Source organism: Lutjanus erythropterus, chromosome 3, assembly GCF_056507025.1.
Source record: "Lutjanus erythropterus isolate fLutEry1 chromosome 3, fLutEry1.hap2, whole genome shotgun sequence".
NCBI classification, from domain to species: Eukaryota; Metazoa; Chordata; class Actinopteri; order Lutjaniformes; family Lutjanidae; genus Lutjanus; species Lutjanus erythropterus.
The window spans coordinates 42,839,172-42,898,401 of NC_139319.1; the positions used below are offsets into that span (position 1 = coordinate 42,839,172).

The 59,230-nt window shown below is 39.1% G+C and overlaps 3 protein-coding genes across 3 annotated transcripts; 1 reads left to right on the forward strand and 2 right to left on the reverse strand.

Moving 5' to 3' along the window:
* Positions 1-6,879: 6,879 nt before the first annotated feature.
* On the reverse strand, positions 6,880-19,462 carry LOC146330824 (CD209 antigen-like protein C). The gene is made up of 5 exons (XM_084747574.1): positions 19,255-19,462; positions 16,737-16,844; positions 14,384-14,544; positions 14,117-14,220; positions 6,880-11,079 (listed from the first exon to the last, which is right to left on the reverse strand). The coding sequence occupies exons 1-5, from the start codon at positions 19,397-19,399 to the stop codon at positions 10,926-10,928; spliced, it is 672 nt and encodes a 223-aa protein (XP_084603700.1). The 5' UTR covers positions 19,400-19,462; the 3' UTR covers positions 6,880-10,925.
* A 2,834-nt stretch (positions 19,463-22,296) lies between these two features.
* Positions 22,297-33,219, reverse strand: naf1 (nuclear assembly factor 1 homolog (S. cerevisiae)). The gene is made up of 9 exons (XM_084747586.1): positions 33,136-33,219; positions 30,548-30,810; positions 30,315-30,456; positions 28,725-28,818; positions 28,489-28,571; positions 28,196-28,356; positions 27,970-28,021; positions 24,063-24,150; positions 22,297-23,927 (listed from the first exon to the last, which is right to left on the reverse strand). Exons 2-9 carry the CDS (start codon positions 30,808-30,810, stop codon positions 23,554-23,556), a joined length of 1,257 nt encoding a protein of 418 aa, XP_084603712.1. The 5' UTR covers positions 33,136-33,219; the 3' UTR covers positions 22,297-23,553.
* Positions 33,220-35,246: 2,027 nt separating this feature from the next.
* Positions 35,247-47,091, forward strand: LOC146330826 (deoxycytidylate deaminase-like). The gene is made up of 6 exons (XM_084711729.1): positions 35,247-35,287; positions 36,083-36,182; positions 37,916-38,045; positions 38,865-38,981; positions 44,484-44,580; positions 47,025-47,091. Exons 1-6 carry the CDS (start codon positions 35,247-35,249, stop codon positions 47,089-47,091), a joined length of 552 nt encoding a protein of 183 aa, XP_084567855.1.
* The last annotated feature ends 12,139 nt before the right edge of the window (positions 47,092-59,230 follow it).

Genomic DNA, 59,230 nt, shown 5'->3' on the forward strand with positions numbered 1-59,230 from the left:
TGGTGGGAGAAGTGGTACTGACTACCTAGGGGCCCAACAGTGGCAGGGAACTTTAAAAACATGGAATTAAATTTTTGTTTCTTTTTTTTTTTAGTTATTTGTGTCATATTAAATTTGGCTGAATAAATCACTTGAGAAACTGAACTTTGTATCAAAGAAAAAAAGAGCACATGCTCTCTGAGGCCCCTGTCACCCCCACAGAAAAGGTGTAGAAAGGTTTAGTCCACCTCTGCACTGAGATTCATCTATGAACTCAGCTAATCAAGCTGAGTGACCGCTGATGTTGGAGCACCAATGTGCACCATGAGTCATGTCTTTGCCCACGAAAGGGAAATCCATAATCAAATTAAATTGAAGCCAATAATCCAAGACTCATCTGTATGTCATAAAACATTCTTTCAGAAGATGAGTGAGAGACATTACCTTGCGAGGCAGCTAGATTTACAAGATCATGTGAGAATCCCTATCGCCAGGCTTCAAGTTTGTGTCCGCACCAAAAGTGTTGCAGCCAGTCAGCATCCTAGGAGGGACTCCTGGCAGCTCCTGGTGTTGTTTTGGATGTGACGACAGCAAGAAGCGTCCATGAAAGTGACTTGTCTTAAACAAACAATGGCAGCTCCTGAAGAGGTTAGTGTAGAAACTGTGACAGCATCAGTTATATCAGAACTGGAGAGTATTTCTTTGGTGTAAGAAGAGCCAAGAATGTCACTGAAGGCTTGTCTCCACGGAAAAGATGTTTTAGCTCTTCTCCCGACCAGCTTCAGCAAGAGTTTGATCTGACTGGTTGAAGTCAGCCTGTGTTAGACGTAATAGACAAATGGTTCATCTATTCACCTGTGTTTTTGAAAGTGCCTGCCCTTTTCCAAGCAGTTTCCAGAGGATGACCTCTCAGATGGTTCTGTGTAACAAACTATCTAACGTGTCAGGCTGTGAGAGACATGGGGGCCCACATAGATATGTATGCAGGGCTAAACAAGACTGGAGTAGCTTTAAGGCTTTTTGGAAAATTAAAATCATAATAATATTAATATGAAGGACATGCTGATCTGGGCAGCCATCATGCAAACACATGCACTGGTGTACAGGGCGACAGGTAGGGTGTGGCTACACTGGTGTGTTGTAACTAATTTATTTTGACATGGCAGGTTTATACAGTACCTTTCACCTCCACTGGAAAGACATACATCACCCAACAGGTATGTGATAATGAACCATGTATGAAAAACTATTCCTCATTACTTCTGCATTGCTACTCATCAGCCTTAGATCATTAGTTAGAGGTGTGTAGGTGGTTATAGTTATATGGTAAATGAATTATGTGCTCACGGCACCTCAGGTATTACAACCGGTTATAATAAATATAAGATGTGAGACACTGTACTGCCATAATGGCTTTGTGATGTAAATTTGGAAAACATGTTCATGCATGGGATAAGATCTGTGGATCTTATTTCTAACAATGGACCGAGCAGTTAAACACACCTATTTAAACATAGATTTATTATCTTTATTATAAAAAATTAACATCAACTTCAACAGGTTTCTTAGAACCTTTGCCTTTGTTAAATGTCTCTTTCCTATTGTAACATTTCTGTCTTTTAACAGCTCAACAGAGTCGGTTTATACACATAATAATGATTCATTATGACAGAGCTGAGAAGTCACAGAAAAATATTTTTAAATAGTTTTGTAAACACTTCAGTTAACATGCAATACTAATTTGACTGGCTATGATTTTAGCCAGCTCTGTTAGGGGGACCCAGACCCAGATCCCAGATTGGGCACCAGTTTTTAAAACAGGAGGGGGAATAGCCAATGTGGCTATTTACACATGGGTGTATATAGCCCAGAGACAAGCACCTGTCTGTAGCCATTAATGCTATCTGCACCAGAGGTGTAAATAGTGAATGAGTATGGCTATTTACACTTGCATGGCAGAGAAAACCATGATCTTTTCCTAAACCTAATCAAGTAGTTTTATTGTCTAAATCTGACTAAACTACAACTGAGTCCAGAGGGAACCCTAACCTCAGTTTGGGAACTAATGTCATAACAGATAACATGCACTGTAGCTTGATCCATCATAAAGGATCAAAATATAACAGAAGTATAAAAGGATAATCAATAACTTAGATGCTATATCTCATTTTTGAAGATCAATTCTGGTTTCAGTAGGGTGGACACAAAAGAAGAGATCAGCTTCAGTTACTTTCCTTTGCATTTTAGTGTTAATTTAATCAAAGAGCAGAATTGCCTGTGTGATCCACATACAGTTGTGTAGTGCATGTGCTCTTTGCTTCTCTGCTGTCTGTGTCAACAACAACAACACATGCATGATGCCTTTGCAGTACGCTGCGGTGCGCACCCTGACCAGTTTAATCTGGCTCATAGCAATAAGTGAACAAAAGAGGAATAATGAGGAATATCCAGGTATATAGTGCTTCATATGTTTATGCTGTGGAATGATAAACATACACGCTCACTGGCTGCAGCAGTACACAGCAGCGCATCCAGCTTGCTCTGTCAGCTCAGCACCACAAAATAGGTTAAATCTTGAAACTTTGGACATTTCTACACTGCAGTACAGAAGAGTGTGTTCGACTATTCTGCTAAAATTAACTGCTAAAATGTGACAGGAAAAGATGGAGAAAATGACAGAAAAAAAACAACAGACTTAATATCCGAGCAGAAATCACTTCTGCATTACTTTACAGATATGGCAACATGCTCTCCTGACAGTGATTTGTGGCAGGCTCAGTAAATCTCCTTAAAGTTTTTTATTTCAGGTGGCAAAGGAAAGCAATGATGGCTGTATTTTGTTCTTGCTTTTGTCTTTTACCCTCGTAATAAATTGGGTATGGTGAGTCGTGGAAATTCACTGGAGACTACAAAATTTCTGGTACCATGACATTCCTAGTTGCTTCTAAAAGGTACAACACCAATTTTGTCAATATTGCCTAGTGGGTGGATTTTGGTGACGTGTGTAACATCATACTTCTGAAGGTACAAATGTCAGTGTACAAAAACAGACTTTGCAACAACATCTTTCTTGTGAAATGATGCACTGTCCAGCTCAGCCTCTGCTTTACCCAACTCTACTGTAAAAATGAAAAGAATATACACTCCATTCTTGTTTTTTCTCCTTCTCTCCAAACCTTCTTTCCTACAGATGTCCTGGACATTTTAAAGACCTGTTCTCTACAACTATGGCTTGGAGCATCTATGACAGCATCAACTCGACCTTTGTCCCAAACAGCACGGTGACTCGCTGTGTTCCCTGTCTGAACAACTTTCCTCTCATATGGGCAGCTGTGCTAAACTCCATCTCCCTGCTCGGCTTGACTCTCGAAGGTTGGGCCATGTGGCTGCTGGCTTCCTCTCCCATCACAGAGAAGACAGATTTGATCACCATCAACCTGTTGTTCACTGATTCAGTTCTTCACCTCACCAATGTCTTGAACATGTCTGGCATCGTCTTCTTCCGTCAAACCTCCGAGTACATGTGGGGTTTCCTTTTCTGTCTCATGGCATTTGGCCGTCCGATCTTCGGGTGCGTCCTGTGTGTGGAGCGCTACCTGGCTGTGGAACATCCCATTATGTTTCTCAAGTACAGGCCTTTGCGTTACCGCATAGCCACATTAGCTCTAGCATGGATGTCTCTGCTTCTGATCTGCTCTGTGTCTGCCGTCCTGTGTGCTGTTCCGAGGGACTTCATCCTTCACTTCCTGTTGTTCCAGTGCAGCGTATTGATCCTCATCATTGGCATCACCTTCTTCTGCTCTGTGTCCATCCTCAGAGCGCTGATCCGCCCCCCTCCAGGGGATGGAAGGAGGGATGGTAGAGGAGACGGACACAACAAAAACAGTCTGACTCATCAGATGAAAAAGAAAGCCTTCTTGGTGGTTACAATGGGCCTATTTTATGTGGTGATCTGCTACCTGCCACCAGTTGCTGTGATTTTAAGTCACAGTGTGTTGAAGGAGAGACAGTTTTGCTTCGCCTTAGAGGTGAATTTCTGTTTGGTCCTGCAGATATCCTGCTTTTATGGCTGGATCAAGCTCTGCAATATGGGCAAGCTCACCGGGATCAACTGTGTGAGGAAGAGATTATTGCTCAACAATGTGTGTTCAGCAAAAAACAAAAAACACAAATCTACGGTCAACTAAAATGCAGGCTGAAGAAAAAGGCTCAACTTGAAGTTGTGCATTCATTGCTGATCTGTACTATGCAGATAAAAACGGATGATCTCTTTTTATTTCATTTCATTTAGCCCCTATTTAACCAGGAAGTCATCGATGATTGAAATCTCTTTTTCTAGGGAAACCTGCCCAAGATAGCCCACCTTAACAAAGTTACAAAACTGATAAAACAGAGTCAAGTCAAATCAAGTTGATCCTGTAAATTTTGCTTCGTAACATGGAATGTAGCTGACATGAAAAAACTTGCAATTGGTCCACTAGAATTAGTAATTTTGTGTAGCATTAGTGTTAAGAGAGCATCTTCATTTCATTATTCAGCACATTCTCACTCCAAATACAGCACCTTAGTCAGTGGCCCAGCACTTCAAGTTTTGCACATGCAGGGCTCAGTGGTCAATTTAGCAATAATAAATATGTAACTTTCAGGTAAACTTTCAAAATAAAGGTATAAAAACTACGCTTAGTACAAGATCATTGCTTGGGTTAAAATAAGTATGATACTTAGGTATGTTACATATATAAGTATGTAACGTTATGTAACTTATATAAGTCACACACTAATATTTCCTTGGACCCCCTTAAACTTTGATTACAGAATGCACTCGGCTGCCATCGTTTCAATAAGCTCATACAATGTCACAACATTTATTTCTGTCCAGAGTTGCATTAATTTTTGACCTAGATCTTGTATTGATGATGGGAGAGTCTGACTGCTGTGTAAAGTCTTCTCCAGCACATCCCAAAGATTCTCAGTGGGGTTCAGGTCTGGACTCTGTGGTGGACAATCCATGTGAGAAAATGAAATGAAAATGTCTCACGCTCCCTGAACCACTCTTTCACTATTTGAGGAATATATTGGAACATGTCCGTGCCATCATGAAAGAAAAAAAATCAATCGATGTAAAAACCTGCTCATTCAGTATATTCAGGTAGTGAGCTGACCTCATTTTTTGGACACATAACATTAATGAACCTCGACCTGAGTGACTGAAGCAACCCCAGATCATAACACTGCCCTCACAGGCTTGTACAGTAGGCACTAGGCATGATGGGAGCATCACTTCATCCACCTCTCTTCTTACCCTGATGCTCCCATCAGTCTGGAACAGGGTAAATCTGGACTCATCAGACCACATGACCTTTTTCCATTGATCCACAGTCCAATCTTTATGCTCCTCACTCAGCAAACTGAATCTTTTCCAACTATCCTCACTGATAAGTGCTTTTCTTAAGGCTACACAGCTGTTTAGTCCCTTGAGTTCTCTTCACATTATGTGTGTGGAAATGCTCTTACTTTCACTATTACACACAGTCGTGAGTTCTACTGTTGATTTTTTATGATTAAGTTCACCAAACATTTAAATGATCTCTGATCATGATCATTCAAGATTTTTTTCTGATCACATTTCTTCCTGGAAGATGAAGGTTCACCACTATCTTTGCATCAACCTTGAGTCTTGATTTCACAAACTAATGCATGAAATACAAATAAAGTTTCTGACACTCAAATGTCATTGTGAAGGACTCCCAGAACCCCTGTGTGATTTGTTTCCCCTGGCCAAGGTGCCTCTTATTTTTCTGCATTGAAGATGGCAACCCTAATCATAGATATAAACCCACAATTACTCTGTGTAAGGAAATAGGGGCATAAACCTGGACATTTCCACCACTGATGTATACTCTTGATGCACAGTGGCAGCAATCTTAGGGCAGATGCTATTAGCACCCACATGTCAAGAGCCAACAATACTATTTACACCTGTGATGGAATAGCCAATGTGCCTATTTACACACAGCTGTATATAGCCAGCATGGCAGAGACAAGCACCCAGGTGTCCACAGCATAGTTTGTTTTTCTAAACATGTTGTCTAAAGCAGTGCTTCTCAACCTTGGTCCTCAGGGACACACTGCCCTGCATGTTTTAGATGTTTCCCTTCTCCTACACAGCCTGATCATTTGAATCAGGTGTGTTGGAGCAGGGAGACGTCTAAAACATGCAGGACAGTGTGTCCCTGAGGACCAGGGTTGAGAAACACTGGTCTAAAGTGTGAGTCCAAAAGGGAAAGATTCTCATCTGAGTGCCTGTAGTTCTGCTTAGTCAGTGTCTGTTGAATTTGCATGTGCACAAACTGTTTTCCATTACTTAGGTGAAACATGAAAAAACACAGCTGTGAAGGTGTGTGGCCTTTAGTTTCTCTGTACTGATCAGTGATGCTGTTTGTTTTTAGTGCACATTATACACATAAAGGTAATTCAAATGTTCAGTACATCAAACACAAGAATGTTTATTACTGTAAAATAATAAAAGCAATTTTAAAATAATTCAAAATATAAAAAGAGAAATGCATACACTGTAAAAGTGAAGAAGTTGAGAAAACAAAATTTCAAGGCCACAACTTGCAACAGATTTTTGTTTTACCAGCTACACATCTTCTGTTGAGATGATTTACTTTTCTTCTTTAAACTTAAAGCTCTGAATTTTAGAAAACAAATGAAATTGTAATATTTTCAATTAAAAGTAAAAAAAAAAAAAATTCAGGCACAAAAAAAGACAAGTCAGGTTCATTGCTCACTGTGATCAAGTTTGAGATTTTCTTCTCAAACAAAGATTCAAGATTATCTAAAAGAGAAAAATAAATTATCTCAACTAAAGATTATAGATCAGCAAAAGTTTAAGTCAAGATGTCAGCGCAGTTTGGCAAAAAAAATAAATAAAAAATAAAAATAGTGCTTAAGGTCAAGTCAAGAATATAGAAGTTTTATACCTGGTTAGTGACACAGGTACAGAGAGAAGACTGCCAAATGACCTGGCAGGCTGAAAAGGCTGATGTATGTGGAGATGGAATTTATTCCTAAACCCCAGAGAGATTTACAGATGAGCAGCACTCATTTAAACTGTCTTCTTAACAGTCTTCCCAATGTTTGGCAGACGCAGCAGTAAAAGAGCTGACAATTTTGGGAGGAGCTGAGAAAAGACTGTCAAATGAATTAAACCTGTTGAGAATGTCTGTGTAATTTTTTCTTTCTTTTTTTGTTAAGCAGATTGTAGAAGATTATGTACTGTACAGTATATCAGTGTAATAGAAAAAAGTTAATAAAAAAATTTAATTAAGTTAATTATCTCTTAAAAGACTGTGTCACTGTGGAGACATGAAATATGTAAGGATGTAACAGCTTTTATTCATGGTATGCTGGATGCAAATATTAGGATTGATGTTATGTTTTCCACTTGGTCCTCATGATGGCGCTGTTGTCTCTTTGTTTTGTGCACTTGCTTCACCTCCAGCCGGCTTTCTCCGGTCTAAATCAATGCTGATGTCGTGTACGTTTCCGCTTCCTCCAGTCACAACAGTCGACATGGACTCCTCTCAGGATTTTTTAATATACAGCCTACAGCTCCAACTTGTTATTTGGACTGCTGTATTCATTTTCACATGTGCTCCTTTAATACTGCCTCATCACAGTTTGATATAAAATTTGGTGAATTATTAAAGATTGAAACTGCTGTTCCCAGCTGATTTTGGGTCTCACCCTTGGCCTCATATTAGATTCCCACCTAAAATTCGACAAGCATGTTAAGATGGTGAGCAGGGTTGCAAAAGCAAACTTATATACGTTTAGACTTATCAGAGATTGTTTCCCATTTCATGCTGCGAACAGTTTCATGCATGCTTTGATTTTTTCACATTTGAGTTACTGTGTAACCTCTTGGTCACAAACAGCATCTACAATAACCAAACCTCTCATGATGATATACAATCAAGCAATTCAAATTTTAGACAGGAAACCAATAAGATCACATCATTGCCATGTTCTTCAGAAAATAAATATATTAAATTTTGATAATTTCATTAATCTTGCCAATCTCAAACTCATCCATAAATGCCAACATAATCAGGTTCCTCAGGTGCTCAGTAACCTTGTGGTTCCACTTAGAGCTTCAGGCTCAGTAACACGTGGAGCATCCAGTGGGAACTGTAAGGTTCCCTTGTATAAAAATCCTCAGTTGGACATTCATCTGTCCGTTGAATTAACATGTGGAATTCTTTACCTGTAGAACTCAACTGGATCCTGATTTAGATCATTTTAAATTCAAATTGAAACAGTTTTTGAAGAGGAATCAGTCATATAGTCATGAATAATTTGGTGTTTCCTACTCTATGGTGCTGATTATGTTTTGTAATTAGTATCTTGTATTGCCCTGTATTTCTCATTGTTTGTACTTTGTACTGTTATTTGTGTTTTGTTGCTGAGTTTTTTGTATTTTAAGGCCCAGCGAGGGACGGGCATTGCAAATAAGCTTAGGCTATAAATGCTATGGTGTGTGGCATTGATTTATGCCACATACTTTTCCCTTTACAAATAAACTTTAAATAAATAAATAAACAAACAAAAATCCATCTAGTTGTGATTAGAACTTTTATCAGGCCTGAAAAGGCCCAAGCCTGACAAAATTCTGTCCAAACCCGTCCCTCATTAACATATTTCTGCCCGAACCCAATTACAGCCCGACATTTTTCTTACCATGCTTCTGTGTAACAAGCATTAATTGTTCACCTATCAGTTACAGATGCACTGCAGTGTGTTATATGCATTTATGCTTATAATACAGTTGTTTATATACTGACTGTGGAGGCTAAATGAATAGAGGTACAGATCAAAGTAATGAGTCTGGATGAAGGTGATAAATATCTCCTTTCCTCTTGTTTCCTCTGTTCATTATGCCACCTTGTTCAACAACATTCAGAAATTAATATTTGTTTTGTATATCAGACTGACCATATGAAGAAGCCCCGCCCAGAAAAAGTCACTACTGTGTTATGATGACTCAAATCAGAGGTACACTGTAGAAGATGAGAGGCTGTTATTCTTCAGCCCTGTCTCTCACATCCACATTGATGTGTGACTATAGCTCCACCGTGTGGTCGGTTTGATTGGTGCAGCTAATGCACTCCAGACAGTTGGACAACCCCTGACGTGTCTTTATGATGTCTTTTTGTTACAGTATCTGCAGAGACTACTTCTTCTCTCTTTAACAAGACCTCGTAGCTGAGGAGCTCAGGCCCCTAGAGGTTGAGATACCCCTGCCTGAGGTACAACAAAGCGCAATCCTGTTTTTTCATAAGTTTAACATGACTCATTTTTTAAATGAATGTCTGAATAAAAATATTTTACTGCAGAATTATTATTGTTTGGTTGATGTTTGGATTTTCACTGAAAACAGTGAAAATTTAAGCTCCTTCAAAGAATCAGCACCTGCCTCATCACACACATCTCTGGAAATATTGATCAGTTACATCAAACTTGGACTGATGTCCACAGACAGCTGTGGCCAACAATAAAGCAAGGATTCCATCTATACCTTTTAAACACACATTAATTATAAGCAGACATTGAATAGGAAATTAAAAATCTGTATATATTTGTTTGTCGTTATTAAAGTAAGGAGACCAATCACCAAACATTTTCATTTATATGTACCAAAGACTGTTATCATGTCACAAACATATATTTTTTTTAAATATTCAATTCATCTTCTGATGTCACCAGCCCCCAAAGGTAACTAGTGCACCTCAAACAAATATAAGGAGGTAATGTAAGTATAAATGGTTATGTAAATATGTACAGAGAAGGATAAAATTCATAGATAAAGACAAAAATTATATACATTTAACACAAACCGATTCAGCAGACATCTTCAGCAGTTTTAGTTCATCAAGAGATGCGCATCACTTGGTGAATTTGTTTTGATCTGGATGTTCAGCTGCGAGTTGTTCATTTGTCCATACAAATGAATTCTCACACAAAAATATGAAAATGTAGAAAAGAAAACTAAACTTTAGACTGGTATCTTATTCTGGAACTTCTCAGTTTTTTTGGTTTCCAATTGGTCTCATCGGCGTCTGCAGACCAGAATGGATGCAATTAGACAGATCGACAATCAATCAGAGCAACAAAATGTAAGACATTAGAGACAGAGTGCATTTAAGCCCCGCCCACATCAGAGGGGAAAACAGTCCACGTCCATTGACTTACATTGTGTGACAGTGCATGTTGTCACTTTCTGTCTGCTAGGAAACAACAGAAAAATGTCTAAAAGCTGCTCTGTGCTAAGATGCATTACCAACAAGTTAAAGAACCCAGAACTAAGTTTTTCAGAAGACAAAAGTGAATACAGACACGAGGCCTCAGCAGGATGAACAGAGAGACTGTGGGATCTGACACTCAGTAACATTATGCCTAGATTACAGTCGCTAATGTGACCCGACAAACTGCAGAAATTTAAGATAACTCAGCTATATAGTTCTTCCATTGAAGTTTTCCTCTCTGTTTTAGTTTCCTGGTCTCTGTTTTAGCGAGATACAGTCACTTTGTTTGCTTTAAAGCACTTGGTTTAATTTTGTGGTGCTGATCTTTCCCCTCCACTGGGCGTGGTTTTCAGAGTATGGCGCGTTTCACTCTGTGTACATTAACATACTCGCCAACCTTAAGACTCAAAAACAGAACTGAATCTCTACAACTCTGCAACTCACGCCAAAACTATCCAGATGGATGAAAAACACTGCAGGCAAGGGGGAAAATCTGTATTTTTGATTTTTGGGTGAACTATCCCTTAATTGACATAGCAGTCCTGCTGGGCGCCCTGCGGTGCCGTTTTATTTTTACATCCAACTCAAACACAGGACTAATTGGAGCAGAGGAAGGTAAAGGAGCAGTGCACATGTTCACTCAGCTACCATAATGTTTTTCTCACAGATCCACTGGATTCTGACATCACAGTCGACGTCGTTCAAACCAATGAAATCAATCTCCATACGAAGTTCACCGCAGTCCTCTCCTCTAAACGCATCATCAGGCTGTCCTTTGGCCCACTGCAACCTGCACACACAACAACAGATACACTGTCTGTCACTGACTGACCTCTTCATTTCAATATGACAGCAGCACAGTTTTTTTTTAGCTGATCACAGACCTTGAACTCCCCTGATGATGGTACAGACTCACTGAATTTCAGCCTGTTGACTTTTTGCTTTTTAAAGGGACAGTTCATCCCCAAAATCAAAAATCCATATTTTTCCTCTGGTCTTTAGTGCTATTTATCCATCTAGATTTTTCAGCTGTAGGGCACTCAGCTTGTGGTGCTCAAAGCATAAAAAAACATTTAGATGGATAAACAGCACTACAGGCCAGGGGAAAAATATGTGTTTTTGATTTTGAGGTGAACTGTCCCTTTAAAGCAATGAGAGGTTTACAGTGATTTTAGAACCTATAAGAGGCTTTGTTTGGCATGACACAGAGAACTGGGTTTTAGGAGAGGGCAGAAAATATTCTGATGTCTGACCTGCAAGAAGGAGGTCACACGTCAGAGAGCCATCGAGGAGAAACTGTGTGTAGAGCAGAACGTTTTCATATCTGATTAAGGATTTATTAAGGTTTCTGTTGAGTTAAATAAGTGTGTTTTACAATGATGAAATAACTGTGTCTGTAAATGAAGCAATAAATCAGCTGTTTCTGGTCAGACAAAATGTATCTAACACTGCATGCAGCACGGCTGCTGTATATCTACTGTGCAGTATCTGCAGCAGCCAAAATATGTTTATTAGAATGGTTTTAATTTGACTTTTTCAGTCAAAAAACAGACTTTCAGTGGCAAAAAAACCCAAACATTTTTAGTAGACAGACTTTGACAGTGTCCACAAGGATTATATTTGAGACAGTTTCACAGCTGACAGCTGCAGCGCTCTCCCTCAGTACTGCACCATTTAAAAAACTGTCCACATTAGTCACTCAAACACAAAAACATGGGAAAATAGTGTCCAGGTTAAAAAAAAAGAAAACAGCAGTTACCCATTAAGCTACCATGTCATGTGTGGCAGTATTTTGCACAACGAAGCCCTGAGTCAAACAGAAGTGGAAAGCACTGTCCATACAGGAAGCATGTAACATGTGTCTATCATGGATGAGAGCAACCAATCAGGACACAGGCGCCTGCGTCATGCCGCCGCCCCATTTTGGGTGAAAACAACCACTGTAATTTGATGGGTGGTTAATATAAATTCTGAGGTCTCAAATATAAATAAATGTATAAAATAAGAAAACTTTATCACTGTTTAGCTATTAGCAGGGGTGGATGAATCTAATTACAAATACTCACAATACTGTAATTAAGTAGGTTTTTTGTGTACTTTCACTTTTGTGAGTAGATTTTCAAGTCTGTACTTTAACCCATACTTAAGTATGCATTACACTATGTAATCTACGTAGTTACTTTTATCAGTTACAAAATCATAGTTGAGCCCTGAGTACAATTTGATTTGATATCCAAACCTTTCATCTGTAGCTAATCAGGTGATTTGATCACAAACAGGCCAATGAAAACCAGGACAAAAAAACAAAAACAAAACGATGCTGCAGATGCAGGTTTGGAGTAGGGATGTTAATGATTACCGTTAACAATTTCACCAATTAAAAATTTACAAGACTATTTAATCAATAGTCTAGAAATGGCAGTAATGGTACCTCATTTGACATTGTTTTGTCTGGTAGAGCAATTTCTTGTAATGACAAAAAATATTACCCCTTGCTTTTGTATGTTACAAATGATCAGTGATTAGTGGATTGTTAGCGTTTTCAACTACCAGTTAAGGAAAATGGAGAATCTTTGCAACCCTGGTTTGTAGCGGTGAACGTGACCACTGAGCAGACAGTAAATCAGACTGAAGACTTGGAGAAACAGAAACTTCTTTGATTGAATGTTGCTAGTGATAAGATAGTTCACCTGAAAATGAAAATTCAGTCCTTACCTACTCACCCTCATGCTGACTGAAGGTCAGGTTTAGTTTTTCAGTCCACAAAACACTGCTGGAGTTTCACAGGAAAACAGTGTTGCAGAATCTCCCAAACAATGGAAGTCAATGGTGACCAGTTGTCACCAGTTTCACTGTTTTGTGGACTAAAAAAACTAAACCTGACTAAAAAACTAAGCCTGACCAATCAGGATGAGGATGAGTAGATAATGCCTGAATTTCCATTTTTGGGTGAACTATCCCTTTAAACATTGACTATTAAATGGTGAGTATTTTTTATGAAAAATACTTCTAACACCAGTATTTTTCCTTGTAACAGTACAAACAGATTTTCAGCACTCTTTACTGGGAATGTGCACGATTAGTCGGCTATATGATTAAATGTCACCACCCTCGCTAGTCAGCACCAGAAATGCTAGTCAGTTAAACTATTAATCTTTTTTTTATTTATGCACAATGCCAGTTAACTGTTGCGTCTAAAGTGTGTACTCTGACGGTCCAGGCAAACCCGGATGTTTTTATCAGTAGTCAGACAGATGACAGCTCAGCATTTAAAATACAATTTGGAAACTGTAGACTATGATTAATGGCTTCAAATGGTTCTGAATACACATTTTGGATTGAATAAATAGGAGTCCTTTCAATCTGCTTTCATCAGAGTGGACAGACCTGACATTCCTTACAGAATCTAAAGGTGATGTATTTCAGACACTGCTTGTGATGTTAAGATATTTTAAGATTATTTTGCTGTTTTGGTCTCGTTGAACCAAACTCAATTCTAAAATCAGCTTTTTTACAGCAGAAACACATTTCTCTACAGTAAAACTTTAGATCCACCATCACTAAGAATTTTTTCTACTTCACTTTGATCTACAGATGAAATCGGCTCACGTCATTTACTCAGTAACATCATTAACTAACCTGTGATGAAGAGTTTGACACAGACACACATCCTAACTGGACATTGTTACAGTGCCTGTTTTCACCCAAAGAGAGATGCGGCTGTGGGATGTGATGTATTGCTACTCTCATCCATCATCATGGATCTACTTCCATGCACAATAAGCTTATAAGAGCTGTAGCACATATGTTTATTATCAGTATGTCACCTGTCCATGTCCACTAGTGTTCCATCCACCCAGACCCATATTCCTTCTTCCTCCCTGTCAGTCATACCAACCCACGCTGCCCTGGTGAATCCAGTGAGGAAGGCCTGTCACAAACCAACATCCTCATTAACAACAGGATCAAAACTATGTTCATATATAATCTGCAACACACAGAGCATTTGTGTGAATTATATACTTCTTTAAACATTCATTTTAAATGTTTCAAATTTGAAAAAGGAAATAATAACAAAGTTGTTGGTGGTGTACCTGTTCCTGTCTGCTGTCGATGATGACCAGGTCAGCGTCCCTCTGCAGACAGTACTGCTGGCTGTCGTTCCAGTTCTGCCTCTGTGTGGAGATGTAGTAACAGCTGGAGCCAAACATCATCCAGCCCTGTGGACACGTCCAGCTCTGTTCCTCTGTCTCACCTCGACACAAAACCAGACAGCATGTCCTCACATCACATGTCGCAATGTGTAACATGAGGACAGAACAGTCTCATGACGCAATGAGAACAGGAAGCTGCGTGTGAACACAAGGTACAGAGCGATAGAGACTACAGGAGGTGAGATGTGTGGCTGAGTTAAACAGCTGTGGGTTTCAAGAGTTCCTACATACATAAATTAGGAAAATACATATTTTAACAAACATTTAGAAGTGCAAAAAGTACAGTACAGCAGTCCAAATAGTGGGTCTGAGCCGTAAACTGTATATTAAATATATGCTTTCACTTGGCCCCGTCCTCCTCAGACACATCAGAGACAAGCATGCTGCAGGAGTTCTGCAGGAGTTCTGCAGGAGCTCTGCAGGATGCACGTCTCCTCATAAATTCACAAAAATAAGAGACAATGACTCCTCCATTGTAAGTTGATTGGCTGTTTATAACTGTCAGTTGTCTGTCAGTGTAAAGTTCAGCCTGTTATCCTGAAAACAAAAGCCCACTGCTCTGAAATAACACACTCTGGACGATGAGTTAAGTGACTGTGTGTCTCACTGCCTGCCACACTCCATTAACATTTTGCTCAATTTAACGGCTATTAATGATTTCTTATAACTCATAAATAGACATTTAGTAATTTGGTGAACATTTGACATTATTTTAATTCCGACAAATGTGACATTAAGATACAAAACAGTTATTTCACTCTGGTAGAGAGATTTCAAAGTGGGACACTGTGGCTGTTGTATTCATGTCAAGGTTTCCTTGATCTCTGATGACACATCTTGGTCATTTTTGATTTACTACAGTAAATATATGACAGATTTCTCCTTCAGTAACATTTTTACTCTATTTCTAGATAGACGTGGATTTTTGAAGATGTCAGAGCAAATCAAAATCTGCATGGCTACTTACCACCAGGGGCAAGTATTTTTTTTTTGTTATTGAGGTCAACTGGCCCTTAAAATTTCACCAGTGGTCAGTGTTGTTATATACATACAGTATACAAATTGTTATTCTTGTCAGGGTGGACGATTGTGTGAAACGGTATGCTTTATAGACCAGCAATGGACAGGTGAAACTCCACTGCAAGACTCATTAATGAGGGATAATACAGCACGTCATTGGTATTGGCCGATAAAGCCTTAAAAATGAAATACTGGTTTTGATATATCTGTCAATATGACAGGCTTTAATAAGATGCGGCTTTAATTATGCAGATATGTCTGCAGGGTGGAGTCTGAAAAGGATCTCAAAGCTGCTGTTTGCAGGAGCCAAACACATTCCTTCAACACTACAAATTTAAATGATTATTAGAATCAGCAGTCGAATGTTAATAAGTAGATGAAGTGAGAGTGGAATAAGACAAGCCAATTTTTACTTATGTTGTACATTAGTAAAAAATCAAAGCATTTGCCCTCATTTTTAGCATGTGAAATGATCAGAATGCATCGATGACAAATGGCCTTGAAAATATGACCTGGAAAAAACAAGTGCTCCTGTGTCCACACCTGCTCCATGTTTGGGGTAAGTTGATCCAAGTCAGTGGATTATGTAGAATAGTTAGACTGCTGCATGTTGTTTTGGGTAATAGTTAATACAGAAAAAGAGTAAAGACAATTAGAGTCTTAGTAATATTTTTTCATATGACAAGATCTGTTTCAATTCTCAATTTTTCTTTTTTTTAGCATGTGCATTCTTATATATTGTGGTATAAACATACATTTGTCTATACTTTTTAATTCTATTTTTCTCAGCATTTTCTACGGTTATTTACAAATATTTCTACTTTTAAATTTAAATGGGAGCAATTGTAATGTAACATAACCCAAATAAAGTCCGATTGTTATTTTTTGTTTTAGTCACTTTTGTAATCACAGATTGTAATGTTGAGCCGTCCAGCAAACGCAAGATTGGAATGGAGTGGTATTTGTGTCCATCTGCTGGAGGTAAGACAAATATTTACTCTTCTTCTTGCTCTGCGCTGGCCTCCACCAAAACCCTGGAGGAAATATCTGTCACTTTACCTGCTAAATGCTCCACCGTGTTCACCGGCTAGATGCTAACTGCTGATTGGTGCAAAATGGAAAGTAATGATAGTGAACCAAAAGAGTAAATCAGAGCACAGTAAAAAGCAGCGTGGAGCTGAAGGCGGCTGCAGAGTGCGGAGGATGTCTGTACCTTTTTCTGTGGGGTCGCTCAGAGTCAGCCTCAGAGAGATGTTGAGAATCGCCTGAAGTACACACAGCAGGCCAAAGCTCAGAAGAACCACATTCACATGTCTGCACTCTGTACAACACACACAATGTTTTATTACCTCTGTGCTTGTCCTGTTTATCAAACAATAAATCACTGGTTTAACTAAACTGTATGAAAAAACGAAAACCAGCACCCAAACACACTTAAACCCTCTGAATGTTCTCATGTTAAAATCAGTCGCTGCAGACATTTTTTGGGACTGTTGTGGCCTAAAACGCCTGATTTCACAGCAGCTTTTCTAAAATATTGTAATGCATGGTGCAATGTGCAAAGTGAAGATTGGGGGTAAAAAAAGATTATAAAAATTCTAATAAAATGTGTTTAATTTATAAATGAAGAAGTGCATCTGGTGTATGACAGCGGAAGCACAATCTATTTTGGAGCTCAAAGTCAGTCAAAACAGCACAAAATTATAAAATGTAAAAGTGCACAAAGAATCGATAAATGTCAGTATCTGTGACAGAATAAATAAATTAAAAAAAAAAATCACACATAATAAAACACTGAGTCGACTCATTGACATGTGCATGCATGACCTTTGGGCGGGGTAAACTTGCGGGAAGCTACGATGATCGGTCAAATTTGCAGAATACTTGCAGTTACTAGAAAAAATTGCAAGACTGTGCAGAATTCATGTAATAATTAATAACCCTCCCCTTCCAAGCGTGTGGGAGAATGTACGGTGGACCAAAGGCTCTCTAGAGTGTTTTTTACATATCAATACCAGTATTGGAAATGCCGTTGATATCTCCCTAAAATTCTCATGTCTAATCTAACCAACCCAACCAATGAAGGCAATGAGTACTAGCCAGTCATAGATAAAGTAGGGCGGCTCATGTTTTCACCAGTAGGATATGTCATTTAGCAATCTGCTCCCTATGGAGATATAAAGGGCTCATTCTAAAGTAACAGAAACCTTAAACTAATTAAAACTCATGAATATTATATTCCATTTCTGCTGACAGACCCCTCTAACATGACCCTTCATAATTGGTGTGAAATTCCATGTCAGCCTGGATGATCATGTTTATGTGAAACACAAAAAATACACCCAAGGAATCCGTCCTGGATCCCCTGCGGTTCTCCCTATTTATGTTTCCACTACATCACATCATCACTAAGTTCAGTACAAACCTCTGTGGCTACACCGACCTTATTCTACATTTCTGCAGAGCCAGCTAATCCAAATGTCCACCTCTCTCTGACTGCCTGTTTCACATCAATAAAACAATGGATGATGAAAAACATGTTAAAATGACTATGATGTGATATTTATTTATTTTTTTATTTTTATTTTTTTTTCAGGAATCTGTACCAAATTATGTTTTTTCAAGTCTGCAGAATCTGATGTGTCGGACAGGACATCTCTGCTTCACCACATTCATTTAAAAGTTTTTTGACACACATTTTGCCTTTAACAAATATTGCACCTCCTGCGATTTGAAAATTACAGAAAGCAATAGTACAATTTTGATAACATTTTGATTAATTGTGCAGCCTTACTGTTAGGACCAGCCTTGAGAACGCTGATCACTAAACCAGATCAGAAGTTAACAGCCTCTGTGATCTCCTGGACTCTGATTTAAGCCTCGGTGTTCATATCAGCAAAGTGACCGAGACAACATCCTTCCACCTGAAAAATGTTGCCAAAGTACAGACGTTCTACACAAAGCAGGAAGCTGTCATTTTTAGCTGTGTGGATTACTGTAACGGACTGTTCACTTCAGCTTGTTCAGAACTCTGACTAGGAAAAGAAAGCATATTACTCATGGTTTAGCTACCTTTATCTGTCTCCTTTCACTCACATACAAAACTCTTACAGATGTAACACCTTCTTACACTGCAGACGTTTGAACATAAGTCCTCTGATGCTGGTGTTTCTGTGCCTTTTACTGGAACTTTTATTCCATAGTCTACTGCAATTTTCAATTTGCGGTGTGTGCAATGTTTGTTAATGACAAAATGTGTGTTACGATACCATTTTAAATTGAATGCGGTGTTGCTGTAGAGATGTCTTGGCTGACACATCATTCTCTAGACTTCAGTAAACATCTTTGTTTGGTACAAATCCCTGAATCCCCAATGAGAATGAGAATAATTACATAAAAATGATCATACTCTGCAGTCAAAATAATTACAATTAAATGTTTCTTCAAAATTGTTCAGCCCTACTTCCTTGAATCGTCTTGTTTGTCAGCCAATCTCCATGAATTCTGAACAACCTCCCAATTTTGCCCAATTACCACAACTTTTCCTCAAATCTGACCAATCACCAGGCTTCTCAAGTTGCATTTTTAACTTATTCCTGCAATTGTGTTGCAAAGTATGCCTAAAAACATCGCAACATGCATCACAATTTTTTGAATAAGCTCCAGTGAAATCACAGAGTTTAAATTGCAACAGGACCCCCAAAATATCCACAAAATCTGACAAACTGGACCTTTAAATAACGATGTCCCCGATGACTTGCTTGGTTTTGGAGCCTTCTCTCCAGCTGTGCCCTCAGCTTCAGGTCTGTGGAATTCCTGATACTCGCCGACTTCGATGTTGATGTCAGAGTCAGAGGAATGAAAGAAGACTGCCATGTTGAAGCTGCTGCAGCTGAGAGGACGTGTGTCTTCTGTCTGATGTTGTGCAGCACTTCAACACATTTCAACACCTTTTCCCGTCTGTCATCGGCCCTCCTGTCATGAGGAAGCACAGACCGTCTCATGAAATCTTCCTCTTTAACAGACAATATACACATGATTCTTTTTTGGGGGGAATATTTCTTTTTATTATTAACATGTTAGAATTTTTAAACTCATGTTATTTATTTTGTGCATTAATGAGTAACATTTTTAGAGAATAAAATCAGTGTGAGAACATTATCTGGCTCAATTTTTAAAATATTTGTTTGTGGTTGTCGACATACTTAAATATTTTTACAGAATAGTATTCAGATACAAATATAATCTTACCTTTTTTGTTTGAATTCAAGAATCCGTGCTTTCTTTTAAGATTTACAACTACATTAAAGTAAATGTTTTCAAACTGAAGTTTCCCATTTTCATTTAATGTTGGAATTAAAATTCGAATGACAGCATTTCAAGGGTAAGCATCACCCTGAAATGAACCTATACTTGGAAAAAGAAAATGCAAACTCAGTGTTTCTCCATCAGTATTATGTCACAATGAGTCGATCAAATCAAATCAAATTAAGATGTCATTCTGGTTCTCCTGACTGCCAGTGTCACAGTCTCATGTTTCCACATTTAAATCCAAGCTGAGGATAACTCAGGACAACTGAAGTGTTTTCAGCAAATCCCTGCTTTGTCTCGTGCCAGAGTCACGTTTCATCGTGCGTGTTGCCGAGAAAAGGTGGAGGAACACAGCAGCAGTTTTACACAACAGAGTGACACAAACATGTTGCACAGAACATGAAACCTGTTGAGAAATGTGGCTCAGAATACTGCCTGCACATCTTGCACAAAGACATTTATTTTCCCATTGACGCAGCAGCTCATCAAACGGGGACAATGTTGACATTTGCAAAGCATTCTGGTACAAAGCATACAGCAGATATACAACATCACAGACATGTGACAACGGCTCGCCCAGGCGTCAGAGCTCATTAGTCAAAAAAAGATGAAGTGTGTATTTGTTTGGCAGGCAGATTTCAATCCTCATCCCACCACGGACACAGCACATGAAGTCTTAAGGTCTCTAAAACATGGACAGTTATTATCCAGTCATTAATTCAGACCTGACAGCCTTCATGTTGCTTTTTTTCTTTGCCGACATGACTGTATGAAGGCAAGAGGAAGTGTAGAAGTGTAAATGCAGATCATCATACAACAGTTTGGTGTATTAGACATCACATGTAAGTGTGCACAAAATGTTTTATCTGCTCAACTCCAGTTTAACTTTGTATTACTTCAGTCATATTAAAGTTGCTCAGTATTCAGCAACGACCACATATAAATCTACATGTGAACATCTGCAAATTAAACAAAAATCTGTGCATAACATTTCTCAAAACAACAATTTCTCAAATGATGAATATTAAAACCAAATGAATACAAACACATCATGGATTTGGTCAGAAGGTTACAGAGAACTGACTGACATGTTGTACAAGTACACAACAGCTGAGTTTTTCATGCTGCACATTCTTAGTCCAGAGCTGTCTGAGGGAAAACTTTTTTTTAGGCTGTTCACTCTGGGACAAGTTAACCCAGGGTGTGCCAGGATTGTGTGAAAGATAGTTGAGATGCACAGCCAAGATGATTCTAAGAATACCTGTGAAAACAGTGTGAAAAGTGGGTTGCACCAACAAGTCTTAACTAAGCCTAGTTCTAACTGCTATAAGTCGCTCTTAGTTAAGAACAGTCTTTGGAATGGACTTTACGTCGGTTGCACCAGCCAGACTTAAGCCTAGTTTTAACTGCACCTGGTCTAGCCATGCACGTTAACGTGAATGCCCATGCTCACGAGACTATTGCTGTTGCCTAGCAGCGTGCATTGCTGGGATACATTCTTAACAATATTCTTCTGCCTTACTGATTAGTCGCTCATCATTTCTCATTTATGGCAAAGTTATGGAGAATAAAAAATAGGAACTTATCTTGCACTGAGGTAAAAGAAATTACTGGATCCATACAGTCCGCACAAGACAACACTGACTGCTGAGCAGTCAATGTAATAAATGCTGTCAACTGGTTCCACCATTGAACTAATACTGAAATATCTCCAGACTCTTTTAAAAAAAAAATCATGCAATTTTGAGAGTTGTTGAGTCAAAGGAACCTTAAAGTTTGTGAAGCGCTGTCTACAACATTCTTAATCATTTGGACCTTAATGTAAATAATGCAAAGGGAATTTAATTCTTATGTCTGATGTTATGTCCGATTTAACAGGATTCATTTTCCATCCATTATCCACACAGTTCCATTGAACAGCTCGTCTCTTTGTGCCTTCATTGCACAGAAGAGAAGGTATCTGTGACTGGAGGCTGTGTATCTGTAGTAACCAGGCTAGATTGTGACTTAAAGCCTGCTCCAGTCTTAGAAGGCTTAAGCCTTTAGATGGTGCAACCGGTGTAACCCTTAGGTTGGCCAAGTTAAGTGCAAGTTTGTGCAACCAGTTCCAGATGTGTTTAAAATGCACAGGATTCTGTCTTCAAGTGAAAACTTAAACGTAAGGAATTCATCAAGCATTCTATAAATATCTTGTTAGTCAACTTAGCTGAGAAATAATGGCATCAACATCAGCCATGTGTTCAGGTGCTTCATGCAGACACTCAAACACAATTCACTGAGAGTCGTCAGGTAGTGAGATCTACATCATCATTGCAACTATCGTCTGTTATTTTAGGAATGTACATGATTAATGGATTTAACAGTTAAATATAACTACCCTTGATTGTCAGCACCAAAAATATCTGTCAGTTAAACTAATTAATATTTTATGATTGTACAAAACCATTTAACTGCCACAGTACTTCATTTGATACCTTTTTATTAAATTCCATCAAATACACCATAGACTATACGGGTTGCAGCAGCAGCGGTAATGGGCCAATCACATGTCACATTAAATAAAGGAATTCTTGCAGTGATTGGCTGTGAGGAAAATAAGAACAACTTTTTTTTTTTAAGGTCTGAATGCAGGCATCGTTTGACTGGAGAAGTTTTCACACTAAAGCTGCAACAATTCATTGAGTAATCGATTATCAAACTATTTTGATAATCAATTGTTCTGAGTAATTTCTTTGAGAACAATGTTAAAATTCACTGATTTTAGCTTCTTAAATGTGAATATTTTCTTGTTTCTTTACTGCTCTGGGGCAGTAAACTGAATATCTCTGGGTTGTTAACAAAACAAAACATTTACACGCATCATCTTAAGCTCTGGGATCAACATTTTTCACCACTTTCTTGACCAATCGATTAAAAAAATAACCCCAACCACAGATGCTGTGATCCCGCTTGGTCTGAACAGATAACTCAAATCTGACTTTGCAAGATAATGCTTCCACTCGACTTTGTTGAAGGCAAAGTGTCATAAAGTTAATGAAATATGTTGAGCCTCTATACACAGTGCCGGAGTGAACAATGATCACATCCAGACTGGAGAATAACCATCAAAAAACAATGGCTGTATTTAAAATGTGAGTTGGTTTTTGGTATTTTCAGAGCAACATGTTTTCACGCATCAGTTTTCTTCTGTACGTCCAGCTGGCTCATTCAAATGATGTCATGAAGAATCAGGAAGCTGCTGACTGTGGCAACCAGCTTTGTGCAAAGTTCATTTATGCAGATGAGTTGGAGGAGAAAACAACCACACACCTGATTTTCATGTGGACATAAAAACAAGAGTAATCGGCTGTTGGATCAACTTGGACATTCCTCAGTCTTAAGAATCTCAAGTCGCAGTGGGAGCTGCCAACATGTTTTTTTTTTTTTTTTTAAGTTCAATTCACAATGATTGAGCCTGCTGCGTCTCAGGCGTTTGAGTCCATATGTGTGAACAGGCTGGTCAGTCATCTTAAATGGTGTTTGACAGCTGTGTCTACAACACAGAGGAAAATAAAATAATACATCTAAAATTATATTTAAAAAATAGAACACCACGGTGGCACAGTGTGTGGTCGCTCACAACTCCTTTAGCTATATTAATCCTGCTAATGAGCAGAGCCAGTGATTTACACATGTGGACGATTTGTCTTTTTACAGGTACAGAGGGTGTGTGTTGGGTTTCACTGGGGAGGAGGTGGAGGAGGTGGAGGCGGGGGAGGAGGAGGGAGATCGGAGAAGGGGATGGAGTTTGGTGGCCAGAAAGGAGCAGAGAAAGACGGATTGAAGTAGGAAGGAGGAGGAGGGGGGTAGAGAGGGAAGTTGGGTGGGGGGAAATGGTGAGGAGGTGGCGGAGGGTACGGGCAGGGAGGGGGGAGGTACATGGGAGGAACACTGGCATGTACACGTGGTGGTGGGCGTATGTGTCTGGATGGAGGGTGTGTGTGTCTGAACGGTGGATGTTTGTTCCTCGGGTTCTGGTGCCGGGGTGGAGGGCCTGCATGTTTCTGCTGCTGCTGCTGCTGCAAGGTGTTCTGGGTAATGTGGGCAGGATTATCTGAAGGGAAAAAAACAGATGAAGCAAAGCAAGAAAGAAAAGAGATGGGAGGACAACTGTGAGCGACACCTTGAAACCACCCAAACATGTCAACACTGTCCTCAGAACAGATTTCCTGTATGTGTGTGTGAATACCTGAATTATTATTGTCTCTGTTCTTTTTGGAGTTTTTCAATTTCTTCTTTGCTTCCTGCTCTTTCTCGTCATCACTATAATCTAAAGCCTGTAGAGAGAAAACAAGAGAAGAGACTGAGTGTGACTCTCATGATAAAAACAACAATATATTTGAGTAGAGAGGAGACTCTACATGTCAAGCAGGAAAAATTAGATGAGTCCTAGACATTTCAAGCTACAGCCATCACTTTCTTCAGATCTACTCAGAGGTGGGGGACAGATGAATGACTTGACTTAAGCCAGACTTAAGATATAAATTTGAGGACTTAAAACATGCTTGACTAACATAAATAAATAAAAGCCTCAACCTGACTTTGACTTGGTATTCATGATTTGACTTAGGCTTGAGACAGATTACTTCTTTTTTCATTAACTATTTGCATGTTTTTATGGCGGGAGTCTGCAATCTGCAACTCTGGAGAGCTGAGGGTTGCATGATAATTTTTTTAATAATTTAATTTAAATTTATCTTCATTGCAGGTCTATGACAAAGCTGAGACAATTCAAAATTCCACAGCAATGTACTGCAATAGATTTCTGAGTTCTGAGCTCTCTCAATCTTTTACTTTCCTTCTACTTAAATCTTTGAGTTAAGGAGCCCTGAAGAATTGTATTTAAAAAATGAAAGAGTAACTTCAAGTGAAAGTGAATGATGGTTAAAATTTTAAAATTTTCAATTAAAACCATTTATTTGTCATTGGTTTGGTGCCTGAAAATTAAAGATAGACAGCTCACTGTGATCAGTTTCTAAAACTAAAAGATTCAAGTTTATCTAAAGAAGGAAAGTTAAACCATCTCTATTAAAGATTATTATTATTATTATTATTATTATTATTATTATTATTATTATTATTATTATCATCATTATTATCATTATCATCATTATCATCATTATCATTAGTAGTAGTAGTAGTAGTAGTAGTAGCATATTAAAAAATGTTTTAATATTTCTTCAACTAAACTGTGTGTCACAGCCTGTCTATGGCTTGGTGGCTTTTCCTCTAAATTTTGACAGTTGCTTGACTTCAGTCTCCATTAGCTTGCTCTGGATGGACAAGCAGATTTTTTTTTTCTTCTTTTGGCTAAAAATGGGTCTTTTAATCCTTAAGGTTGCAGACCCCTGTTCTAGGCAGACAAGCAGAGGCCAACACACGAGGCAGCGAGTCAAAAAATTATGAAATGTGGATTCAAGGATCGTGTTGTTCATGATGTTAATAAGAAGGGAACAATGGTATGCAACCAGTGTCATGAGAATAACCTTAGACAGACGTGTTAATAGGTCAAAGACACATGGTGCGACCATCCTGAAGAGGAGGCAGCACAAGAGCACTTGTGTTTTCACTTCAGAGCAGCTGCTCTCAACCACTGGTCTGCAGCCCATTGATGGGTCTCAGAGCACCATCTAGTGGACCCCAAGGGACAGTGGTACTGCCGAATGTTTGGATTAATTTTTTTTGGGATAATTTACAAAGCTAGTCATTTTTAGATCCAAGTGTACTCAGGAATTCATATAAACAAAACACAGCAAATTTCAATGACCAGGTACTTTTTATCATCTGCCAAAAGAAGACACATCATCAGGTAGAGAGAAGCACGTTAGCAATCTGATGTTCCCTTGGGTGCAGTGACACAAACTGGATCAGTTTTGGAACAAAAAATGGATGTGGGAGACAACCATGTGCCACAAAAAAGTTTCAAAGCATGTGGCGAGGAAACATGACCCTGAATTTCATTTGGATTCATAATGGCAGTAGTGATGCTGAGCCAGAAGCCCAGTGTGGTGAAATCCTGTCACAGCCCAGTTTATATCTTTTTTTGTCATGTTTTTTTTTTATTTATTAGAGAGGGTGGTCCTCAGAAAGTTTTGAACAATCACAGGCAGCCTTAACTTAAAAAAGGTTGAGAATCCCAGCTTTAGATCTCTTTAAAGTTACATTATAATTTCAGAACCCCACTCTCCGTTGTTTATCATTATGGAGGCCTGCTATTGATGCCACAAAATGTCAAATATCATTAAGATTTATAAGGTTTAGGAAGGAACGTACAACTTGACTGAAGGCCAAGACCTGCATGTGATCGCACTTGTGCAACCTACTCCCACCTCTGGATTTACTCTTTTTTAACCTTCAGCCAATTCATAAAACACAGAGGACACCAGTCTATATGAACACTGAATGGTCATAACGTTATTAAGATTAACTATAGTTTCATTTGATTGTACAGTGGGGTCATTTCGTGTCAAAACAGAAACAGGTTTTTGTTCACATGTCAGAGTTTTCTCCAACTTTAAGTCTTTGCTATTTCATACCAAAAATATACTGAATGAAATTTTCACTAAATTTGAGGAATTGCACAATTTTTAGCCCCTGGGAATTTGTTTACATAGTAAAATGCACAGTATATCCAAGGTTGGTTTTTCATTAAACACCCACAAAAATCACGTTTGATTTGACAGCTGCCTCAGGAATCCCAACACAGAAGCTCAGTAATGTCCTGCTGTGGATTGCTGTAAATGGGGGCTGCAGGAAAATGTATTTAAGCAGCTAAATAAAAGGATCACCTAAAAAAGTGCCTGTTTAAGTGTATACTATATTTAGAACATGTTTGCCATTTTACTTTGTCATCAGACAGTGTTTTCTGTCTGTACTCTCTTAACAGCCACCAGACTCCATGGACAGAAACAGTTATTTTACCTCACAGGACACATGAGTTGTAGGATTAACGCTGCCTTCATCTGTTTATTTGTGTTGTTGTGTGACTTCTATGTTTTAACACATCTATCCAGGTTATTAGTTGCTGCTGTGATGGGAAATGACTGATGGAGTTTTGTGGCTGTGAGGAGAGCACAGACAGCATCTTCAGTTCCACGTCACTGAAGACTGTCAAACAACAAAGTAAATTGGGGAACATGTTCTAAATACAGCGTGTACTTAAACTGCTATGTGCCGGGTAAAATCAGCAGCAGCAGGAGCAGAGTTTTATTTCACCCACATAGCAACTGCCGTGAACTCATTCACTCACTGAAATGTACTCCCTTTGTAAGCTTCTGTTTTATCTGTTTTATCCAGTTACTGTAATCCAGGCTGACTAACAAAGGAAATCCAAAAAACGACTTGAAGAATCTCAGCCAACTGAGAGGGTCTCTGACTGATGATTCATCTTCTCAAGACATGTCAAGTATCGCGAACCAAGGTTGCAACTGATGTTGACTGGGACCAAAAAAAATGTGTCCAGAGGTGTCTTTCACACTTAAAAATGTAAAATCACTAGTTCCTTCTAAGTTGTCTTTATGTTTAAAGCTACTACAAGAAGTTTTTAACTGCTTATAAACACTCTGAATTTATTATTGATGTCACTAAATAACCTACATAAGTCAATGTGACCATCTCCAAGAAAATCGGCTATCTCTATAAAGCTATTTTTAATGTCTCAGTGAAATCAGATGAAATGAGTCTGTGTTAACATTTTCAAAGACAAAGTTACTGTGAGTAGAACATTAGCCAGTAAAGAGAAGCAGGAGGAGATTTTTGTTCAGACAATTTTGTTTTCAAAATGATATTCTGATTATTATGGTGGAAACATTACTGCTTTTGCCCACAGGGGGCTCCAAAATCAACAAAATGATATGAATAACATCTAAACGTTCCTTGAAGTAGCTTTGAATTTTCTGAATGTTTTACTGTGCCAAATTGACAACCCACTAAATTTAACATTTAATATCAAGTATATTGTGCTTCTTTCCTGTTCTCAGAACAGGCCTGTGCAATTCATTCATCAATGTCATGAGTCTACAAGATAAGTTTCTGAAAACACTGAACCCTGAAAATGCTTTCTCTTTAAGAATGATTTTTTTGGCGTGTGCGTTTACCTCCATTGGTGGCTCTTGGTCATTCTTCCACGATGCATCAGATCCCTTTAACCTGGAGGAAAAACATTTTCAATACATTAGGTAGGTTTGCTCAGGAGCTCATTCCAATTCTTTAGACAAAAAGTGACTAGTCACAACCTGTGACTAGAACAAACTAAATAACTAATCAGTGTATTTATCTATCGATAATGTACTCGTGTGTGTGTGTGTGTGTGTGTGTACTTACAGTTTGAGCTGCTGTGTGAGGATGTATCCTGTGTACTCTTTAACAGCTGGTGCATAGTAAACTGTCAGTCCTTCTGTCAGGCCCTTGCTGCTTATTTGCTCCACTGAGTTAAAACGCAAAATATAGAGTGGACTGGACACAGGCCCAAACACCTCAAACACCTAAGACACACAAATAACACAACATCAACACCAACACTGACAAAGATGATGTAAATCACTTCACTTCTTCACAGGGGAAGAAAGAAAAACTGAGTAGACAGAAGTGAAGACGGCCTCTGCTGGACCACCCACCTTGGCCACAGCCTGCCTGTCAGATGTAAAGACGATGCTGTCATCAGTCAGAGGGGGCGTGTCTTTCAGAGACTGGATGATAACTGCAAACACAGAAAGAGCAGTTAAAGACAGAGCAGACAAAACATACATTAAAAGCCTCCACTTAATTATTCTTCTATACCTGATAGCTATTTAGAAATCTAATCTGATAGTAAAAGTGTGAGCTTAATGTATGTATGTGTGTGTGTGTTTACCAAGTTGCTGTATGATACTGGAGATTGTTCCTACAGGCTGCAGTTCTGCATCTTCTGGTAACGACACACACACCTCCTCCACTGCAGGCAGCTCCTACACACAAACATTGTGACATGTCAGCTGCTGGTCTGGGACCTGTACTATGACCAGGTTCAACATATCCAGGGTATCTTTAAGTGATCTGGCTTGACTAATCCTATTAAAGACAAGCAAGGAGAAGCGGTCACACGAACCAGGTTATCAACTGTGTTAGTCAACCCAGGGTTTCCCAGGCTAAACACGAGCGTGTTCACATAAACAGGGAGGAGTTTTCAGCTCACACAGGTTATAATGATCAAAGAAAACACACACTAAAATATCTGTAACACACAACTTTGACGTTAAAACGTTAAAAACGATGCAAGGCGTAAATTAATAGCCCTTTCACTGCAACTCCAAAACCTCTCATGCCTTTGCATCTGTGTGTTTTCCCAAGGCTACCGGACGTTTTTAGCTGGAAAAAAAAACACACTCTGGAGACATTGCTCTATAATATCACTATTCCATCATTAGAGCACAAGTAGAGCTGACTATAATTACATTTGTGTATTCAACTGAACTAATATGTTGCTTAGATATAGGCTATTCTTATGGCGTATGAGACAGTTTTAGCCTTATTCTTTCAGGTGCTATCAGCTGTGTCAAACTGATTTGGGAGAGAAATCCATATTTTAATGCATTTACTGTACATCTGTCTGTCATCTGATCTGCACACAAATGATCAAATGTATTAAATTATATACGTGAGTGTGGCTTTCTCTTTTTTTATGATACATTTAGAATAACACACCAGTAGATCAGAGTGCAATATAAAACAGACTTGGAAGCAAATAAAAAGTAAATATAAAAATTTAATTCAAACCAGTCAGCAGGCTGACTTTCGTGGCTTTTTAAGTATAATAAGTACAAGGCTTTAGTGCTTCAATCAGTCTTTGTTGTAAGGTGAAGTCAGTACATAAAATGCCCTTCAATAGAGTGTTCTGATTGGTCAGCAGGCGGTGCTTTATCCATATTGATCTCTTATCTTGAACATAACCTGCTCTGGAGCAGGTAAGGGATTCAGCATACGTTACCATGGTGATGCACCCCGGTAAAAAGTGAAGCACCGTCATAGTAGCAAAAACCCAGGGTTAATCCTTAAAGTTACCTCCCTAACCACAGATTGTGCTGTAATCAAAGCTACAGGTGGTCCAACGAAATATTAGAGTGTGAGAATTTTTTTTTTGGCCAAGCAGTGTAGGTTCCGGTCATGGGTGTGGCAAAATGGCTCAATACTGCCCCCTACAGTATGATTTGTCTCAATGTACCAAACTCTGTAAATAAATGTATCACAACCAGATGAAAAGGTCTCTTGGAGCCACAGCCTTTTAAAAAGCCTACAAACAGAACCCAGAACTCTCCTGATAGCAAAATCTTGTTCCTTGCCTACAGATTCTGCTTTTATTGATCATGTGTGATTTATACGATCCACTGATGACAAAAACAAATATGGAAGAAAAACAAGAAATCCAAGTCACACTGTAAAAACCTTCAAACAACACCAGACTGACCTCGAGCAGGACTTCATCTCTGGTTTTGATGGGGGCTGGTTGGCTGAAACCCTCATCATCATCGTCATCCCCAAACATGGGGGGAGAGGGTGAGGAGGAGGAAGAGGAGGAGGAGGAAGAAGAGGAAGAAGAAGAGCTGTCACTGAGGACAGGAGAGAAAGAGAATGAGAGTCAGGCTAATAACCTCACTGGCATCAAATAAAAAGACGATGTCTAAAATCATATAACAATACCTGTCAGAGTCCTCTGAATCATCATCATCCTCACACTCCTCTGTCTTACACACATTGTCTACAGACAGCACTGCTGCCGCTGACTCTGCATGGATGTCTCCTGTCTCCTCCGGATGGCTTTGCGTATTTGAGGACGTGTCTGCACTGTCAGGGGTTACGATGAGATTTTCTAGTTGTGTTGTCATGGTAACCTCCATCTCCTCTTCCTCCGCCTTGTGCTCTGATAGCATCTGTCCATTCTCCTCGGATAGTTTTTCATCCATCTGAAATGTACACACGTCTTTGAAGGCAGCTCTTAAGACAACACATCAGCTCTGCGTGGATGTTCTTGTCCTCAGCTGACAGTGTCTCTCAGAGGCTGTGGGGGGGCTCTGCATCTAGTGAAGACACTCGTATCATATGAAACTAGTAGACCTAAGATCTACCATCCCATCCTAGCTTGGGAAGGGACTAAATAAAGCTCCAATGTCTGAGAAGAAAACTGGCTATCCCTTGACCTCTCACTTCCAGATATCTGAATGAAATTAATGAATTAAACTTGACCTTTCTGTATAAAATGACCTATAGTGACCTCTTGGATAATCACAGCCTCATGAAACTTCACAACCACAAACTAGAGACCTGGGGCATTCAGACAATGGATGGCTTTCCTATATGTTGATAATAATGAGTGTCTGAGCAATCCATTCACTTGTCAATACAATTTAATTCTTACAGAAATAGGTCTTGGTGTCTGAATCTGGTATTTTGGAAGTTCTTTGCCCATTTCTATTAATTCTCTAGTGAATACAAATTGTTAAATTTAACACTAAATCTCTGTAATAAATGGTATCAAACCAAAAACTCCTTCAACAAATTTTGAGATATGGTAGAGAATGGGGATGGCCATCATATACTTTGATCATAATGTTCTAAAAATGTTATACGCCAGGGCTGGATGAATTTGAAAAAAATATCTAATCATTTTCGCTGATCTTGTAACTGTGATGATTTGCGACATTAGCGGTAATGTTACTTTATGCATCATTATTCTTATTTTGATTGGAATGCATGTGAAGGTGTCTATGGTGTGATTTTCTTGCAGGAATCTGTACCAAATGAAGATGCAGGAACTGATTTGCAGGACATCTCTGCCTCACAACATTCATTCATTTAAAAGTTTTTTGACAAATAATTTGCCTTTTACAAATACTGCACCTCCAGCAAAATGAAAATTGCAGAGAGCCATATTGTGATTTTGATAAAATTCTGATTAACTGTACTGCCCTATTACACACTCATGATAAAAATAAGTGTATAGTGGGGAGGAGTGGAGCAGAATTTTTTTATGATCCATTCAATATAGTAAATAACTGGCATTAAGTATTCAGGCCATAAAAGTAGAAGTACCAAGGTTTAAGTACACCATGAGATGTAAAAGTATTATCAGCAAAATGTACTGAAAGGGATAGTTCAAGTATAATCAGCAAAACTAAAGGGATAGTTCACCTGAAAATGAAAATTCAGTGATTATCTACTTACCCTGTGACAACTGAAGGTCGAGTTAATAAAACAAAACATAAAATGCCTCCATCCTGCTCGTCTGGTGTTACACAGTCTCCTTTATTTGAGGATTGTTTTTGTTCCATTTGAATACAGGTCAGCATTCACTTCCATTGTTTGGGAGATTCTGCTATTTTCCTGTTAAATTCCATTAGTGGTTTGTGGACAATAAAATTAAACCTGACCTTCAATCAGCATGAGGGTGAGTAGATAATGATACGAATTTTCATTTTTGGGTGAACTATCCATTTGAAATATCAAAAGCAAAACGCACTCGTGGCTCCTTTCACAGTAGTAGATTATCCTCAAACACTGTATTATTCTGATTTTGTCACTGACTAATGCGTTTTAATTTTAATGCTCTAATTCGTCAGTTTGGACCCAATTTTAAATACTTTGCATTGACTTCTACCAGGCAGTTTAGTATCGCTACTATTAGAGACACTATAGAAACATTAAGTATGTTTATATCTTAAATAAAGTACCTATAAGTGGCAAATACATGTAGTGGAGTTAAAAGTACAGCGTTTCCCCTTGAGATATAGTGGAGTAGAAGTACAGACAGCACAGACTAAAGTACAAGTATATCAAAAGTGTACTTAAGTTGTACATGTACAGTAGATGTACTTAGTAACTTTCCACTGTATAATCATAAAAACTGCATTTTGACTTTGAGCACTTCTCTTGCTGCAGTAACATTAATGTGTTAATATGAAGGGAACCTTTACCACGGACACCCTTCTCCCATTTAACTACTGCTAAACTAACGTGTCACAACTAGAATTCATCTCTGTTCGCTGTCCCACAGGACAGGACAAGGCGACAGGCGAGTAAAACAACAGAACTTATGTAACTAGAATTAATGTTTGTCATTTTCTTCCACGGAAGCGTCAGGGGGCTAACTAGCTAACATGCTAACAGGACAGACAGCGCTGAATTTAAGTCACGAGTCGGGGTCAGCACGCCCGAGCCCGCAGGACAACTATACAACCAACCACACAAACAACATGTCGGTACAGTAACTATGTTTTTTCCTTAATTATTACCTGTTCGTCAGTGAAGCTTGAAGGTCCGTGCTGCTGCTGCGAAGAACCTCACTCAGCCAAGAACGAGTCAGGTTATCCACAGTATACCAAACTACTTCCGTTATCAACCTTCAAAGTAATGCGTCATTAATGGTTGTGTTTAAAAAAATCACTGCAAAACTAGTACAAAGCACAATAAAAATATACAGGTTAGTGTGAAAATACACACGATTTAATTTTTTCATTTTCAAAGCAAACAGTACCCTATATTAATAAACGCATTTGGTACGTGTGACAAGTGTAATTTGAGAAGAAAATAAGAAAATCTGCTTTATTCAAATGATGTCATATTTTAAATAACTATACATTACGGCACTGGGCACAATAAACGAACTATAAAATTAATATCAATAAAACCATGGCAACACGGAATTTGTTTCGATATATCTTTATTCTTCACGTACCAAATTATTCCCAATTTTATTTTGAAGGCAAACTTATCAACTTCCGGTGGTGCTCGTTGTGAGCTTAATGCAGGTAAACCTCGTGCCTCATCACACGTGGGGTTATGTTTTTCCGGGTGCGCGCAAATTGCACTAAAGTCCTCGGGACTTTTTTTTTTTTTTTTTTTTGTCTTTAAACTTTATTGAGAAAACACATGTCTTACATGGAGGGTGTTGTTCAATGTTTATAGTATAAAAGGAGTACATCTGAAATGTTTAAATAATCTAATTTTTTCAGTTTATAATTTTTTAGTTTTAAGTTTTCACCAGGAGTGAAATACGTTTTAAAATATTTTTAAGGCATAAAGCAGGTGTTCTTTTAAGCCATATTTATAGGCACAGTATTTTTGTTATTAATCAAGTTAATTATCTAAGTTTCATCTGCTGATAAATTTGGATCAATATATCAATCTTTGTTAGTCTTTTTAGTATTGGTTCTTCTATATATTTATAAAAAGTAAAGCTCTCACAACTGTCACACACACGATATGAGACAGAACAGATCCTGATTGCTGATGGCCTTCTAGTCTTCTTCTTCTGCATTCAATTAAAAGAATTATGTATCACGTGCATGTATCATGCACAGTCACGCAAAAAAGTATTTTCACCTAAACTGTAAGTCAGCCATTCTGAATATCGTGAGCAATTTTCCAAGTATTGTATTAATGAACTCCTCCTGCAGAATTCATCTAATGGCTCTTGGCTCATTCATAAAAAGTGAATGTGACCATGAACCGCACCAGGACTGAACTGCAACAATATTTCTTTTTTTTTTTCTTTTGGTCTGGACCAAATAGAATGAACTTTGTTTTGTTAAACTGTTGTTGTGCTTCTCAGTAACAGGGCAACGCCTTGTTGGATCTCGCCTCTGTGGTCTGACTCTGCTGTTCATTTGTAGTCAAACTAACCAACTACAGGATTTTATAACAGCAGATATGTGAGTTTAGCATAATTTCCGACACTAAGTGATTGTATAACTGATCTGTATAAGCCATCTTTATATTTATGCAAATCACTCCATATCCATGGTACTACTTATGAGTGTCGGTGCAGCCATTTTCCCTGAGTGATTCCACAGTAAGAAACCAAGACTGCCTGCTCCATGAACCAAGTGACCTCTGCATTGTCTGGTCCCTACAGAAGCATTTGTGCAGATGAGCAGGGCTGAATGGATGGAGGAATGAGCTGGGACGCCGTCTGTAGATGGCTGAGCTCAGACATTGGCAGTAGAATTCTGGGGCACAGGAGAAAACAATGTTAAGAAAAAACAGCACAAGAAAAAAAAACACAAGAATCTCAAGTAATACCAGGTAATACTGAGTGATTGATAGTATACCACTGAGCTGGGTGAACAGTCTGGAGCTGAAAGGCTGGAGTGCTGACTTCTTGAGCAGTGAGTTGATGAGGTGTTATCAGACAGGTCCAGACTTCCACCAGGTGTCAGATGAAGAAACCACACCCAGAACACACACACACACACACACACACACACACACACACACACACACACACACACGGGAGGTGGAGTCACAGCCTAAGGTTTGGCTGTCACAACTCTTACATTAAACAGCACTGGCAGTTTTCATCCAGCACACAGAACAACACAGAGCAGAGACAACAGTGAAGACGATGGCAGACAATCAGCCACCGAGCACTGCTAAGCCAAGCAGGTAAGTCTGCATGGTATTCAAAATCATATGGTTGGGATTTCTTAATACTCTGCTATAGCATTATACCTTTAAATACCACCCCAGTATGTTTTCATTAGTGTTTTTGTTAATTCAAAATGAACCCCTTATATTTATGGAGAGAATGGCTCCTCTTCCATGGAGGTCACTGTGTTGCGCTGCCATGTTTCTACAGTAACCCACAACAGACAAATCAGACACTGATACAATCTTTGGCAGTTTTTTGTGACCTTTGTGACCACTGTAGGCTCTCCTGCATGCTCGGAAGGAGAGGGTGAGACAAGGTGTTTGGGTAATTCTCTGAATCTGGTGCACTTAAAGTCCACCAGACTTACTCTAATGATTTTGAACACAACAAAACACACTTTAAATATATCAATTTAATTCATTTACATTATAATGCAAAACAAAATCAAACATTTTTTTTTTATTGAGTTTTCTAAGTTGTAGAGACCAGCATGTTGCATGTCCTCAGTGACCATCATTAGGTTGTCTACTTCAACTAAAATTGTTTTATGTTGTTGTTGTTTTTTTGAAAAAATGCTGAAAATAAAGGTTTACTATCAGATGTACTGATCAGAAATACGATTATTTCAGGTAATTTTTTCTGAGAATTTATGACTCAAAAGGCACCCTGCTCAAAGAATCACTTGTCTGCAATGTGCAAGCTCACTGCTAGATGAAACTAAATGAACACTGGTCCTTTAAAGTATTATTTTTTTCTCTTGAATCAGAAAACTTTACATCCTCTTTGTCTCTTTCTATGTTCCTCTGTAGCAGCACAACCAGCGGGAGACAAGACTACCTGAAAAGTTCAGACTACTTCATGGCTGTGGCCTGTCTGGCTGCCAAGAGAAGCAAAGACCCAAGCAGACAGGTGTGTGTTCTCTTTTGCATGTGTATTAGGGCTGTAACAAAAGCTGAGGAATGTATCGATTATATCAGAGTATGAATATTTATCATCATGTCGCGGTTTTCACTGCTTCTGCTGGTCACTGCTGAGGAGTAGTTAGGATACTGTAGTCAGCCAAAGAGTGTGTAGATCTTCTCAATAGTTAGTGAAAGGCTCTATGTTGTGTTCACTGCCACAGAAAAGAAAGAAAAAGTCCCTGTTTCTGTAACATTACTATGGTGTTGTCTTGTACACTTCATAGCACTTTATCTAGACTGAAATGCTAAAAATGCATTTGTTACTCTACCCACGTCTTCCAGCTCTGAAACAGGACCTCCAGTTTCAGGCTGTTTCAGTTATCTTCAGCCTGACCTGTAGCCTCTAACTAGCTAGCTCTGATACCTGAACTATCTGAACATTGTGCGTTTGAAGAAAGTACAGTAGAATAAAAAACACAATCTTTTGATCTTATTTCTGTGAAACTAAACTAAACTACATTATTGAAAGAAAAGGCAAATTAGGGATCCAGGGAGAAACAGGAGGTAGTGTATGAACATTACTATAATTTCATTTAATGTTAATGGTCTCAACAATCCAATTAAGAGGAGTAAAGTGTTGGCACAAATGAACCATCAAGGTGGTGATAATGTATCTATACTAGAAAGACGTTTGTCTAAAATGGAGCATGAGAAATGAGCAAAACTGTTCAGTTTTTACTCATCCTACCACTCATCAAGAAGAGGTGTTATAATGTCACAGAACCATATCTCTTTTGAGGTGGAGAGTGTTGTCTGTGACAAAGAGGCTAGATGTGTTCACATGGTGGGGATGATAGATGGAGACTATATCACACTATTAAATGTCTACAATCCTCCTGAGGAAGGTCCAAGAACAACTGAGAGAATGATTGATGTAGTTACTGTGTAAAGTAAAGGGATAATTGTGTTTTAATTTATTAATGAAAGGATTACACATATTAGTCTTCAGTCACAGGAAACTATTCAAGACTTGATTTTAATGCTTGTGAAAGAGTTATGTGTTGTTCATAGTATTAAAATTGGCCGAATTCATTTATCAGATCAGATAAGGGGTTGAAATGAGTTAGCAAATCGGTTTGCAAAATGATATCAGGATCTGTATGACACTGCCAAAAATCACATGAACAAAGATAAGCTAATGCATTTTTTTTTTTTTTCAAAAATTAGACTTCTCCAAAGTTGCAGACAAACACACTTACAAAGAGGAGTACATAAGTAAATACATAAGTCACTTGGAAGTGATGGATATAACAAAATGTTTTACATGGAATGCCAGTATGATCTTGTTCCACTTCTAAGTAAAGCCTATAATTGGACAATGGATAATGAAACATGGGCAGCAACATGGAACTCCAAACCTACAAGCTCACTATCAAGCAGCACAAGTATGAAGCATCAAAGTGTGGATGCTAGAAAGCTCACATACAAGATGGAGAGAAATGAAATGAAATTGTAGAGATATTCTGTTAATAGTTCTACCTTTCACCAAATATATAAAATCATATGATGATAATGTAGACAACAGAGGAGTATAGATGTTACACTTAGGGTTTGGAGGGAGGTCTGTCAGAATCAAAAATTAGATGTGTGATTTTGCATTATTTAATGATACACAGGACTGTTTTATATTTTATATATATCATATACATCTGGACCAAACTGTTGAACTTCTCTGTGCAGGTTGGTGCCTGCATAGTGAACCAGGAAGGTAAGATTGTTGGCATTGGTCATAACAGGATGCCCAATGGCTGTGATGGCAAGCTACCGTGGTCCCGGAAAGGCGACTGGCTCGACCAAAAATACCCCTATGGTGAGAATACATGCACACATACTAGAAAAAAAAATAAAAACCAAAATGATTACAAAGAGTTTGGTCAAAGAAAATGTGGCACAGACAACAACACAAATACAAAGTGTTTCTGGTTTCATCCACCACAGCACACGACTCTGTATCAGCTGACAGTGTAGGGGAGGATTTCTCCACTGATCACATCCAATTTTAAAGGCTCTTGTGTTTGCAGAACAAGGTTATTAGGGTTAAAGTAGTTAAAGTTAGTTGAAAAGGAGTGAACTTCCCAGGCCTCTGAGGTTCACTCCTCATTTCTGCTTGAGCCTTTTAGCTCCTAACAAAGAATAAAAGATGTGAATCTTCTTGGGAGCTTGAATGATGTGCACACATTTGTGTGTTGTGATGGTGTGCAAACAGCAGGTTGGGGCTTTAGGACACTTGGATTACATCAGAAGGTCAGTATGGAGGCATTTTATGTTTTTGGGAGGGTTGTTTTTTCCATTTGAAAACTGGTCACCATTAACTTCCATTGTTTGGGAGATTCTGCAATGCTGTTTTCTTGAGAAAGGACAAAAAAAAAACAAAAAAAAACCTAATCTTCATTCGGCATGAGGATGAGTAGATAATGACTGAACTTTCATTTTTGGGTGAACTGCCTCCAGTGTGATAGAAAACACACACTGTCCCAGCAGACTGGGTCTTGTATTTCATGCCTGCACTTCCCGTCTCCAAAGATTTAATGATGGCTGTTATTTGTTTTCACGTGTCTTTTGAGGCTTGTTTGCACTTCGACCTCATCAAACGTATAACAATAAGATTTGTGGTGTGTCTGTCCCACAGTGTGTCATGCAGAGCTGAACGCTATGATGAACAAGAACAGTGCTGATGTGAAAGGCTGCACCATGTATGTGACTTTGTTCCCCTGCAACGAGTGTGCCAAGCTCATCATCCAGGCAGGTGGGTGTCGACAACAAACACACACTCTCACCCTCCAGGCATTAGTGTCTGTTCATACACTGATACTGATTTTTAAATTCTGTTAATTGCATTTTATGATATAGGAATTATTAGGGCCCGAGCACAGGCCTCAGTGTAAGGACCCTATTGAAACTGATGGAATTATTATTATTTTTTGTAGAAGTAAATCACCCGTTTGGAGGCTTTAACATACTCAAAAATGCACCAACTTGGGCGTATGCAGTGTAAACTTATGTGATATGGCTTTCGTTGATGGGCGGGGCAAACTGGCTTCTGAACAGGAGTACAGGACTCATGTTTCACTGACATGCATAAAAATCAATACAAAAAATCATGCCCAAACGCACAGAAGAGTCTCTTGGACCATCGCCTAAACCCAACAGGCTGTTGGCCATTTTGAAACCTGTAATCATTTTTGTTTTCCACGTGTTGCATTTTAACTCCTCCTACAGAATTAATTGGTTTGACTTCAAAATCTAGACAAGCTTGTGATCAAAAGTTATTGTCAACAGCTTGTCTTTAAAGTTAATCTCACTAATAAAGGAAAAGGAGTTTAATTATAATTATAAAGTCTAATAAATCTAAACTGCGCACAGGACGCGATCACTCATCTTTATCAGATGAGTCAGCATGACAGCTGGAGCAGCTGTAGTGTTTGTCTGCATGTTTATCAGGATCCAGAAAAACATGGACTAAACAACTATGATCGATAACATACAAAATGAACAAGACGTTATATCTGACCGCACGAAATCGATCAGACCTGAGGAGAAAAAGTTCTGTGTGCTTCTGTCAGAGCTGGTTGGATATATTATATTAGTTGGATATATTTCAGTCTTCAGAAACACTTTCTGTTTCCTCCACACACAGCAGTGTTAGCGGGACAGAGCGAGGATGGGGAGCTGGATATTAGGATGAGGAGGAAGAGGAGAAGAAGGAGGAGCACGTACAGCCGCGTAACTGCTCTTCAGTGAGCCGATGTTGTCTCCATATATTGCGCGCTCTCGCGTTTTCACTTCTCGAACCAGGAGATCTGTCTCCTCTCTTGAGAATCTTTTCTCTTTGTTTCCTCCTGGTAAATCCACCGCCATGCTGGTGTACTTGCTTTAAAAGGTGATGAGACGTGACTTTCTAATTGCTTTATTGCATGTTTGGCCTCATGCGCCCCTGGCTCAACACGGAAAAGGTGGATTTGGACACACCTTGAATAAATTAAATCCATCACGCCTCGCTCTGTCCACTTGCGCTTTAGATTGTGGTGGCAATTTCTGTTGAATAAAGCACGGAGTCAGAAACGTGTCTTTCTGTAAGGTTTACTCAGGCATCTGCAGATGGACTCACAGCACAGTCAAAGAATGAACTAGGCGGAATGAGCCTAGCCTTTTTGTTGATTTCCTGTTTTATTTTGGTAGTCTTGCTTCTCCCGTATGTGTCCAGTCTTTACTTCCTGTCTTTGTTCTTTTTCCCGCTCTTTTTGATTGTGATGTGTTTCACCTGTTTTCTCATTAGTTCTCCCTATTTAGTCCCTGCGTTCGTCAGTGTCTTTGTCAGTTCGTGCTTGTTCTTCTTGTATGTCAGCCTGCGTCCTGTGAGTCGTTTGTGTTTTTTCCCCTGGCTTGTTTTCGAGTTTGCCTTTTTGGATTCTGTTTCATTGGACTCTGGATTTTTGACCTCCCTGCACTTCATGTTTTGTTGTTTCATTTTAATTAAACCCTTTTTGAACTGCTCTCTGTCTTGCGTCATCTGCATTTGGGTCCACCTTGTGAAACTATAACAGTACGCCTTGACCAAAATATGGACCCAGCAGACACCTTGGAGAGCAGAACTGTGTCAATGGTATGGAAGATATTCTCCAGCAGCATGTCACTTTAATGGCCACCCAGAAGCAGACACTTTCAACACTAACTGCCCACATTCAGCACCTAAGCATGGTCTTGGCCCAGGCTTCATCTCAGCCTTTTGGCCCCCTGCCAACTACAAATGAGGCTAGCCTTTGGCCTGCTAGCCCCCTGTCAGCTCCATCTCCAGAAACAGCTAGCTGTTTGCCTGCTAGTCTCCTGCCAGCTCCAGATAAGGCTAGCCTTTGGCCTGCCAGCCCCCTGTCAGCTCCATTTCCTGAATTGGCTAGCTGTCTGCCTGCTAGTCTCCTGCCAGCTCCAGATAAGGCTAGCCATTGGCCTGCCAGCCCCCCTGTTGGCTCCATCTCCAGAATCGGCTAGCTGTTTGCCTGCTACTCTCCTGCCAGCTCCTGAAAGAGCTAGCGTACAGCCTGCTGTCCTTCTGTCAGCGTCCCCTCCTGTCCCGGTGGGGCCGCCGCAGCCATCTCCTGTTCCAGCTGGGTCGCCGTCGCCATCTCCTGTCCTGGTTGGGTTGCAGCCATCATCTGTTCCGGCTGGGCCGCAGCCACTTCCTGTCCTGGTGAGGCCTCCGCAGCCATCTCCTGTTCTGGCTGGGTGGCTGTCACCATCATCTCCTGTCCCGGTGGGGCCACCGCAGCCATCTCCTGTTTCGGCTGGGTTGTCGCCACTTCCTGTCACCACAGCCGCCACCTCCAGTTCCTGCTCTGGCTGGGCCGCCACTGCAGCCTCCACCGCAGCCATCGGCAGTTCCTGCTCCTGCTGGGCCCCAGCCATCGCCCCAGCCATCGCCTGCTCTGGTGGGGCCGCCACAGCCATCGCCCCAGCCATCGCCACATGCTCCTGCTCTGGCTGGGCTGCTGCCGCCGCTGCAGCCATCGCCTCCGGCTCCTGCTCCGGCTGGGCCACCACAGCCATTACCTCCAGTTCCTGCTGTGGCTGGGCTGCTGTTGGAGTTGTCGCCACTTCCGCCCGAGGGGTCCCACCTTCGTCTTCACCAGCACCGCCGGCCTCCTGCTCGTCTGCCAGAGGGGCCCCGCCTTCGCCTTCGTTGGCCTCCAGAGGGGCCCCGCCTTCGCCGCCTTTACTGGCCTCCAGAGGGGTCTCGCTGCCGTTGCTGGCCTCCACAGGGGCTCTGCCTTCGCCGCCAGCCTATAGGCTGTCCGCCCAAGTTCCCCTGCTCCACCTCTGACCCTGACTTTTTTTGTTTTTTTTCCCCCCTGGCTTGTTTTCTGCGTTTGCCTTTTTGGATTCTGTTTCGTTGGACTCTGGATTTTGGACCTCCCTGCACTTCATGTAAACCCTTGTTTTGTTGTTTCATTTTAATTAAACCCTTTTTGAATTGCTCTCCATCTTGCGTCATCTACATTTGGGTCCACCTTGTGAAACTATAACAGTCAATGTTTTATACACAGATAAGTGCAAGGTCAGGAAAGGGTGAGTTGTATATTGTTATCACATGATGGTACAGGACATTCAGAAAAACAATACAGCACTTCTGGCTTGTTCTATCTCATGTTGTCTTGTGTGTTATACAAGTATATCGGGCCTTCCTCCCTGTCCTGTGTTTAGGCAGATACAGGATTAAATGAGAAATAGGAATTTCTATCACAAGATCAGCGAAAGACAGGGGACTTAGTGTTGCTTGAAATGACCAGGGCCTAGCTGAAGTTAAGCTTTTTTTAAAAGTTTATTTCCCGGGATAGAAAAATTATAATTTTCGGGAAAAATATTAATCCCTACTAACAGCCTCATTTACCCATCATACAATACTGGAATATCTACCCCTCCTTTCTGATGAACAGTGTGAATCAGTTAAGATGGTCAGTTTTTCTCCAGGGAGGACTATATTGAAAATCAGGCAAATGTCTTATATTGCACCAGTGTCTTTTAATATAGAAAAAGGCCTTCATTTGTATTTCCTGAACTAATTTTTTTTGCCTAATGGAACTTGCTTAGTTAAGGTACATTAAGATACTTCAATCAGTGAAAATCCTTTATAATTATATTTTATTTTACACTTCATGCTGGGAGACTAAGGAAGCAAAAAGTACTTCAGTAAGTATGGAAAAATAGTGCAAACTAATAGTGCTAATAGTGCAAACTAATAGTGCAAACCTTCAGACAGTGGAAGAAAATTATGCACACACTAAACCTCTTAGAAAATAACAAGATTTAAAAATAAATAAATTAAAATATGATACTACATTTGAAATTTAAAATGACCCTCTTTTCATTTTTTTTCCTGAGAGATTTAAATGTGGGACTCTGTGGTTAAATCAACAGGTTTATATAAAGTAACTACTTTAAAACTTATTTAACTTAACTTTATTAATGTAACTTATTTAAAAGTTTGCAAAAAATCAACACCACACATTCTGCCTCTGTTATCTCCAGTGGGGGAATGTAACTAAGTATATTTACTCAAGTATTGTTTAATTTCTAATTACATCCATATTATATTACTTTATAGTTTTACTCTGCTTTTTTGCTCCACTACATTTGCCTGATACATTTGCCAGGTACAGTTACTGACTGGAAGCATTTTAGTGCATAATGCTTTTCATATTGATAACAGATGATATTACTTTTACTCAAGTAATGTTTTGAATGCAGGACTTTTATTTGAAGTGGAGTATTTTCACAATGTGGTATTAGTAAAGGTGGCGCCTTCTATCGACCAGCTGCCACTGAACTCAGCTACTCTCAATCATAAACAGTCCAATTCAATATATATATCATCACACGTGCAGATGATGTCTTGACTATGACTACTGGAAGTTGCTGTTCAGTCCAGACTTGTCTGCAGTCTTTACTGCTTCAAAGTAAATAAACTGCGTCAACATATTAATATCTCATTGCAGCTGTCAGCTGTTACAGTCACAGTGTTACAATAGTAGAGGCTTCAGTGGACGATGACTTCGTCCATCAGCCCGACCTTACAGTATACTTCTGATTCTGCTGTTTGCATCTACAGTTTGGGGCAAAAAGAATTTGTTCTGACAGTGGTCACCAGAATGATCAGGGTTCATCCTGTGGAGAGCATGAATATCTACAGGAAGTCTGGCTGCATTTTCTAAAATATTTTGCTCAAAGCCAAACAAATGGATGGACAGTGTTAGGATATGTTTGTGTGACCAGTCTGGTATGTCCTACATTCATATATAATGTGTACATTCACAGGCATATGGTAGGAAGGGCGCCAGAAGGCCAGGTGGACAAGGCTCTGTCCATAGCTAGGTTGTTTGCATGGCCTAAAATAAACCATGTTTCTAGTCATATAAGCTGTTGCTGTTTGAGTGTTCTTTGTTCATTCCTTCTTATACTGCATGCTGTATGCCATGGAAGAACCCAAGCTCGTATTAAACATTGTTTCCGGGTACACCGGTGTCATCTCTTCTGCCAGGATCCCACAATAAGCATCATCGTTTCAGACAGACAGACAGATCTAGCCATACTAGGTGATGAAGACGGCAGTTAGATCAACTCTTCCTTCTTTTTCTCTTGTTCTCGTTCTTCCTGCTTTCAAGTTTCACACACGTCTCTGCCAAAAGGACAAATAATGGTCTTTCTTTTGCACTCCTGCCTTCTGTGTCCCTTCATTATCCCCCCTCCCACTGCCCAGGTATTAAGGACGTGGTCTATCTGTCTGATGCGCACCATACCAAGGACTGGACAAAGGCTTCCAAAATGATGCTTGACTTGGCAGGCATTCCATATACGTGAGTATCTTTTTTTTTACTGGCACACATAAAAATTATGATGGTGATTAAAGTCTTTTGTCACAACAACTTTGTCCCAACTTTCACAACTCTCTGTGTGCAGCTTAATGGTTAAATCTTAGTCATCGTTGATCTTCCAGAAAGCTGAAAATCTTTGTGTTATTGAAAACAGTTCAATCACATGTTTGATACTTTCTTTCTTTCTTTTTTAATTGTGCAATGAAATGATGGCATGAACAGTCCAAACAGGATTATACAGAGTAAGACCAAGACATTAGACCAAAACAAGGACAGAAAAAAAGTCAAATAAGAAAAATAAAATAGAATAAAACAAACAAATAACAAAGAAAGCAACGTGAGGTCAGCCCAGACACTAGATCCAACCACCATGGGAGCAGACCTGAAGCACTGTTATGACAGTGGTGTGACAAAGGAGGGCTCAGTCCTCTAAACCCAGGGGTTTTCCCTTGAATTATGGTGAGGCTGATATTTTGGTGTTAACATCTTATTATAAGTCTCATGTGTAAATGAGATCCTGTAGCCTAAATGAGAATCTGTGAACAAACTTTAAAACTGTTTAAAATATCAGTATTTCTACAGTAAGATGATGTGCTGCTCTGTTTCATATGAAGAGTGCTGTGGTTTTGATTAGTGTGGAGGAACAGTGATGCTCCATGTTACCTGCTCTCACAGTGACATGACGTCTCTGTGGGTCAGACTTGTGTCTCTGTTCTCTGCTGTCCAGCACGTTTTACATAAATGATCTGCAGCAGCGTTTCTCATCGTTCTTATGAAACCCAAAACTTATTCTACACTTGCACGTTATGAAAGTTTGGTGTGGGGACGCTGTACAATGTCACTTCTGTCACTGTTTTCAGCGCCGTCTGTTTTAAGTTAATGAAGAGGAGACACAGGAGAGGGAGGAGGGAGCGCTTGTTTTGTGTGATCGTGCCAGCAGGTGTCCAGTGAGAGCAGTGCAGACAGAGACAGGAGGAGAGAGAAAGCACAGGAAAGTTACAGTGGCAGCTCCCTGATGCCAAAAATGAAACATGCACATCCTAATGAGATATATTGATACATTAGTGCTGCATCGATTTGTTTCCAATTCAATTATTTGATTTCAGCTTCTCATGTGTGAATATTTTCTGGTTTCTTTACTTACTGAACTAAATATCTTTGGGTTGTGGACAAAACAAGACATTTGAGGACGTCATGTTTGGCTTTAGGAAACACTGAACAACATTTTTCACCATTTTCTGACATTTTATAAACCAAACAGCTAATCAATGAATCAGGAAACTGATCAACTCATAAATTGATGATAAAAATAATCTTCAGTTTTAGCTCTAATATTAACCAATATGAAACCTCACTATCACAATAAAGTTTTCAGCTGTATCACCCCGTCTTATCCACATGTGTCCAGCTGTTAGGGGTAAACAAAATTCACAGTTTGGTAGCTTTACAGTACAGCAGGGACCATTTTAGAATAGTAGAAAACGTTTTTGTTAAACAGCGGTTGACTTGCCATATTTTTTTACTGTGAAGTTGCTTTAACACTGACATATTGTCAGTAATCAAAAATAATAACAAATGTCAGTAATGCTCCGTCATAAGACTCTTGAGTTATTAATAAACATACAAAGTATCAGAGCTCCAGCTCTTTTCCCACATGTTTAAAGCCTGTATTCTTTAGACTGAGTCTGGTCACATCTCCACAGTGATAAACTCTCCTATAGGATTAAATACTGCTCTGGTGTGAGTCTACACTGAGAGGTTGTGTGAACTCTGTGGGGAGAAAGACTTTCACAAGACACTCTTTGTTTTTTCTTGTCCCGCTGATTAACACCTTTGGGTGATGCCGTCGTAAATGACGTGTTTGAACTGTTTCCACAGACAAACCTTCAGCTGAACAATGTTGGCAAACTGTTTGGCATTAAGTTTTGGTGCACTGCCAAAACTCGTGCTCTACAATTTCTGTTCCATGTGTTCAAGTAGTAAATATAAAATCACAAGGTGTGCCGAACCGAGAAAGTTGCACACCAGGCCGAGTGTCTGTTATATAGCAGATAAACGGTGACTGTGATTGAAGCTGTGACACAACTTCTCTGGACCACCTGTCCTCATTTTTACAGTGAACAAAAAAATAATAAAACTGAGAAATGTCTGCTGTGATTGTCTGTCTCTGACGATGTCAGTCCTGTCAGGCGAGTCAAAAACCACACATCACTTTGTTTCTCTCACAGACACTTCTTTGTGTTTACAACTTACACAACATGTGAAAGTTGATCAGGGCTGGGGGACAGAGAGATGACTTGAAAATACAGTGAGAGAATCATTTCATCTTCGTCCATGTTTTTATTTGCTGCTTTCTGTGTGTCCTCATACTTGTGCGTCCTGGACTGATGTGCATGTTGTTGTTTTTTTCCTGTGTGTTTTGGCAGGAAGTTTGAGCCTGAGAGGGCGAAGATTGTCATCAATTTTAAGTCCTTTGACCACCCCCCCCCATGATACTGTAGCGCGTTCAAATGAAAACATCTCACCTACGGACGCTGCTGAACGAGGCGGGGAAGCAGAGGAAGACTGATGAGATTGAAAGGGACATTAATCCCTCTTTTCTCTTTGCCTTTTTGTTCCCTGCTTTGTCCAAAGGAAAACTCAAGGATAGGATATCTTTATCCTGGCATCTTTCTGAAATGCTGCTTTCCTGCTTTTTCTTTTAAAACTCCCTCTGGGTTTAGGCCTACTTTTGTGTTGTGAATCAGATCTTCTGTGTGCACAGGGGAAAACCTCATATTAGTTTTCCCCCTTCAAACAGACTAATATACAGTAGATGCACCTTAAAATAACCCTTCACACTGTCAGAAGAAGCTGCCCAGTGAATCAGTCTTGTTATGTTGATCGCTGGAGCTGCTCAGTGTCACTGTCTGCCTCTGAGCACCTGAGCAACCATAAATCATCAGAAATGATTGATTGGTTGTACACAGTTTAATTAATTAATTTATTTACTTATTTATTTTATTTATTTAACAGTGTACAGCTACTTAGCTGCACCAGAATTAGCTATAAGGTAATTTTCATCTGTAGTCCCTGGTGAGGAAACAGATTTCTCTGTTAAAAGACACTTATATAAAAACACAATTACAAGACAGAACATATTCAAGATACAACGGCTTCAGCAATAACAATAACAAGACCACACAACATCGAGACACAATAATAACAACAGCAACAACTATACAATATCACAGCATTAAGTTGCATTAACAGAGAAAAGTGATGTTAAACTCAGTAGATCTGTGCTGTACTGCACACTCACCTCTGTTGGTTGTCCTAGTTGTCTCATCAGGGTTGCTCTGTCTGTCACTCCTTTACTCACTGGTAGTTTGCATCGAGTCGGCACAGCTTGGAATTTTTGTAGCAGCATCAATAAAACTTTTGGATCACACAGCTAACGTCCACTGTGTTCATTATTCATCCATCTCAGTGAAATACATGCAGTTTGTTATTTTTAGTAGACGGTGTAACAGTAGACACACCCAGACTGACCATCAGGAGCAGCAGGGCCTGACAAGAAGTCATATCTAGATGAATGATCATTTTAACTCAAACCATAATCTTTGTCTTCCTCTAACCAAGTGTTTTCTGTCCTTAAAACTTAATTAGTTCACACAGCGTGCATAATGATGGAACAATGTGCACAAATCTTGCGAGAGTTTCGCAAATCAAGCGGTCCCATCAGTGCATGGAGTGTGAAAGCCTGAGCAGTGTGGAGAAAAATGGACAGCACAGGAGAAAGAATGAGACAGACAAAATGTGGAGGTTAAAGGAAGCAAAGCCTGAAAGGGAAGTGCTGCTAAAGGTTTTAAAATTACAGATAGACTGGAAAAGAGAGGACAAACTAGCAGGGCTGCCCTTTGCATGTTATGTCATCATGAAATCACATGGAGTCACATGGACTCTCCCACCTTTTGTGTATATTATACAGTAAAACACAGACACACTCACTCAGACCGCTTTATTTTCTATTGAGTGCTCGTCAATATCATATTTACTCCAAATGAACCAAGCACTGTGTCTTTAATGAATGATTCTGTTGTAGTTCATATAAAGTTTTGAAATAAAACTCCAACGCTGCAGAGTAGTTTTTAACTTTTTAAGTGAGCTTACTGAACTTCAGTGACACATTTCTTTCTCTGTTTCCAAACATCCTACAACAATTAATCAATTATGAATCATTTATATGAATCAATAATAATTATTATTTATTATTACTGGATTAATACCAATCATCACTGCTGCACTTTTGACTGCACAACACTGAAAACGTAAAAAAAAGAGTATTAGCATATACACTGTAGTTAATGAGAGTACAGGATGCAGTTAATAAAATATGACCAGTAGATGGCAGCACAGTCATTTACAAGAAGCCTGTGTCAAGGCAGAGTGAAAGATCTGAATCATTTAATGAGGCACAACTATTTGATCTGAACCAATGTCTTTCTTTTTTCTTTCTTTCTTTCTTTTTGAATATTATTTTCATTGACAGATTGATGAAAACATATAAAACCCATACTTGAGAACTTGAGAACAAATCATGTCCCACCAAATAAACTTAAAACATTATTAACACACATTATTAACGTTTTTTGTATTCTTTAAGTAGATAACTCATGAAATGATTTGTTTTGCTTTATTTATTTATTTATTTTCATTTCTAAACTTGTCCTGTCCCAGACAAGACTTCAAGACTTTTAACAATTAAAGCTGAAATTCAAAGTGGTTTCATTGGCAGAACCATAATAAAGGACAGTATTGCCAAAGTATGTTGCACAAAATGAAACAAGAAAATAGCAATAAAACACAATGCGTAAAGTGCTAATCAAGAACACAAAAATTGACGTGACTAATAGATATCAGTAACAATATTAGTATTAGTACGTCCTCCTAACAATATTGTTAGTTTCTTTATGTCGATTAGTCGGTCAAGTTTGGGATGTTTGTTTTTAAATTTGGAGATTTAATTTGGATTGCTGTTCTTTTTTTCATTGTGTGAAAAAAATACAGCTCTGTCTCTACTTTTCCTACCTTGGACAGCTGGCAGAATCACTTCTCTTTGAGGAGCCATTATTTTTTGTGTGTGTTTTTTTTTTGTATTTGGGCCAGGCTGTGTGTTTGAACTGGTGATTTAGTTTTGTTTCTGTTATCATTTGGTTCACTTTAATTGATTTGTCCTCAGAGCGGTCCTGAGGAATGTGTGAATTAAATTAGAGAATTAAAGAATGTGTTAAAAACCTTCAAAATCTAAAACCAACCATAGGTGAAAAACTGATTTTTACAATTTTTAATAAGGCATCAAAAGGTTTTTGTACCCTCAGGACGCTTGTTTCACTTTCTGGTTTCAGAAAAGGTGGAAATACTGCCTAGAAAATACCTAAGATCCCATTTCTATAGGTATTTCAATGATCATATCTCAGTTTTGCTAGTGCTTTGCCCATCATTAGAACTGTTGCATGTGTGAGGGGGGAATTAAAGGGAAATTTACCACTTTTCATGTGGACATCCAGAAGTCAGCTGAAGTAATAAAGTTTTCTTGCTACAAAGTCTATTTTTTTGTTCTGCACCAGTAATGTCACAGTGATGTTGTTGGTGTTAAGGAAGAACTCATCTTGGATTTCTGGGTTTTGGCCAACAAAAGTAAAAGGCTCTTTCAAGAAGAACCCCGCCTCACCTGGAATGTAGATGAGATCAGGCGACCGCAGCAGGAGGAGGCAGCGAAAAGCTTCAGTCAAATCGACAGTTTCTGGCAGACTTCAGAGAATAAACAGGAAATGATGCAAGCATCCTGTTAGATCACCTGCAGGCTACCTGTAGTCTGCAGCACACATGCTGAAGAAAAGGAGATGTTCTTGAGCACTGACTGATCCTCCTACTGTCACGTGATCTATTATATATGTATATATATATATATATATATATATATATATATATATATATATATATATATCCTTTATTATTATTATAAGACACAAAATATGTGCTTGTTAACAGATTAAAACTTCACAGCACAATATGAGACCATAATATTTAGTGTTAAATTTTACAATTACACAGAAAATTAGTATGTTATACAACATGTGGTGTTTGCTGTCAAAATTAAGAGCCAATCAGAGCCAATTAGCTCATCAATCAGATGACAGCCAGGCACTTAGAGTCGGGGGAGGGTAACTGTGGTGCTGGCTCTGAAAACTGCAGCCGCCTTCACCTTGTGAGGTTATCGTTGCTCACGTGCGCATGACGTCAGAGCAAGTTGGGACACAAATCTAACCAGCATGCACTGTGCGGCCATCGGCGGTGAGTGATTCTGCTCGGGCCTGGCTCATCTTGTCTATTGGTGGTGAGGGTGTTGGCGTCAGAAGTTAGCCAGCAAGGCATCCTGGTACATGCAGGCACTGCCAGAATCTCTGTGAGCAAGAGAGTTCACATGTACCATCAATACTCCACGTGTCTCAACCATAACATGTCAACTCTGAAGTCCTTCTAAATCAAAGCTAAATAAGAATTATGGTTTAAAAATGTGTATTCTGATTAGCATTAAGAGAACTCTGAGACACTTTAAAAAATAAAATGCCTGCTTGCTATGTCTATGCTGTGAAGTGAAAAAATCTCAAACTCCGAAAGACGCCAACTGCATCAAATTTCCCACTTGACATGACATCCAAGTAAAAAGTGCCAAATTCCCCTTTAAACTGACCTCTGAACATCCAAAGTGAGCCAAGTCCCTGTCAGCAGAGACAAATCTTGAACAGAATGAATAAATTTGTGTACAGTTCCAAAATAAATGCAACAGCATGTCATCATTTGGTTTAAATTTATCACCGATTAAAGACATGAAGGGGTAAAATTATGTAACACGACCTTGGAACAATGAAGACAGTGAATCACTTTAAATTCAATAAAGCAGTGTCTGCTGTTTATTGAATAACTATGAATACGGGAAAGTGCGTTCCTCCATATTTTATCAGGCAAGCAGCTCTGAAGTCTAAAGAGCTGAGAAGAAATTCACAGATTTGGTGATCAGCTCCTGGCTGTCTGGCAAAAGAGAAAGCAAATCCCAAAAAATATATAAGTTCCTCACAGTTGGACTGAAAATGCAGGACGTCTTCCCCTCAGAAAGTGAATCATAAATCATTCTTCAAGTCAGGTCTGATCTGTTCATGATAGGGAAATCAACACTCATGCATTTGGGGATGTGGAGAGGGCATGTGCATTTCTGTGAGGTTGAGAAAAATGTCACAATCCAAGAAAAATGTGTGAAAACCTTTTGTTTTTCCATTATTATTTTTTTTTTTTTTACTTCAGAACAGCCAAACTGTAGTTGGCTGCTGTCAGAATGTCTCAGTTTTCAAAATGTCCTTTCATGACCTTTCCTTGGCTCAAAGTCTGTGAGCCTCTGTTATAAAAATTCTAAATCTGACATTTCTAATCATACTCAGTTCTGTGGCCTAAAGGGATAGTTCACATTATTTGAAGTGCAAGGTACTTATCCACAGTCAGTGTATTACCTGTTCTGGTTCTGGTGTAGGAAGCTAAGCAATGTACCGCTGTGGACAGGGTCTTTTAACAGGTACAGTCGTTCAGTACAGTCTGTGAGTTTTGGCATCCCCTCAGTGTTCATACATGAGTCTCAAGAAAACACATAAATACACAGGAATGTGTATTTATCTTATATTATGGGAGAAAAATAGATAAATGAACAAATAAATAAATAAAAATGGAAAAATAAGTGAATGAATACATTTAAAAGACAAAATAAATAATTATAAAACACTGAAAAAACACAACTTGTTACACCTTTACTTAGCCCACATTAAAAATTACAAAGGTACTAGGGACCACATTGTTAAAAAACATATCCCTTTTTAACTGTAACCTTGCAGTCATGTTTTAATTAATCCTCTCCCTCCTAGAGCTGGAGATCTGTGATCTGTGAGACCCGACAGGACCCCAGGGGATCCCACAAGAACTGACAGGTTTGGGTTGGGTCGGCCCGTATTTCTCACGTATTTCATTGGCTGTACACTGAAACAAATCTGGAGGGGCATTTTCTTAAAAAAAAAAAAGCTCAGTAACAATTTCCACACAGAAATTCCTACTAATATTTACTTGGGAAATCCTCAAGTAAAGTTTACTTACACCTAAGAATAGTTAAATCTAAAATACTCAAGTAGACTTTACTGTCAATTTTCTTTCTTTGACATAAAATGTACTCATCTCTTGCTAGTAAATTTTATTCAGAGTACCTTTATATATAATTTCAAAAACCCTACAAAAAATGCTTGTTATTTCAGGGTTATTTTACTGGCTTTACTTTATTTTTTAAATAACATTTACATAATATTTCATCTATCTACCACTAATCTACAGCCCTATTCTAATATGGATTTCTCGCATTTTTAATAAAGGCTACTTTTTAATTAATAAAATTGTCTTCATAATGCTTCTGCAAATCATGAAATAACAGATATCTTTTTCTTTTCCCCCATCATTGATGCAAGAAGTAATGGTTTACAGCAGGGATATTCAACTACAAATTCAACTGGGCCAGATTTTAAAACCAAGAAATTTATCTGGGCCAGACATTTTCAGTGGCTGGTAAGCAGCAGGTAATGACACATTTTAAACCAACACAAATTAATGTAATGAAAAACAAGCAATGTTTATTCATTGTTTCCTTTTTAAATTTGGTCACATCTGACACAAGCACATCAAAAAAAATGCATAAAAAACAAAAGAGTTGTAACTTAACAGGACCTGAGGAAGCAGCAATTCAATTTTTTCCCACTTGTGAAATTAAAAAAAATAAAAAAAGGTCACATCTGACCCTGGCATATCTCAAAGTGCAGGGCTATTCAATTACAAATTGAATACAATTCATCATTTATCACCTCATCCAAGTCGGCCAACATGCAGTCTTTCACAGTCAAGTCTGTGAATGTCCTTTTTTTCTTGCCAGGATTCAGAACAGACAGAGGGAAGCTGCTGCAGCTCTCTGTTGGGCTGTGCATGAACGCATCATCGTAGTACAGCTCTGGTTGTAAGATGCAATCAGACTGTACTTTTGCAGCCCCTTCCTGTGATTCATTGGGAAGGTTTGTCTGGAAAGTCTGGTGTTTCTCAATGTGGTGCCTCTGAAAATTTAATCTTTAAACACTGCAATGCACTTGCAAATTAAACTTTTGTTTTGGCGCTTGGATTTGGCAGCAGAATAAAATATATAAGTATTTGTCAGTCCAGGCAGGGTTAAACCGACAGTTTTCATTCTCAATTTTGCATTTCAGGGTTGAGAAAGAATTGTTTTTTGAGGTTGTATTATAGGACTACTACTTCTAATGTTACCACTACTACACACACATTTTCACAACAACGTTGAGTGCTGCGAGGCTACACAGTGTTGCATTCATGATCTGATCTCCTGTAGGAATTTCTGTAGAAATGTGTGTAGGGTCACAGAACACAATTTTCTCGTTTTTTCTCTGCTTGTCTGGTTGGGCCACAGGGCTTGCTTCTGGGCCCCACATAGCCCGAGGGCTACCACTTGGTTTGTGACAACATAAATGATGCTGGAGTTAACTCCCTTAGATCAGTGTTTCCCGACCCTGGTCCTCAAGGCACACTGCCCTGCAGGGAAACACTGTCTTAGATGATGTCACAGCTCAGACAGTGTAGGGTATCATGCTTGGTTTGTGACATAGATGATGATGTAGCAGCACAAGGTTGTCAGATTTACTCCCAATGCCCAAGTAAATTTTACTTTCTTGTGTCAGGGTTTGCAGTCAGTACAGTAGTTTAGTTAATTTTACTTGATGTAAGTGAGTGGCAGTGGTCACTGAGGACCAGGGCTGAGAAACACTGATGTAAGTGATAAAATTTACATATTGAAATGAGGATACATAATTACAAACAAACACCAAGTAACATATTAAATAAAATGAAAAGCACTTAAATAATAATTTCCTGTAGAATTTAAACAAACAATCAAGGTAATAACTACTTGGCCTAAAAATGTTGTTGTTGTTGTTGTTACTCATAGTAGTAGTAGTTTTTTGTTTGTTTGTTTGTTTGTTTTTCCATTTTTCTGCCCAGTTTTGTTGTTGCCAGTTCAAATCCCCCCATGTATTGTCTCTGTCACTGCCAACTTCTACTGTTTGGTCTATAGAGGGAAACTTGTCGGGCTGTAATCGGGTTTGGGCTCAAATATGCCAATGAGGTCTGGATCAAATTTTCAGGCCCGATTAAAGTTCTCCTCTTTCCATTGTGTTACCGAGAGGCCAGGAAAACTGTGATCATCTTCTCAGCAATTAAAAGTAGGACTGTCAATAGTGATATCTGGTGGTTATCATCTGTATCTTCTGGTAATGTTCCAAATATAAAGTAAGATGGTTTTAAGGATAATTTTATATCTACACATCTTTCACTTTCATTTTGTATATTTGCCAATATAGAAGTTTTGGGCAGTCCTAAAAGATTTGTGTGTGTGTGTGTGTGTGTGTGCGTGTGTGTGTGAGTCCTGAAAAACCTCATCCTGACTTTCCAGTCACATTCTTCTGACGTGGGGCTGTTTGTTATTTCATGTTCCTCTTGGCATGATAGTTCCCTGTTTTCATGTGTGAAATTATAGCTTTCATCTCCAGTTCCCATTTTTCCTTCATATCAAAGCTGTTATCCATTAGTTACTCTTCATCTTCACTCCTCTAGTTATAGACACAGGGAATCTTAAAGGGATAGTTCACCCAAAAATGAAAATTCAGTCATTATCTCCTCACCCTCATGCCATGGGTTTATTTTGTTAGTCCACAAAACACAGCATGAGGGGGGGAGATAATGACTGAATTTTCATTTTTGGGTGAACTATCCCTTTAACTTCTTTCTAACCTTTGACCACATTTTTGAAGTGTTGAATATAACAATTCCAGTTTTATGATCAAATTGTTTATTTTAAAACTAGTGATCAACTTATGTCCAGCATTTTTTTATTGTGCCAAAAATAAATATATCAATCAATAAATAAATACACAAATAAATAAATAAATAATTTAGAACGTTTTCTTAATTTTAAGGTTGACCAACTTAATTTAAAGTAAGTTATCAATTCATTAAAACATGTACATGTAACAAACATATTTTTATTTTCCAGATTTTAAGTTATGCTTACTATCTTCATGAATCATTTCTCAGACTGTATCATGACTAAAAAATGTCTCTAAGGACATATTTAGTCAGTCACCGTTCCATCCTGATCCAGATTGTATCTTCATGTTAAGATAACCATGTCATCATTAACCTGAGCTGGGCTGCCAAATCATATTTTTCATATTTGTTTTGCCAGATAAATTTAGATAACAATTTGTTAATTGTTTTAAATGTAGAAATGGGGACCTCTAAAGGTAAGGATTGGAACATAAAGAGCAGCTTGAGAATGACTTCCTGCTTTGCAAGGTCAGTTTTTATTTCACCCATCAGTTTCCTGTGTTGGCCTTAAATAACTGAGATGTGTCAGAAGTTATGACGACTCCTATGTATCTAGAACCAGTGGAACTGGAATCCTCCTACTAGTTTTGAAGGTCGTTGTTCCATCAATATCATTGTGTCAAACTTTGATTGGTTAATTTGATGCAAAACATATATTTTAGACAATCAAAATCAGTTTTAAAGTGTATGTTAGAATATTTTCAGTGCTTAACCTTCCTGTCAGGCAGCCTTTTCTACATTACATCAGCCAAATATCACTCTCTACAAAACCACCAGACTCCTTTGGCAAAAACACTCATTTTAGTGCACAAAACACCAGTAGTTGCTGCTCTACTGCTGACTTGATCTGCTAGATTCTTTGAGTTATTGTGTGACTATTAGTTTTTTGTGTTATTGTGTGACTTCAGTGAGTCTGAACTATCCTTTTACAACGCCAAAGACTGAGGTAACTGTAGACCAGCAACTCAAAGTAAACAAAGTAAAATTACTGATTTCACCAATGGAGTCTGGTTGCTTCGAGAGAGCAATATTTGGATGATATAACAACAATTCCCCATCAGAAATGTCTGCCTGACAGCAAGGTAAAGCTGCAAAAAATATTCTAAAATACTGTGTGACTTCTGTTATAATACACACTTTAAGTACATCATAGGCCACAACCCCACTTCAAATAATCCGAGCTACTCCTTTAACAACTTATTTTATGTCAGAACAACAAAACTCCATCTCCTTTGCAAGTGGGTTTCCTAATTCCTGACAATCCTTTAGAATACAAGTGTTCCAGTTTTTCACCTGGCTGCTGGGTCAAGTAAACACTAGTTGAAATCAGCTGACGCTGGCTCCTGAATGGTTATATTGTTACTGAGCTAATCGACCGGCACCAGCTCAGTGCCACTGGTTCAGTTCAAAGCCGGTTCACACATCAAACAGCACGTCTCAATCGCCTCAAAGTAGGACCGCTCTGCACCAATCGGTGTAGCTTTTGAAGACATTGTGACATCAATGGCCCCAGTCAGCAGCTCTACATCAGCACTGAGAACAACTGTAAGTGAACCCCGGCAGGATTCATATTTGGAGCTGAGAAATGAGCTATTGTCGTCTGATGTGTGCTGTATGACTCACCTCAGCAGAATGCTTCAGGAGAATTATTCTGGTTTGTGCATTCAAGCTGATGGGAAGTGGAACATCAATATGTCTCACTGAGACACTGCCTCTGTATCCTATGATATTTCTCATGATAACATTGTGTGAGCCAAACCTCTAACACTGATTCCCATTGTTCCGCAGGACAGAATAGAGAGCAGACATCATAGGAGCGAAATTCCGAACATGCACAGTCAAAGAAAACCTTGAAAAGCTTTGTTTGGCTGCATTGAAAAACAATTTATCCCGGTGACTCAGGAGGCTAAAGCAACATGCTCCACATATTGACTCACGTCTCGAACAGTGTGGTGTCACTGATGGTCTGCTGGGTGACAATTGTTCACTTCATCCCACCTGTTTTCCTCTGGGTTTGCCAGCTGCCAACACTGGAAAAACAAAGCAAAAAAAAAGTACCAAAATAAAAGAAATGAATGCAGCCTATCAAGGTCACCTTTGCAGAGATAAAAATATTACTGTTGGAGGTCAGAGTTTATTATTAGGAACACCTGCAGAGGCTCTGTTCCAACTATTATGCAGCTGTTTTTAACTTGTCATCATTGTTCTAAACTCCTCTGAGGTCCAAGCCTATTTTCTTCTTCTTTGGTTTGTCTGGTTTCCTAGTATAAAAATGCTTGTAAATCCTCAGCCCTGTAATGCACAATCAAGTTCTAAACATTATTTAAATCAGAACATGTAAGCTGCAGTGATGTCACGTGAATGTATAAATAGTTATATGACTATAAAGACAAAAGGCGGAAACTGAATCTCTCAGAACTATTGGAACAAGTTTTTTGGCATTTGAATAGCAATCAGGAGGAAAAAAAAACAAAACACTCTAGTCAACACACAGCACAAACTATTCACATATTTACAAGATAAGTCCTTTTGTTTCTTTGTCCATAAAAGTGATGAGTGTCATGCTTCAAAACAGTTCCATCCTGCAATGAGACAGACAGACACATCACTCCTCTGATAAGAGGCTCACCTGCTCGTGTCAGTCTGAGCAGGGATTGGCACGGGTAAGTGGTCACTGTGTATGCTGGCAGAAGGGACCACAGCCGCAACAGCACACAGCCGGGCTGTCAGCTCCTTCGTGAAGGCCCTGTGGGTCAGGGGACTGGCTTACCGGTTGATTCCACCAAGCATGGTTCTGATCCATCCTCCGCACAGCTGCAAGCCCCACCAGCAGTGTCTCAGAAGCTTTTCAGCAGCCGAGCGTTTTGCCCGCCTGGTTATGTTTACTTGCTCAGATTTTCTTGATTAGGTTTTCTTCCTTTGTTCTTTGTGCTTCTGCCATGGATAAGCAGGCTACGTGGTTAAATTGTTTCTTTTCTGTCTTTATGATTGTGAGTCTGCATGGGGTCTTTTATTTTGAATTTTGATTCTCCCTGCCTTCTCTGTGTCTGACTTCCTGCCTGTTAAATCTGCTCTGTGCTAATTGATGCAGCATCCGCCTATCTAGGAAAAGCTGTGGCACTTCTGGTGGAATCACAAGTATTGCCTAGAACGACCACGGATTGCTCCGGCTGCCGCAGCGCGGCCATAACGCAACACAGCCGTGCCTGGTGGAAATTGTAGGTTATTGTCCTGCAGCAGAGGTGCCAGGATTTTCACTGCTGTAAAACAAATTAAAATTTAAAAAAAGAGATCTGCTGCTGCTTCTCCAAACTGGAGGCATGTCAACCGGCATCTGCTGTCGGTAATACACTGACTGCGGATCAGTGCAACCCCACTTTAAAAAAACCCCGAACTGTCCCTTTAAGTTAAAAATCTCTTACTTTGTCCATGTGCATTCAACGTGAGCCTGTTTGTGTTTTGACAGTACACGGGAATTGAACTTGCGTCTCTGAGGGGCCGCAGGATGTGTTTGCTGGTCATAAAGGCAGCAGGTGTTTTTTTTGGTATTGTCTCTCTCTCTCAGACACACACACACACACACACACACAAGTACAGAGAGCAGGTGTTGTTTGTCAGA

What these genes read in the sequence shown, in the direction of transcription:
- LOC146330824 (XM_084747574.1), bottom strand. Translation starts at nt 19,399, where the DNA reads ATGGCAGTCTTCTTTCATTCCTCTGACTCTGACATCAACATCGAAGTC. An exon ending in GAGCGACCCCACAGAAAAAG is followed by an intron (nt 14,545 to 16,736) that starts GTACAGACATCC and finishes TTTTGTGTCGAG; the next exon opens with GTGAGACAGAGGAACAGAGC. An exon ending in ACACTAGTGGACATGGACAG is followed by an intron (nt 11,080 to 14,116) that starts GTGACATACTGA and finishes TTGTGTGTGCAG; the next exon opens with GTTGCAGTGGGCCAAAGGAC.
- LOC146330826 (XM_084711729.1), top strand. Translation starts at nt 35,247, where the DNA reads ATGGCAGACAATCAGCCACCGAGCACTGCTAAGCCAAGCAG. An exon ending in AGCACTGCTAAGCCAAGCAG is followed by an intron (nt 35,288 to 36,082) that starts GTAAGTCTGCAT and finishes GTTCCTCTGTAG; the next exon opens with CAGCACAACCAGCGGGAGAC. An exon ending in CAAGCTCATCATCCAGGCAG is followed by an intron (nt 38,982 to 44,483) that starts GTGGGTGTCGAC and finishes CCCACTGCCCAG; the next exon opens with GTATTAAGGACGTGGTCTAT.
- naf1 (XM_084747586.1), bottom strand. Translation starts at nt 30,810, where the DNA reads ATGGATGAAAAACTATCCGAGGAGAATGGACAGATGCTATCAGAGCAC. An exon ending in CAGTATCATACAGCAACTTG is followed by an intron (nt 28,572 to 28,724) that starts GTAAACACACAC and finishes CTGTGTTTGCAG; the next exon opens with TTATCATCCAGTCTCTGAAA. An exon ending in CAGAGACAATAATAATTCAG is followed by an intron (nt 23,928 to 24,062) that starts GTATTCACACAC and finishes TTTTCCCTTCAG; the next exon opens with ATAATCCTGCCCACATTACC.